This window comes from Saccostrea cucullata, unplaced genomic scaffold, assembly GCF_032062105.1.
Source record: "Saccostrea cucullata isolate Sc308-1 unplaced genomic scaffold, CSIRO_AGI_Scuc_v1 ctg2820, whole genome shotgun sequence".
Taxonomy (NCBI): Eukaryota; Metazoa; Mollusca; class Bivalvia; order Ostreida; family Ostreidae; genus Saccostrea; species Saccostrea cuccullata.
Genome location: NW_026935197.1, coordinates 1 through 63,848, shown reverse-complemented (window position 1 = coordinate 63,848; position 63,848 = coordinate 1). Strand labels below are relative to the sequence as shown.

At 33.7% G+C, this 63,848-nt stretch overlaps 1 protein-coding gene across 1 annotated transcript; it reads left to right on the top strand.

Moving 5' to 3' along the window:
• Window positions 1–17,869: 17,869 nt before the first annotated feature.
• Window positions 17,870–52,926, top strand: LOC134242230 (uncharacterized; the record flags this gene model as incomplete). The annotated part of the gene is made up of 9 exons (XM_062724313.1): window positions 17,870–17,991; window positions 29,940–30,071; window positions 35,722–35,834; window positions 36,026–36,095; window positions 36,969–37,037; window positions 37,329–38,228; window positions 42,946–43,158; window positions 51,448–51,948; window positions 52,829–52,926. Coding segments are annotated over exons 6-9 (1,638 nt in total), but the record flags the coding sequence as incomplete, so codon positions are not given.
• Window positions 52,927–63,848: the final 10,922 nt, after the last annotated feature.

Sequence of the window (63,848 nt, the reverse complement as noted above, 5' to 3'; positions counted from 1 at the left end):
TACAGTCGACTATAAAGGGTTGAGAGGAGGATAAAATTTATACAAATTGGTTTTAAAATGTGTCTGGAATTAGAGGGTGAAAGATTGATGATTTACCAAATAAGTTGAAAATTGAAGAAATTCTCCCAAACAGTGCGCACAAAATCTAATGCGCCGTTATTTGCAATTTTTTTTTTCATTTCAGAATCTGTAGCGTTATGATCAAAGACAAATATAGAACCATAGCGCTACAGTTCTGCATGCACCTACTCCAGTACCACCGAAGGAATTTCAACCAAACTTGACACAAAACATGCTTGGGTAAACGGCTCAAATTTCTTCAAATGAAGTCCCACGCATCCGTTGCATATATATCTCAGATTATTCGATACGCAAGAGTAAATTATTGACAAGCAAGTTGATGAAACAAAAATATCAGCAGTCTCGTTCAAACTCATCATTTCGTAAGTTCTATGGTCGATACAATGACCATGTCAACCAATACAATTTATCATTGAGTCAAATGCTGACTGATTTTTTTTCATACTGATTGTAAGTCAATTATTTAAACACGGAATTGACGACGGATTTTTCCGTTATTTCCCGATCATGACAGGGAGCACACCGCTGCACACGGCGGATTTGTCCGGTCAGCAGGGAATGTTCACTCCTCCATGGCATCTGGTACCACCTCTGATGTTTCGGAGGTCCACGTTTGCTCTGCTCCTATTTTGTATTGTTTTACGGACTTTTGATCTTGAATACTGTTCGTTATCTCCATATCTATCTCCAAAGGAAGATAGTGAAGTTTTGATGGCAGTATCTTAAGAACCTTCTTCTCTTCTCAAGAACCACGGGGTCGGGAAAAATGAAACTAACATGAAAGCATTCTCAGATAGAGTTAATCAATAATGGCTGTTTGGATTTCAAAACTTCATTAAGAATCTTTACAACTAAAGATACATAAAGATACATCTTTTAATGAACGACAAAGCTTTTTCTTTACTCCTCACTAAGATATTAACAGTAGTTAATAGAAACTTCTAGTGTACTGGGAAACAATATATTCGAGATGTGGTGTAAGGAGGATATGGAAGTAACGAACAGTATCCAATATCAAATTCTATAAAAATACAAAAAGCAAACACGGACCTCAGACACATCAGGGGTGGGATCAGGTGCCATGTAAATAAGATGTGGATACGGATTCTTCTCTGGTTTCTGACTAGATGAAACATTCAAAGTATATTTGCTTATATGTCTTATATATTGAGGAGTAAGGAATTTAAAAGACCATATTTTTCTTTCCTCATTACAATTGTACAACTTTAAATAGAAATGGTAAACTGCGTTTGAAAACTAGCAGGGACTATATTTTTGGCGGAATGGTGGCGTATGAAAATATCTTCTTTTCTGCCTCTTAAAATTAAAATAAAACAGTGAATTTAGTCAAAATTTTTACACAATCGATGACTTGGAGAAATTTTCAAATGTAAGTTAAATTAATAATTAGGGACTAAACTTTCAAAATATATCAAATAAATATGATTTTTCAAACAAACTAGAACTTTATTAGCTTTTAAACGCTTCCTATAAAAGTGCAGCTTTGAGCCAAAAATCCATAAAAAGTATTTTTTCTCTCTTAGCAAACGATCAAAACTTTTTGTTTTTGTATCATTTTGTACATTTATAAGACTTCTTTATTATATGTGAAAATTAGAAAAAGTTAAATATAGGAGGCATATGAAAATAACTAATATATCCTAAAAAATTAAGAAAAACAGAGAAAATTCGGATTAGCCAATATCCAGTGAAGTTAAATTAATTATGTAACTCGGTAATATAACGCTAAAGACCCGATATAGTAATATGTTTTTATGCAAAAAGAACAATCATTTAACTTTTGAGATAGAAGTAGGTATCACATGATTTGCAAAAGTCATTTTTTATTCTTAATGTCAAGGAAAAAGGTAATGACCTTGACCTGACCTTGCCTCTAATATAAAACGGTCAAATTTAATTTCCCTAATACTATCACTTACTGATATTGTGTTCTTGATTCTGTGAAAATTTTATTAATTTTTAATTATAAGAAATATGAGAAGAATCCTACCTTAAAAAATGCAAGAAACATTTTGTTTGTAATCACAAAATTTTACTAAATTATCAACGAACAAACATACAACTTTTCAACTTTATTTACAACCATTACCCGGGATCGATTAAATAGCAGCTTTTTATATCACGTACCGTATAAGTGGAAATTTTAGCGAGACGCAAATTAAGCGATTTCTTCTTACAAACTGGTGTTTATTTTTAGCGATAAGTAATTTTAGCGATTTTAAAATGCTCACTATAGAAACCAGTACAAATAACCCGCAATTTATTTTTAGCGATATTCAATTTTAGCGATCTCAACAGCCTCGCTAATAATGCCAAAATTAAATCCTCGCTAAAATTTCTACTTATACGCCGTATAAGTGGAAATTTTAGCGAGACGCAAATTTAGCGATTTCTTCTTACAGACTGGTGTTTATTTTTAGCGATAAGTAATTTTAGCGATTTTAAAATGCTCACTATAGAAACCAGTACAAATAACCCGCAATTTATTTTTAGCGATATTCAATTTTAGCGATCTCAACAGCCTCGCTAATAATGCCAAAATTAAATCCTCGCTAAAATTTCTACTTATACGCCGTATCTTCAGCTGCTTTTTCAATAAGGCTTATCTGTGGTCCCCGGTTACTCGTCCAATTTCAAACTTTTATTAAAGGCTCTAAAAATTAAATGTTATTAATAAATAATGTCTTTATGATTCGAATCTTCATCTTAAAATGTCAAATAAAAGAAATACATAGCACACGAAGTTGCGTTTTGAAGTTGGGGTCCTTTGACTTTCATGAATATCAAAAGAAATCACTGACAGGTACACACTTTCTACCTTTCGTAAACACCGAGCACAGATTTGTTCAGAGTCAAGTTTGATATATAATGTGTATATCATATGTGTTAAGGTTGAGTAAAAATCTCTTTGTTGAACAACCTTGTGCTCTATGTTTTCTAATTAAAAGTATTGTGATTTTGAACCTCGTCTCTGTCTTCATTTACATGCTATTAACCTCTTTATGACCTGTTTCGCATCACAACGATTCAATGTTCATTTACTTCCTATAGAAAAAAAACATTTGCACTTCCTTCGAATTCGTGAAAAGTTATATTATTACAATGCAAAAAATATTGCGCTGTAAATTGCACCTTTTTCGCACTACGAGATCTGTAGCGTTATGGTCAAAGACAAATATATAAAACCATAATGCTACAGATCTGCAGCTATGCCATATTAGGAAATCTGAGAGCTCTATGGTACATGTGACTTACCGTTGAAGTTTTTAACTAGTTTTCTCCAGACACCCTATAGAGAGCTTAAAAGGTCACTCGAAGGCTGCGCCTTCTCGTGACCTTTTAACCTTTCTATAGGGTATCTGGAGAAAACCAATAAAAACTTATACAGTAACTACTACTAATAATACATTGTGGAGGTCCGTGTTTGCTCTGCTCCTATTTTGTGTCGTTTAATGGACTTCTGAGCTTGAATACTGTTCGCTATTTACATGTACATATGTTTATTTGTATATCTGCAATCTCCTTCATCGTTATACAGGTGACAAAAAAATATGTCAAGGATATCAAAAGGTGCACAAATATGGCATTTAATATATAACGTGTTCTTAATTAATCACATTCATCAATCTCTTAAAACTACATATTGCAACTTTAAATTTTTCGTAAATTAACAGGTGTATTTTGACACAATTCGTGATGTCATTATGCTTTTTTTTTACGTTCAATCTGATAACAATTGTAATAAATACTAACGGTACACGTCGAGTTTGTACGGTTGACAGGGAATGTTTCTCCTCTTGGGCCCTTGATCCAACCGCCGGTGTTTATACGGTTTGTGAAGTTTAGTTTACAGTCGATAAACATATAGTTTATCAATTGTGAAACTATGTTTAGCATGCCAAATTCAAAAAAAAATTAGCTAATCATAGTTTCACAGTCGAAAAACTAGGTTTATCGATTGTAATTTGTAAACTATAGTTTACGGACTGTAAGCTATAGTTAACAATGTTAATCTATATTTTACATCTGTAAACCATAGTTAACGCGATAAACTAAGTTACACATGTACAGACGTAAACTATACTTAACATCGAAAACCATCATTTGCGATCGCAAAACATAGATTATCTGATAAACACAGTTTCACGATTTGTAAATTATGGTTTACAACTCTAAACTATAGTTTACTATAGTTTATCAATAAAATCTATTGTTTACGTTTAATTTAGGGATGTCAATTTTACTCGGACAGCTTAGTCGAATAGTCGAATGCTTTAGTCGAACGATTGTCGAATATTCGTTTGATTTTTTAAATTATGAAATTTTGTGCAAACAATCAATGATTGTATGAAATTGATATCAAAAAAGAAAACAAGGTTTAATTACTCTCATATTAACTGACTCCGATTTATATGCATTTACAATTTTGTAATATTATAGCTGTTTACTAGTAATTGATATTCTTTCTGAATAATTGTCAGATCTTGGTTGAATCTACAAAAACTAAACAACTGTCCTCTTCATTTAAATTAGTCATAGATAGAGAATAACTAATAAACATGTTTCATATTCTTTTCCAATCTGCTTTTTTCATTTATGCGCGGAGAACTTACTATAGCCGGGAAAGTTTTACTTGAAGACTGTGTATATGTTTGGCTGATCAGAATATGTTACATAATGTTTGATGTTACACTGCAGAATACAGTTCTGTTTCTCATATATTTGATAACACTGTCTACCTTTTTTAAGCTATACCAAAACTGTAGATTTTAAAGACATGTTTGCCGAACGTACATCGACGTACAAATAATTTCCTTTGATCAGTTATACCAATATACCATACCCTTAATTTTACATATGAAAATATTGATCTGTAAATAAATGAAATGGGCAAATATAAGTTTATTGCCTTGAATTCAAAATTACCTTGATGAAACACATTTTTAACGAATAATCAACTAAAAAAATTTTAGTCGATAGTCAGTATGATCGAACGATAGTCGAGTACTCGAATATTCGTTGACATCCCTAGTTTAATTACAAACAGATAAACTTAGATTAACATTCGTAAACTATAGTTAACAACCGTTAAATATAGTTTTACAGATGAAAACTACAGTTAACGAATTGTTAACTATAGTTCACGATTTGTAAACTATAGTTTACAGTCGAAAAACCTAGTTTATCAATTGTGAATCTAGGTTTAGCTCATTTTTGTGAATTTGGCGTGCCATATAATTATACTGTTTAATGTCCCTCACGAGAACTTTTCTTCACTTATGTGAAGACGACACCCCTTGCCTGAGGAGAGCAGCATTTTTTGTTCAGTACTCAGTGCTTGCAGCCATTAAGTAGTAACGGGTCTTTTTCGTGTCTGCACTTACTGCGACAAGGGACCTCGTTTTATACGTTTATACGGTCTCATCCCAGGCACCGGTCTCCACATCCCACAGTGGGTTTCGAACCCGCAACGTAAGGACTCTAGAGCAGACACTCTTACCACTGAACTATGTGGGCTACCTCATGCATACAGTACATTGAGTTTTCTTTTTACCAAATAAAACGTTATTATTTGGTTTTAATTAATCAGTATCTAAATGTAGTATTTTTAAATATCATCGTTCGCATGTACAAAACACATATTGAAACATCAATAAAATCTGTGGCAATTGATAGAAGACTAACGGCAGGTCATATACAATGAACTGGATAATAGACACATACTGTTTCTTCAGTAAAAGTTATCATTTGCATTCATTTTTCATCATTATAATTCTTTGGTTAAACTCATTCTGACTTCAGACAAAGGTACTCAGAGGTTTATTATTAGATTATTATTCTAGCTCGAAAGCCAATAAAACAAAGCAAAATAGGAACAGAGCAAACACGGACCTCCAAACCATCAGATGTGGGATTTGTGCCATGGAAGTGTGAGCATCCCCTGCCAACCGGTCACACCCGCCGTGTGCCTTTTGTCGTGATAGGGAAATAACGGAAAAATCCGTCGACAATTTAGTGTGTAAATAATGAATAACAATTAGTATGAAAAACCTCAGTGAACAATTGACTCTATAATAAATTTTATTTTCTAACAAGGTCATTGTGTCGGGGACATCAACGATAGTTGGAAATGTGGGATAATTTATGCATGACGGGCTTCGCACTTATGTAAATTATCTAAAGTTTCCAACTATCGCTGATGCCCTGGCATACTCTACTAACTAGACAGTGATTCCTTATATGTCTCTCAGGTAAAAGGAATGGACAGAAATAATGGAAATTCTTTGCCAGGACGAATACTTAATTGATGGCTTTTGAGTGCAGGACACAGCAGTAAGTATTAACGTATTCTTTAAAGTCAGAATTCTTTATTTTAATTACATTTATTATATAAAACTCATACTCTTCCTCTATTGTACTTTCAGAATTCGTTCGAAGTGACTTTTTTTCACAAATTTTACTCAAATATTACTCAAATAAGAATTGACTCTCCCGCCCCACATTTATTTCATTTCAAGATTCGATTTAATCATCCAATTTGAAACGCTTAAAAACTTGTTCCAAATGGAAAGCAATTTTAAAAATCACGATATTGTCTGCACGTGATGACAATTTAATCATGAGGATATCTCTTCACGAGGAGACCTTTTAATTTTATCCTCATACCCTTTTCCCCCTAAAACAAGGTAAATTATTGACAAGCAAGTTGATGAAACAAGAATATTAGCAGTCTCGTTTAAGGTCATCATTTCGTATGTTCTATGGTCGATACAATGACATTGACAGCAAATACAAAGTTTTTCATACCAATTTCTTTTTCATTGTTTATACACTGAATCGACGAAGGTTTTTCTGTTATTTCCTGATCATGACAAGGAACACACGCCAGGTGTGACAGGTCAGCAGGGGATGCTCACTCCTCCATGGCACCTGATCCCACCTCTGATGTTTCAGAGGTCCGTGTTTGCTCTGTTCTTATTTTGTATTGTTTTATGGACTTTGAGATTGAATATTGTTCGTTATCTCCATATCCTATCCTTAACTAATTCCAGTGTTTAGCTACTGTGTATAACTGTTTATTTTTGAAATGACATCATCGTCCCTCGGGGGAAATTATGAAGTTACACGTCAATGTATCATGATCAAAAGAACCATTGTCAAATCCCAAACACTGAAATTTATAACCGAGTTTCAAGGTAAGATATTTAAGGTAATTCCACCCTCCTATGATGTCATAGGTTTTTGCAAAAAACTGTAATTAGTTTAAATTCATGCCTAATAGAAAAATACACTCAACATCAGAATTATGCATTTTAACCAGTTTTTGCATATTTTTCTCAATACTGTTTTCAAAAAATGTACAATTTTTTATGTTGATATAAGCTTCGGTTTATGTTTGTTTTACATCTTAAATAATATGGTGACCTATACATTTTTTGCAATAAATGAAAAGTTTAAAGTATATTGAAAGAAAATAAATGCAGTTTTTGTACTTTGAACCTATAAAATTGTGAGGGAGGAAATTCCTTAAACAGTTAACTCTCGAATTATTTATTCAAACTTGTTCAAAAAATTTAATGTGGATCAAAATTTATCTTATGCACGTAGAATACAATTTTTGCTAATCATTTTTATCATTATATTTCATCCATGACCATTAGATTAACAATTATTCTCTTTTGAAGAACAAAGGATAAGAAATGTCATTTAAAAAATTTCATATAAAAATCTTGAAAATTGCAATTGTTTTAAAATTTAATCTCAAGTTCAATATGACATTTGAAGAAAAAAAACTTCCCATATATAAATCTAGTAAGCTAATATGAAATTAGAAGAACAATGATAAAAATATTTAAACAAAATATATAATCATATTCATTTTTAGTATTTCTTTTTCATTTGCTAAATATAATGCTGAGGGCAAAATCTTTTTTTCATAATTGTTTTAAACTATTACATTTTAAATGTAATTGATAAATAATAACTTTGGTGAACAATGTGATTTTACCTAACACGAAGACCTTTTCATCACGTGATTTAATTGTCGTTTTTTTATTTTGAAGAGGAAACCCTTACATCGCTTCCTGTGTTTGTTTTGTTTTTTTTTTTCATAACGCTTTTGATCATTGAAATCCTTTGACTGTATCAATGACTTTTGTTTTATTTTAAAGAAGAGGATCGGTATATGACTCATAATCTTGATTTGTTTCTAGGAATAGGATTAATTCACTGTATAAAACATATCAATTGTAGATGAAAACCATTAAGATAATTGTTGAGTTTTGTTTAGCGTTGATTGAACTACTAGACAGTTTATAGGAATATTTATTCTGCAGATAACGACAAACACGTTTCTTGATTTCTTTTTCATCTGCTGTCATAATAAAACTTTTTTAACATAAAGGCATTTTTATGTTGCAGATGAAGACCAGTATGATACTTGTTGTGTTTTGTCTTCTGACCCTATTGGTCATGGATCCTGTTTCCTGTTATAACGCACGATGTCGGAGGAACTGTGATAACAAGCAATGTGTGAGTAGTTGTAAGAACAAAGGATTCCACGGCGGGTCATGTGCAGCTGCAGTCCAGAGTAGAAAATACAGGTGCATATATGCTATCGTAGAAGTGGTTGATACGAAAAAAAGAAAAACATCATTTCAGTCCCCTCATAATAGAATTGAAGAATGGGATGAAATAAAGAAAAATAAAAAAAAAGTTTCTCTAGTTTGTTGACTATTTTTGCCATCTCTTTCCCGAGTAAAACCATGGAAGGATATGGAAATAACGAACAGTATTCAATCTCAACGTCCGTTAAACAAATATACAAAATAAGAGCAGAGCAAACACGGACCTCCGAAACATCAGAGGTGGGATCAGGTGCCATGGAGGAGTGAGCATCCCCTGCCGACCGGTCACACCCGCCGTGTGCTCGTTGTCATAATCAGGAAATAACGGAAAAAATTCGTGGTCAATTCAGTGTATAAATAATGGACTAACAATTGGTATGAAAAACGTCAGTCAGTATTTCAGGCCAAAATAAAAAATACCTTTGTTTCCCCTAACGCGACCGACCCAACTAAAACACGCCGACTGGAAAGATTTTTTAAATAATATGATTCCAAATTTTTTTTTTATTGTCAACCAAGTTTTATAAAATACAATTTCATTAAAATCAGTTTTTAATTTTTTATCAGACCGGCCGACATTGTTCTACTGTGATTTTCAAGCATTTGATGGCGTCCAGATGTGATTATAGAGAAGTAGTTCTTTATAAAACAACGGCGATGTCTCAGTCTTATGCCTTTAGCTAACTAGAATTCTTCACTCTTGAAACTATTTGATAATAAAATTTACCAGGGACCTATATACCTATATATAGTATATAGGTCCTTGAATTTACCATGACTAATTAAGATCATTTGATAATAAAATATACCATGACTAATTAATAGTACGTGTTTCGGGGGTGTCTTGGCGTCTCCATGTGAGTGAATAAATTTTCGAAAGGGACGGTAAACAACGAACAAACAAATCTGTCTGTTGAATTTCAGGTACGTAATACATGGAAAGGCCAGCCTCATGATCAGATGAGGGGCCCACCTAATGAACACATCATTTAATTTCTCTGCATTTTATTTAATTTGAGTTTTGATCTAATAAACAATTCATCTATGTTCCTATGTTAACTATATGTCATCATGTAATCATAGCAGTTGTCATAACTACATGTATGTGTACATATTTATCCTGAGAAATATAATTCAGTTGTACTTTTTCATGCCTTCATTTACGGGTTAAACTTCGTGACTATGACATCGTTTTATATAGCATTTTAATCATTTGTAGATTCGGTTTGGTTTATTTAAATATTGTTTAAATATTCTTTCCAAATAGTTTTGAAATAATAATTCAGCTTCCTGAGACGTCCAGTGTCATTTTCTTTAATTAGGCCCTTAAAGATTGGTTTTTTTCTTTGCTTTTAATCCCTTTAAGATTTGTTTGGACGACATTTTAACATTTCCCCCATTGCTCCAAGCTTAGACGTACTACGCACTTTTTTGCCATAAAGCAGTGGGATCTTTTTGAGCCAGCATCTTCTGCGACACTGGACAAGTTTTTATGGTCCCTTTTGAAGGACCGTTCTCAACGTTCCTCATTGGTATTTAAACCTGGGACTTAAAAATAGCTACTTACGTTTTATCTCTAAAGCAAAATGCTCTAGAACCACTGTAAATCTCATAGCCCTCAAAAAAGTACACTGACTTCTATAAGCGCTGGAGGATGATTGAAAGTTTGTAAAAATAAACTCGGATGTCCAGTCTTTGCGAATTTGATAATCTTGTTTTTTGTCATTCGATTAATATAAACGTACTCTGGCGTGAGATATTTCACAAGTTCATCTAAATTACAGTTGTAAATTAATCATGAATTTTGCTTTAAACGGCATATGTATGACACTTAGCAATTTTGTTTACAGATCACTCTTTCGTACTTTTCTTATTTATAAATGTAATTTTCCAATAAATTTTAGAATGTATTTTCAAAGCTGCTGTCACAAAATAAAATTGTTTACCTACCTACCGACCCAACTTGGAAATTTAGGGTCGGGTTAGGGGAAACAAAGATATTTTTAATACCGGCCTCATTCAATGATAAATTGTATTTGCTGACAAGGTCATTGTATCGACCATAGAATTTACGAAATGATGACTTTAAACGAGACTGTTGATATTCTTGTTTCATCAACTTGCTTGTCAATAATTTACATCGTTTAAAGATTGTTCATACGTAGAGCATGCTCTTGCGTATCGAATCAACTGAGATATAAATACTCCGTATGCAGGTGATGAAGGTATATTGCTGCATAAGTAAGGGAAGTTGACGATAGAAAAGTTAAAGTTATCACGTTGATCATATAGCTTGGTTGTTAGATTACCATTAGTGTCTTTTTCAAGTAAAATATCCAAGTATGAAGCAGAAGTGTCGGACTCTGTGGTATCTTTTATCTCAAGCTCACCAGGAAATATCGTGTCGACTTAGGAATGGAAATTGCCATTATTAATTGACAATACGTCGTCGATATATCTAAATGTCGAGTTGAAGGCCACAGCAAGTGTTTTCTTCTTTTCACGCAAAAGATTTTGCATAAATTCTGCTTCATATGAATATAAAAATAAGTCTGCTAATAACGGAGCGCAATTTGTACCCATGGGAATTCCAATAGATTGTTGGAATACCTGGTCTCCAAAAACCACATAGATATTGTCAATCAGAAACTCAAGCATCTTCTTGATGTCAACTTCAGAGTACTTATGTGTGCAATCAGAATCTGTTTTAACGAAATAATTTTTCAAATGACCAATGACGAGGAAAGTAAACTTACGAGTTCCATTTTTGTTGAAGAAGCAGCTGTCAATGATATCAAAAAGCCTGGATTTTAATTTGTCGTGCGGAATTGTTGTGTATAAAGTTGAAAAGTCGTAAGTTTTTATGCTGTTGATTTTTGTAAAGTCTTGTGATTTCAAATTGTCCAAAAGTTCTTTAGAATTTTTAAGTATCCATATCTGATTAACACCACTTCTTGAATATATAGTTGTACAGTACTCTTGAAGTTTTTCCTTCACTACTGTCAATATTTTAGTGAGAAGTAACGAAAGAGGCTTGGTTGAACATTTACTGGAACCTGCAATGTATCTTTGTTTGTAAGGATTCTTATGAAGTTTCGGAATCCAATATATATAAGGTAGTTCAAATTCATTTTGGCTCTGTGGAATATTAAAAGTATTCAAAACTGACAGGTGATTTTGAAGAATTTCTTCCTTAGAAAGAGAAGTATATGTATAAGTAGGATTACCACTTGTAGAATTAAATCCAAGTTCTTCTAGAATGCAATTTATATAATGAGCCTTACAAACGAAGACAATGTTGTTACCTGCTTTGTCGGCAGGAACCAGTACGTACTGATCGTGTAATCTATCTAATTCTTTTTTCACTTCTGGTTTATTGAACACAGAAGGATAGATGGTTTTCATTTTGCCCCTCAATCTTTTAATACGTGACTTTAACATGGATCTAATACATTTAATCCATTCTGACAAGGTGTCAATGTCTTCTTTTTCATATCTAGCCCATCGTCTGGCGTAATTTTCAACAGAATCCATAATATTTATGAAATTCCGACGCCAGTTGAAGGATCGGGGTTCCCTATATATAGGACCTTTTAAAATAAGTGATCTAAGGTCCTCATTACGAACTATTTTTACGTCACCTGTAGTTACGTGTCCAGCAGGACTATAGTTATAGGGCGAAGAAGAACATGAACACGAAAGGGGATTATTTTTCAGATAGTCGATATCCAGGCCATGTAAAGTGTTTTTGTTATTGAAAAGTTTGGAAGCAATGGTCGATGTATAATTGTAGGAAATACAAGGCGTAGTCTTTAACTTGAAATATGGTGGAATACGAGACTGGACCCTTTTGTGATTAAGAATATTACTAATATTAACCGCGTCAATTCCTTTATTGGCATATTGAAGTTTAAGGAAAAGACGGATTGTTTTAGCTGCATTTTCTTCCGTGAAACGTGCGGGTTTAAAAAGCCTATGATGTGCAATATCCATAATCACAGAACCGAGCCTATATTCAGGTGTCGAGGAATCTAAATTTGGATGTTCCTTGGTCTTTTCAAGAAGACTATTTAAAAGTTTCAAAGGGACAGAGTAAAGTTTGGTTCGAATATGATGTAGACCTAACTGTTGATTTACATAAGGTAGTAATGAATCAAAAGAGACGTCGTGTATTGCAGGTTTATTGTACGAACGATGTCCATGACTACGCTTACGTCTCTGAGTATTGTTAAAAAGTCCCATCACATTTACATTATTACACTGCGGGCTAGTAAGATTTCCAACACTATCGACATTGTCATTACATCCATAGGGAAAAGCTGTCCCTAGTTTCCTAATCCATACTTCTTCACGTTGTCTACGGAAAGGTGTACTCAACGACGGACTATTTGTGTGGTGATAAATCTTTTCCAGAATTCTAACTTTCATTGATAAAATAGAATGATCAGGTGAATTAAAATGTTTATATAAAAGCTGCTGACCACCATGATTTATTTGAAATCGATGACCTGATATTCTTTTGTTAAGCGATCCCTTGGTTTCACCGACATAAATAAGTCCACACAAATTACATTCTATTCCGTAGACAACATTAGAAGATTTGCAGTTCAGATTTTCCCAAGTTTTGGTATAGAAGCTCTGTCCAGTAAGATTACTGGTGAAAGAAGTGTCAGTTATCAAAATGTCACAGGTTTTACAGTTTCGCACAGAACATTTTGAAACCGAAGACATTGGATCGCAAAAGGAATCATCCAATATATTTGTAATAGAAACTTTACACTCTTTCAATTTTGTATATGATGTATTGGTTTTATACCAAAACTGGGAATCTGAAGACTGTACATATGACAAATGTTTAATATCCCTGAGGATAATCCGAGGGGCACCAAATGAACTCCTTGAGTCTGTGTCCCTTATAGACTCAAAGGAGTGACGCCTTTTTATACTGGGCGACGCGCCTGCCAGTATCATTTCGTTATTATGTGTACCATCTAAATCACTTCTCAAAATAATAATAATAAAATAATAATCCTCTCAAATTATCTGCATATTTACACATACTGGAACCAACTGCGAATCCGAAGGAACATAATAACATTTATATCCACATTTTTTTCTGTAACGAGGCTATTCGCAGCTTGTTTTTGCTTAACCTCTGGTAAAATTACTACAGATGTATAAACAGGGTTATTTTCGCCCCTTCACACTTGAAAACAATTTTGTCTCGTTTTAAATTCACCCCGTCATAGTTTTGTTTTAGAAATTAATATACTGTATTCGCCCCTCTTTAAATTCGCCCAAAGAAGGATATGGCGAAGGGGGCGAAAATAAAACGGAGGCGAAATATTCCCTATATATATTATTAAGAAAATAATTGACTAAAAATGTCATTTATTGAACCACCAAATGACTAAAACTACATAACATATTACATAAAATTATATAAAAATTCATCGGCTAGGTTTAAAACAAAATATATAGTTAATGATAAATTGACTAGTTTACCACAATGACTGGTCACTTAACAAAATTCTTTATTATTGCAAGATAAAAACAGACCAGCTAATAGTATATTGTTAAAGACACTTAAAAAGCAATCAGGTAGTGCACAAAAAGCCATAAAGATAGAGTGAGAAAAGAATATGGAGATAACGAAAAGTATTCAATATCAAAGTCCGTAACACAATACAAAACAGGGGCATAGCAAACATGGACCTCCGAAACATCAGAGGTGGGATCACGTGCCATGGAGGAGTGAGCATCCCTGCTGACCGGTCACACCCGCTGTGTGCTCCTTGTCAAGATCGGGAAATAACGGAAAAATCCGTCGTCAATTCAGTGTATACATAATGGACTAGAAATTGGTATGAAAAACGTCAGTCAGCATTTGACTCAATGATAAATTGTATTTGCTGACAAGGTCATTGTATCGACCATAGAAATTACGAAATGATGACTTTATACGAAACTGCTGATATTCTTGTTTCATCAAATTGCTTGTCAATAATTTACATCGTTTTAGAAATTGTTCATACGTAGAGCATGCTCTTGCGTATCGAATCAACTGAGATATATATACTAGTACTCCGCTTGCAAGTGATGAAGGTATATTGCTGCACAAGTAAGGAAGTTGACGATAGAATAGTTAAAGTCATCACGTTTATGATATAGCTTGGTTGTTAGGTTACCATTAACGTCTTTTTCAAGTAAATTTTCCAAGTATGAAACAGATGTGTCAGACTCTGTGGTATCTTTTATATCAAGGTCACCAGGATATATCATATCGACGCAGAACATTTGGAAATTGACAATACGTCGTCGATATATCTAAAGTCGAGTTGAAGGCCACGGAAAGTGTTTTCTTCTTGATTTTCACGCAAAAGGTTTTGCACAAATTCTGCTTCCTGTGAATATAAAAAAAGGAAAATAATATACTGAGTACATGGTTCATCGATTTTTAATATAGCTTAGAAAGATATTAAACTGTAATTTACGCGATAAAAATGCATGAAATTTTACTTTTTTATAGTAAAATTTTACCAAAATAAAATTACCGTGTATATAAATTACTTAAGTTTAGTAATACATGAGCACTGCATCCTAACCAAAACACTTGGAATCAGTGCAAATAGTTTAATCATTTAACGTAAACACAAACACCTTTGTGATTATCTTTTTTTTTTACATACTCTAGTTTTATTTTGATTAAAATGAAATAAGAAGATAACGAATGCTATTCCAGTTCAAAAGTCCAATAAACAATACAAATTAGGAGCAGAGTAAACAAGGATCTGTAAAACATCAGAGGGGGATCAGGTGCCATGACACAGCAAGCATGCCCTGCCGACCGGTTTCTGATAATCATCGGCTGACTCCCAGATCTTCTCATTTAAAGTGGAGGCACAATCCAACAAAGGAATTCCGAGTAGCCTTTGAGCTAGTGATTCGCTGTCATATTCAAAAAATAAAAATTGAAACAATCTTACCAAAGAATAAGAATCTAGCTGTTGATACAAAGTGGAGGCACAAACCATCCGAGGAATTCCGAGTAGCGTTTGAGCAAGTGGTTTGCTGTCATTTTCAAAAAAAAAAGTTATGAAGACACAAATCATATTATTGAAAAGTTTACTTGTTGGGGGAGGGGGATTTGAATTTAAAGAAAAATTAAGTACAAGTATTAAATGGTAAAAACATGATTTCATTTGATATCGTTTCAAATAATGTCTTTAAAAACATTTTTAATTTAATCTTAACTTTATTAAATGTGGCTAGGTGAAAATTTGACTTTAAAGTTGACCTGTTATCGTAATCTTTTTTTTTTTTTTTAATTTGTCAGGAACGTAGGTGTAACATGAAAAATATAATATTTGCAAGTGAAATAATATTTAGTATTTATATAGTACAGTATCATTTACAGTGTGTCATGTACCTAATTATGTAACACCACACAATATTACGCACTGGTCGGGTATATACTAAGATCAAATTGAGTTTCATTGAGATTTGTATTCTGTGTATACACAGTAAACATAAATTCAGACATCCATGATATCATTGTAGACAAATTACAAATTTTGATAGTACAATAATATATGACGGGAATATTTGAATCTTTCGAACGATTAATTTTTGTCCTAATTAAAATAAATGAATAAAATGAATTATGGATGTTTCGGGACCTGACAACACGTTGTGGGACTTGGGTTAACACGTTTCGGGACTTCTAAATATTTTGTTAAGGAAATGAAATAAAATTTGTTTACTTGTGTTTTTATGTTTATACATGTATAATTTCTCAGTTTGATACAAAATTTATAATTTAAGAAGCACAGATTGGAGTTTTTATTAGTTTTAAAGTTTGAATACGGCATGGAGCACTTTTTATAAAGTATTTGGTTAAAATTCGACCAAATTTGTTTGTTTTTTTTTTTTTTTTTGCAAAAATGTATTTGAGTAGAATTAAAGGAGACAATCGTAACTGCTGTGTGAAGACGACGGAAATCGTGTTCTTTTTAAGCCTTTCTATCTCTCCTTTTTTCAATAACAATTTTATATATTTGATTTCAGATTTGTTTACAGAATTTACAATTAAGGCTAAGCTAGCACATGTGCAATAAAAATTTTATGATTTACAGGTAGTTGTTTTGGATCAGAATTAATCTGAAATATTCCATGTTGAACTTTTTAAACATCAATGTATAACATTTATAATTATTATTTTTAATATGTGAATTGAGTATTTAAATCAACCTCTAATTATTGAAATTTTAAATTGAGGAAAAAATACTTTTCTGAGAGAGAAAAAATCTCGTAAAAAAAATTTTCTTTTATAAAATTATTAGATGGTATTCGTGGGATTCGAACCCTAGCATTAAAAATCCGACGTATCAATAACATACTGCTTTGAGACTAACGCGTTAACCACTATGCTACATTTGAGGCATTTAAATTATGTGTGTGATATAACCTGCGACTTTATGGACTTGAAGCATTTCTCGGAAAGATGCTAATGTTGTGTCATAAAAGTGTACTTTTAAGGTATAGTGGGTCTTCGCTCCATGTTTTGAAAACCAAAAAATGTGTATTTTATTGCACACTTTTAGGATCCTCTTTCAAAAAAATGGAGAGAAGACCCAACCATATTGAAAAAATGTGTTAAAGTATGAGAAAATGATCGTTTTTGTTCTTTTTATTGTGTGTAAGCTTTTCCAACGGCAAATATTTTCAGTCTTTTTTGAGATTTTTGTAAATTGTAGATATTTTACATAAAGTATACTTTAATATTAGATGAAATATCAAGTAAAATTTGGATTTAATTGAGATTAAAATTTTGACTTCTTATCTGTCGCACTATAGGCATTCTGCCCGCCTTATTCGCCCATCTTCTTTATACAAAATGTTACGGGTAAGAGAAATGTATATTTTAACCTGGATAAACAGATTATTTTTCATCTAAACGTTTCAAAGTTACTTTGAAATTATTTACTTAAAAAAAAATACTTTTGTTGAAATGTTGAGTGGGGGGGGGGGGGTCAAACGACTTGCGTGACCTAGGCTAACTTATAACTGTGTCATCTCTCCTAAAAGATGACAAAAATCATCGGGATCGGAATTCAAAATACTTTGGACAAGACTAGGGTGGAAGCAAACGAGACTGGCGTCTGGCGTTGAAAAGGGCAATTCATCATTTTCATGTGGATATATTAGTCTATAAAATCACTGTAAATAGCAACAATGTAGGGTTAAACATCTGGAGAAATTGGTAATCAAAATGATATTATTTTTCCTTCTTGTTTTTATTTGTTTACGATAGAATTTGAGTAAATAAGGAAGAAGGAAGTACATAATTTTCAAAAGTTTTTCAACATATCAGAGTCAATTTAAATGTTTTAATGTTTTAACAAAAAAGGAATTTGTAGGATAATTTCATTTCACTGTAACATTTTTACTGATAATGTTGTCACCAAGCTCCAAATCTGGGGGTTGTGTAGGCCTAGTGCTAGTGGCTTCAAAAGAATTTAGGTCATTGAAATTTGATATTATCATGCGCGGATCTAGAAGGGCAGGGGTTCTGCATTCTCTTGGATTTTAAGTTGTTAAATCTTCGCAGTAAAGTAACTAAATAAATGATTGATGTTTGATAACCCCTTCAAACATTTTAAAAATGGACCCTTTTTTAGTCTTGGTACTAGGAAGAATCGTAAAACTTTAGATATTTAGTCATTAAGTTGCTTTACTCCCCTTCACACACAAAATACACCTCCACCCTACATGTGCCACTGCATATCACAACCATGAAATATGATAAATAAAAAATATATATAACTTAAAAAACAAGAGATGCTGGATTAATTACATCATCATTATAAGGATTTAAACAAGAGGCCCATGGGCCACATCGCTCACCTGAGTACATGGGCTAGTTAAAAAACATAAATCAGCTCAGTATTGAAAAGTTAACCTTTTGGGGGAAGGGGGTTTGAAATTTCTATTATTTGAGAATGTCGCTATATCAATAAAGCATACGGCTATGTTTTCAGTCAGGTGTAAATTTAGGGTGGCTTATGAAAAAATAATTTTTACTAATTTTCTATAAAAATTAATAAACCTGAGACACAAATATAATATACTTTACAGGTTAGAGATATATTTAACACAATTTCATAAGTCAAAGTCACTCATAAAAAAAATTATTCAATTTTTATTTCAACATTCCTCCTTTTTTTGGAATGTAAAATGTGACATTGCATAGGGTCATATATTAAACGGTTGTATGAGCCTATAAAATCTTACTCTACAGACACAGTTCTTTTGCTAATTTTACTAGCGATGTTTCTTCAATAAAAATCAGTTTTTCTAGTTGCCATGGAAACTGTCTTTAATTAATAAAAGTTAAAATGAAAATTGTGTGTCGGACGAACTCTTGTCTGTCCAATTTACACTGACCAAAAATGATTAAATTGACAGATGTTGCATGCGTGTTTAAAGCTTCTTGCCGCTTTCAGCTGTAGATATGCACTTTCTTGCATAATAAAATTCATTTCTATCCAGATAACATTGTTTTTCTGTGAAATATGTTAAATTAATTAAATCTTCTCCTTTGTCTGTCCTATGTTACGGGCGAAAATTGTAAAATTAAATACCGATTTTTTCAATCAACGGACCTCTCTGGGGCCCCTTTTACGACATACATGTCTTGAGATGGTAGAAAACGATTGCATCACGTGTTTACCGCAAACCAGTCTGTTTACAAGATGGACGGAGGCAAGGAAAAATAGTTGTCCGTCGCACTGAAGTATGTAAGTTACGGGCGAATGTGTGTTCGTCCGAATGTTCGTCCGAATGTGATATTTTATGAAATTTAGACGCCAAAATCAATTAACATCACACATATTCACACATTATCATGCTACATTACCGTGATTGTTATTATAGATTGAAAAAACTTCGTAATTTCATCAAAATATAAAGTAAAGCGATAATTTTTCAATCTGGACAGAATGATTTCCATTCGGACGTAACAAGGACAAATACTTTATAGATATCTATGTTATTATGGTAATTATATTGAATTCTTATTGTTTAATGTCCAGCAAACTTGAGTGAAATTTTTTTAATGATCTCGGTCATATCTATAAAAGTTGATTACAGATTACCTCTAATTAATTCAAATGAAATAGAGTTAATATCTTAATTTCTTCTTTTAACAGTATATACCAAAGAGACAGTTGAAGATCTTGAGAGGAACTTCATAGCAGCTATATTAAGATTATGTCAATAATTACCTGAATAAATATCTTTTAGATGGAGATAGATCATTTTGTGTGTTTTTTCCTCATTTATTATGTGTAATAAAAAATACAAAAGAGATTAAAATTCCCTAAATCCTCAGTGTCCGTCCAGGTTTTTCCAACATCTGTCTTCTGTTTGTCCAACATAAAAAGTGACATTTTAAAGTTTCATACTAGTGTTATTTATCAATTTTTCCCATTTTTTTTGCATTCTATGTCTTTGGTCATCATATATTTCAAATTCCAAAGCTGAAAATACTTCTCCTTAAGCACTGAGAACAGAAAAATAGACTTTTTGTCTGTCCCTGTTCGTCCAACACTTTGTCACTTTTTTCATATTTTAATGAGTTTAAATGATTTTGAAATATGACAAAAGGTTTGAACATAATTGCTTACCTAGAATATAGTACAAGAAATGTAGATTTGCAATTTATATTGTAGTTGATGGAAGATACAACCGATTTTGTCTGTCCTGTTCGTCCAACATGTGATGTGGACAGCCCAATTATTTTTCATGAATAAAAACAATTTTCCTTAAAAAGTTATCTTTTTAACGATGCAGTTAGCAAGTATAGATATATATTTTATCCCATGTCAAAATTTAAGTTGATATTTCAAGAAAAAAATTCTCAAGTATTTGTCACAGATATTCTACACTGTACTGAAAACGTAGCCATACATCTTTAATTTTGCCATACTTAAAAAGAAGATTTTTACAGATTTTTTTTTCACAATATTACTTGATCTCCATTGTTACCCCTCACTAACACCCCCAAGGACATCATTTGAATACATTTAAACTTCATTACATTCAGATGCTTAGTATCGTTTTACAAACAACGCGACAGTTTATTTGATAAGGCGTGCTAAAATTCTGTATGCTGATTATGGTTTTACTCATTGATTGGATGTTTGATTTCAATGGAATCAATAATAATTTGCATATGAAACTCCGAATTCAACAATAGATAGTTTTCGATTGACCAAGAGTTGCTTCCCGTTGGTCGCCATACTGGAGGTCCAAACGCTCATATTCCTTCATTGTTCAACCAATTTAAATTTTTTATATTTGCTATTCTGAATTAGAAATCATTATTTTTCTGAAGTATATAAATTTTTGGAAACTTCCTTTATTTAAAAAAAATTATTTGATAAAAATTTTCTACCAAATATTTCTGCTATAGTTTCTTAAACTTGGTAAGACAAAGAGGGAAAATCACCGAGTCGACCTCCAATATGGCGGCCAACGGGAGGTAACTTTCGCTAAATTCAGGCCTATCGAAAACTATCTATATCCTGATAATACTGGCCAATCACATTGAATGATTGTCACTCAATGATTGCACTCAGCAGCAACACGTGGTCTGTCTAAGACCGATTTCTGTCCTTATAAAAGCTGTATTATATTTGTAGTGATTTGACCGCATGTGGTTTTATATACGTGCATGATAAAGAAAACTCAAAGAATGGAATTAGTAAGCAAGGCTACTATGCTACTGTTATACTTTGTAGCTATCAGGTAAAAAATCTTGCTTTGTACGTCCACATGTAATTGTTGTTTACTGCATACTCGTTAACATGTCATTTAATATGATTGGTCAGTATTGTCAGTGGTATTGTTGGGTTCTGTTTCATATGCAAAGTATTATTGGTTCCATTGAAATCAATTGTCCAATCGAAAAGTAAAATGATAATCGGCATATAAAATTTTAGCACGCCATATCAAGCAAACTGTCATGCTGTTTGTAAAACGATAATAAATGTCAATTCTACTAAACAAAACTTTACTGTTCTGGGGATTTTTTTCCTATGCATATTCTTATGCAGAACTTTGATCCCTCATTGTGGCCATACCCTAACCCCCAGGGTCATAATTTGAGCAAACTTTAATCTTAACCACCTGAGGATGTTTCCCTTTGTCCCATATAAAAAATATAATCATGGAATTGGTGTTCTCCAGAAAATTTTTAAAAATAGTTTAGTATATATTCCGATGTAAAAATTGTTCCCACATTGTGGCCCAAGTCCCCACCCTACCCTCTAAATTCTGATTTGAACAATCTTGAAAATACACTACCTTAGATGAGTCAATGTTATTTAGTCCGTAATTATTACTGGTAGGCCGAAGTCTTCTGTTTTTCTCTGGTTGAACTATTTGTGGGGAAAAACAAACCACTAAGAAAAACCCCTAGGCATGTTTATTGGCATAGTAGTCACGTTGTTTAATCCGATAAGTATTCTCTACAAGGCTGCACAGATTTTAAATATGCTCATTGTGGGGCCTTGACATCAGAATCCTATTTGATTTGTTGTTGTAATCTGATTTCTATACCATGTGTATACCGTGCTTAGTTTTTTTATGATCTCGATCTGTATTTCGGATGAAAATTCTTACAAAATTGCACAAGAAAGTTACAACAAAATTTAACAATAACATAAATGATTTATTATGACCCCTTCCAAGAAGGGAGGGCATATGCTTTGCTGCTGTCTGTCGGTCAGTCTGTCGGTCCATTTAGTTTCTGTCCATTTTCTTAACAACCGTTGCACATACTGATATGAAATTTGGTATACAGATACATCAGGTGAATATCTGGGTGAAGTTTGTTTTGGGTACGATCTTGCCATTTTTGACAGAGTTGTGCCCCTTGGACTTAGAAAAATTCCACTTATGTGCAGTTTCTGTTCATTTTCTTCACAGAGGTTGAACATATGGAAATGAAATTTGGTATTCAGATTGATCAGCTGAATATCTAGGTCAAGTTTTGTTTTGGTACAATCACATCATTGTTGTCAGAGTTATGCCCCCTGGTTATTAGAAAAATTCCACTTATTTGCAGTTTCTGTTCATTTTCTTTACAGAGGTTGTACATATTGAAATGAAATTTGGTATACAGGTTTATCAGGTTAATATCTAGGTCAAGTTTTGTTTTGGATATGATCGCACCATTTTTGACTGAGTAATGCCCCTTGGACTTGGAAAAATTCCACTTATTTGCAGTTTCTGTTCATTTTCTTTGCAGAGGCTGCACATATTGAAATGAAATTTAGTATATAGATTTATCAGCTGAATATCTATGTCAAGTTTTGTTTTGGGTACGATCGCACCATTGTTGTCAAAGGTATGCACCTTGTACTTAGAAAAATTCCACTTATTTGCAGTTTCCGTTCATTTTCTTTGCAGAGGTTGCACATATTGAAATGAAATTTAGAATATAGATTTATCAGCTGAAGTTCTAGGACAATTTCTGTTTTGGGAATGATTGTGCCATTTTTAATAGAGTTATGTCCCTTGGACTTGGAAAAATTCCATTTGTGGGAGGGGGGGCATAAGTGTTTTACAAACAGCTTTTGTTTAAGTTTTTTTCGCCGTTGCTATGTATCCATAGGAAGTTTGAATGTGGGTGTCAGTTGCAAATTTTCAATATATGATTTTGTGAATGCGCCAAGAACCTGTACTATTAACACACTCATATATAATTGAAAAGAAAAATATAGCATATTCAATTTGTGAAATAATGTCGCTTTTATTAATTCTTTGTGTTTTTCAAATATAAAATATTATGCAAAGAATTAAGTACGTTACCTATTATACAGAGGCCCACTATTTTCTGTAATTTTATAAACAGGTTTGTCGAATTATAAAAACTATTTACATGTACTAGAAGATTGGTAGTTTTAAAATAAGCAAAGCAAAATTTACACACTCCGTTATTTAGACGTATACACCACGTTTAAAGATCCGTTTTTTCCGGAAATTGCTAGTTTTTCCACTTTTTTCAACAGATATTTCTAAAATTGACATACTGCACATTCCTCGAGCAAAATTAAACACATATATTTCAAAACATTTTGATGAAAGACTGATGAAAACAGGGATAAGATTTTGCTCGAGGAATGTGCAGTATGTTTATTTTGACTTTATATTATTATTTCCGGTGGCGAATTGAAAGATCATTGAGAGGTGTAATTTTATTTATGTGAAATATTATGTTAACACAATTCATTAAAAAAAATGTTATTAAGACATACTTCATGCATCGGCAATATATTTATTTTCCATGTAAGTCTATTTGTCAAAAAAATAGCATACAAACTGGAAAATATGCAAGGATAATAAGGCAACTCTATGACGATGGCCCTTCGATGTGTAGGCCTGCATCTGACAAATAATTCAGATAAGGATAAAGATCCAAAGAAAACGCTAAAGAAAAAAGATCACTTGAATAATCGTATTAATTAGCACAGAAGAAGAAAACCGGCTTCTTTTTTATGCCAACGGTATAATTTTATTTTGGAAATGAGAGAGTTCATAGCTACCATCAGCAGATGTGAATAAATTACGTAATAACGCAAAGATGACGTCACAATAGATCTAGTTTCATTTTCTTATAATTTATTATTTTTATTCAAAACACTAGCCTATATAAAATAAAATAATTCTTTGCAAAATCTCTTCAAATTTATCAATATTCCGAGGCTATACATGGAACTTGCATTCTGATGTAAATGCACATGTATACGTACATATACACGGCACAGACATACGGCACAGACATACGGATAGATTTGAAAATATATCCTTCCCGCAGCCGGATTGAAAATAAATATAAACTAGAGGTACTGTGAGCAATGAGCTCACTAAATGATACCCCCCGCCTCCCATATGGTTATAACTGGTGAAAAAGTCCATGTTTTCCTGTGGCCGGGAAACTCAAAATATGTGTCGGATCAAAAAGTAAAATAGGAGGTGCACAATGGCAATATGTAATAAAGATTCTGTGAAAGTTTCATCAAATTTCATTCAGTGGTATTAGAGGAGTTGCGGATAAGAGATGGGTACCCCAAAGCGTAACAGACGGACGGACGGACGGACGGACAGACGGACGGACGGACGGACGTACAGACGGACGGACGGAATTAACGATTACTATATACCCTCCCACTTTTCAAGCGGGGGGTATAAAAACGATACTCGAAAATGTTGAAATTTATTTCACGCTCTATATTTGTTGCCTATTGTGCCATCTCGATAAACTTTTGAATGCACCAGTCTATATTTTAAGAGATGTTTATATACCACGATGAATTAACGAAAAAAAGGCCTATATTTCACCTGGTATCTTTCTTTTAAATAAAAATTGCTACATATAAACAAAAATGATTGTAATTAATTATCTGTCAGGGATCCCGAAACATCAAAAGACGACGGAGTTAGGAAGCGATGTAAGTTAACAAGAAAATTCAAACACACGTTTTTTTTTTTTTTTTTTTTTTTTGGGGGGGGGGGGGGCATTTTGGATCAGAGGGATTCATTGAAATTATTGTAAAAAAAATAGGGGGGTCATATTTATCGGTACCTTGCAAAACAAAAAATGGTTAGCGTGGCGGCCCTTATTGATTTATTGCCACTCCTGATCAGTCCCAATTTTCATCAATTTTTTTTGTGTCTGGGGAAAAGAGCTGTAACACATTTCCGACTCACTGCTCCCTTTGATTTCAAAAAGTAAACGTTTAATAAACTTAGTTATTATTAACCCGTATCCATTAAAAAAGTTTTCATCATCATCTTGTAAAGGTATATTTTCAAGTTTACATTCATTGAGATAAGTGCTGTGAAAAAAATGTTAGATTTAGATGCAGTGTTCGCAAAAAAACATTTATATTCATTAAATCCTGAGAATCCTTGTTTTAGAATCATAAATGGCGTGCAGACAAAATAAAATTAAAAAGACCTAAATCTATTTTTTTGAAGTTTTAAATAAAGATCTGAATTCCTGTAATTTACACAATAATATAAATCAATCAGGTTTCATAGATATTCGAGATTTAAAACAATAATACATGTATATATACACTCATTTCGGGATCGGATAAAAAATATCAGATGCAGTTTAACGTCAATTTAACCCACAGAAACTTGGGAATATTAAAGTTCAAATTCATGAAAAAATTAATTTAAACGTAGATAGCAAGTATCATCTTAATCTACACTTAATCGCGTATTTTTTATTTAGCTCAAGATATCCCTTATATTGCTTAAAAAATTAGTTTGAGTTTACATCCTCAATTAAATCAAATCAAAATGACAACTTGTTCGTGTGAAGTTGTTTCTAATCAGAATTATACAAAAAAAGATTTATTTACAAGTGTTATATAACTCGGAAGAATGTATATCCCGCATTTTAATAATAAAGCACTAATGATATATCGATGTTTAACTCTTGCGATTTTTTCACTCGTGCGAAGACGCCCTTATTTGCCATCAAGGGCAATCTGATTAAAATCAGATGTCATTTTCGTTCCGAATTTCAGAGCATAACAAAGATTTGAAATAAAAATTAAACGCAAGTCGTTAAAAATACCAAGATTAGATATATTTGCATTTTATAAACATGATGAAACATTAGTCTGCAATTAAAGAATGTGCATAACGTGTGATTCAATAATGCTGAAAATCCTATCATATAAAGGGTGGAATAATGATTTCACATAACTTGTCAGAGTTGTCAGAGGGGGAATTTACAATGCTAATTATTAAACAAAAAAGACTCTTTTGAATGTTTTGCATGCTTTTAAAGAGATCCATATAATAGGCGTCGGAACCGGGCGGGCCCCACATTTTTTTTCTATAGATAGACTTAGTATAGACATCGGACACTGCTGCGTAGGTTTAGCCCCCCCCCCTCCTCCCCACTTTCCACAGACATGTTGCAGTACAGGCTTCAATAATTGGGAAAGTGTTGGTGTTTGGAAAAAAATTTTGTGCTGGAGTTCGCATCTAACCCCCCCCCCCCCCCCCACACACACACACACACACACACACACACACTTCTCTCACAAACGAAATAAGATTTTCGTGTATGGCCAATGCACATTTCCTTTTTATTTTATTTATTAATTTTTTTTTATTTTTTTGCTTGTCAGGTTCTTTTGAATGTATAACATTTTTTTTTATGCCTACTCTCCCCCTCCCTACTTTCAATTTGCTCCCGACGCCAATGAGATTTGAATATCCTGATGTTCTTTTTTTTGTATAGTAAAAAAAAGATGTTCTTGTATGCATGTGTTTTCTCATAAAGAAAAAAGCCGAAACTGAAAATTGTCTTAGTTTTATTTATATACATGTTATCAACAAAAATTAAATTAAGATAGCCGTCTTCATATAGAACCATCATAATAATACACCAATAATGTCGTATGCAGTTAATTCGTATATCTGTGGTGTATGTTCCCGTGTTAATTTTCTATTTACAAATTTATACTGTACACACACACACCCTCCCTCACACACACAAAATCAAAGTGAATAAAAGAAAGATATATTGTTCTTAGGAACTTGAAGATTTCACCGTGAGCAAAAGATTGGAATAATAGACTAATTCAAGCTATAAATGTTCCATTGACTTTCTTGATAAATCGTTTTCTAGCAAAAAGTAGCAAAATCATGACCAACAATATTTCCAGTAAAGAAAATTAATTTTTATATTCAGCGAACTCGCTCCACATTTTAAGAATAGTCCACAAATGGAACAGAAGAGTAAGCTTTAACTTTTTTTCACTTCAAAATTATTTTTTTTTTTGGCGCTGTATCGGGATTAAAAGTTGAAACGTTAAAAAGTTGAAATTCGATAACGCCAAGTTGACGACGTCATAACATCATAGCGTTATTTTCTTACGAAAACAACCTATATTTGAAGAGGTCTCTTGGAGAAATGGTTTGAGATAATAACAAAAATTAAAATGACATAGGAAGAGGTCACTCTCGACTTGTTTCTAGTACAATTTAATAAGATTTTGGGACTGGGCGGATTTTTGTTCATACCGTACTTTCTTCTTTCATTAAAACTATATATAGGCCTATTTTAATTGAATAGGGAACACATGTGGAATGAACACAAAATGCCTTAATAGTTTCTAAACAGAACCCTCACAGAGCTTGTAAATTCTATTAAAAATTCAGTTTTCATGTTACAGCAATTACTGTGAATAGGATGTTCCTAGGACATGGAAGGATTTAATTACTGTAATCATTTTGCTTTGTATTCTTTTTAACGCAGCTCTTGGTTAAATGGACTGTGTCAGCTAAATAAGAAAGTCATAGTAACTAACTTTTTAGCTCACCTGAGATGAAGGCTCAAGTGAGCTTTTCTGATCAAAATTTGTCCGTTGTCTGTCGTCGTCGTTGTCGTCGTAAACTTTTCACATTTTCATCTTTTTCTCAAGAACCACTGGGCCGATTTCAAGGAAACTTTGCACAAAGTTTCCTAAGGTGAAGAGGATTCAAATTTGTTCAAATGAAGGGCCACGCCCTTTTCCAAGGGGAGATAATTATGAATTAAAGAAAAATTAATGGCATTTTTAAAAAATCTTCTTCTCAAGAACCACTGGGCCAAGAAAGATGAAACTCATGTGGAAGCATCCTCAGATAGTGTAGATTCAAATTTGTTCAAAGTATGACCCCCAGGAGTAGGGTGGGGCCACAATGGCTGATCAAAGTTTTAGATAGGAATATAAAGGAAAAATCTTTAAAAATCATCTTCTCAAGAACCACTGGGCCAGGAAAAATGAAACTCATGTGAAATCATCCACAGGTAGTGTAGATTCAAATTTGTTCAAATCATGACCCCCGGGGTTAGGATGGGGCCACAATGGCCGATCAAAGTTTTAGATCATGTAGATAGGAATATATAGGAAAAATCTTTAAAAATCTTCTTTTCAACAACCATTGGGCCAGGAAAGATGAAACTCATGTGGAAGCATCCTCAGGAAGTGTAGATTCAAATTTGTTCAAATCATGACCCCCGGGGTTAGGGTGGGGCCACAATGGCCAATATAAGTTTTAGATAGGAATATATAGGAAAAATCTTTAAAAATCTTCTTCTCAAGAACCACTGGGCCAGGAAAGATGAAACTCGTGAAATCATCTTCAGGTAGTGTAGATTGAAGTTTTTTTCAAATCATGACCCCCGGGGTTAGGGTGGGGCCAAAATGGCTGATCAAAGTTTTAATTAGGACTAGATAGGGAAATCTTTTAAAATTGTCTTCTCAAGTACTTCAAAGTCATGATCAGTGATATTTATGTGGAAACATCCTCAAATAGAGTAGATTCTAGTTTGTTCAAATTATAACCCCCAGGGAAGGGTGGGAGCACAATGGGGGATCCAAGTTTTACATTAAAATATATTTACAGAAATCTTCTCCTCAAGAATAGCAGTGCCATGATTAGTGATACAGGTATTTATATGCAAGCATTTTTGGGTAGTGTACATGGTGTAGAATTAAATTTGTTCAAATCATGACCCCCCAGGGTAGGATGGGGCCACAATGGTGGATCGAAGTTTTGCATAAAAAAGGGGGGAAAATCCCAAGAACAGAAAAGCTATGTTGAGTCATATTGACATGTAAGCATCCTCATGTATTGAAGATTTACATTTATTCAAATCATGGCCCTTTGGGGTAGGGAGGGAGACAATGGGGAATCAAATTCAAATTATTATGAAGTTATATATAGGAAGAAAATGTTTTAAAAAAAATCTTTGTATCAAGAACAGTAAAGTCATATGCTGTGTTAATAAGAAGGCATTCTCAAGTAGTATTAAAATTCAAGCCCCCCCCCTCCCCCTTTCAGTAAACATTTCAGTTCTAATCTGATTTGTGCTTTTTCCTAGCCGATTTGCTCAGGTAAGCGATGTGGCCCTTGGGCCTCTTGTTGAATTTCATAGTTGCATCCCAGTATTTAGGAAAACAAGAGATTGAATCATCATACTTTGTTAGTTGACTCAATTTGGTCCTTGAATTGTGTCAGTGAAAAAAAAGACATGATGACATCTGCTTATTGGAATTTTATGACATAATCTGAATATTTCAGATAATAAGTGGCTTAGAATCACAATCTTTTTCCAATTCTGTATTTCAGGTTCTAAGACGGTGTCTATTGGAAGATATCCAGTGTTGCTCAATTACCCCACCTCTGCTGATTTTTCCGTGAAATCCTGGCTTACGATTGGTTGAAGTCTGTCACGTGAAAGCGGTGGATTACTTATACATGGTCAGTTGTAAATCCATACCCTGTCAGTGAAATCTATACCCGGACGATGTATAACGTCACAAACACAAATGTGACGTCATAATAGGCACAGTATAAGCGCGATAAAGCATTCAGCAGAGAAAACCATTTATAAACTGCAGATAAAACGTGAATGTTTCATCGGTGGGGTAAATTCATTACATAGTCTTTTAGTGACAGGGTATGGGATGATACCTGGTTAGTAAATTTCATACCTGACTCGGCTCCGCCTCGCCAGGTATGAAATTTACTAACCAGGTATCATCCCATACCCTGTCACTAAAAGACTATGTAACTAATAATACATCATCGGATAATATGGATTTCAATTTTAACAAATAAACATCAGGTTTGTTTCCAAAGAAAGTAGTATAGACATTTTGAAAAAAAAGGATGCAGTTTTTGTTCACCTGAATCCCCTTGTCTGCCTCTCTGTCATTACAATCATGTCAAGCTATAATTTTGTAACGGACAATTATTGGAAGCTTGTACTTACAAGGACTGTTTGTAATCTAAGAGTGTGTAATGACCTTGACTAAATGACCAGCAAGTTTAAGGTCACTTGCAATTAAAGACGTACAACACACTGGGGGAGATAACTCTTGCGATTTCAATTGAACGTTTGACGTGACGTCAAATTTAACGTCAAAAATAAAGCGTCAAAATGACGAATAAAACGATCCCGATGTACAAATTGATCAATCATAAAAGAAAAGTGGGATATGGGGCTTGGCTGTGATTATGCGTACCATACTCAATAAGTATTTTTTTAATTAACCCGATTAAACTCCATAAAAAACAAGACATGAAATACCATCCCTTAATGTTTATTTCATTTTATTTCATAGATACAATAAATTGTACTCTTGATCAAAGCGCAGCATTTTTTTTATTCTGAAAAAATAAAGCGTCAAAATGACGAATAAAACGATCCCGATGTACAAATTGATCAATCATAAAAGAAAAGTGGGATATGGGGCTTGGCTGTGATTATGCGTACCATACTCAATAAGTATTTTTTTAATTAACCCGATTAAACTCCATAAAAAACAAGACATGAAATACCATCCCTTAATGTTTATTTCATTTTATTTCATAGATACAATAAATTGTATTCTTGATCAAAGCGCAGCATTTTTTTTATTCTGAAAATTTTATTTTACATTGCCGAAATTCTCATTATGTACAATTGGCTGCATAGCATTCCGATTAACGGTCTTTATTACAATTTGTGCATTTACGATATAAATATTGTTTTTCTTCTTTAATTAGATAAAACAACAATAAACAAACAAAAAACTTTTTACAATGTAAAATCGATGTTGTTCTCAGACCCTTACTGATCAAAGAGGAACAACTCTGAAAATGTAGGAGATGTTTATTTCCTCCCTTTATTCACGGTTTTCCACAGAATCAGATACATTTACAGCAAGACCTGATAAATCCGAGATAATATTATAGACCTCATATACACAATGTAAGTATAGAATTGAAAAGAATTGTTCACTAGTACTGAAATGATCTGAAGTTATGAATATCCTATTGCAGCAAATCGTTTGACTTTCTGTCACTGTCAATGTCGGTTCGCATTTCCTCAATCAAAACAAAGCGTAGCCTATAAGATTTTTAAAAATATCAATGTGTGATTTGATATAAATTAAAATAGATGAAGAGTTTAATGTTTGATATTTTGAAGTTAATGTGGACGAATACGGAATTTTCATTTTTACTGTAGAGGCAACGACATTGAAAGAATGCGTACAATATCATGAGGGGTGTACATCTATGCATCTAAGCCCCACATGCACATACTGTCTCGTTTGAAATAATGACGTGAAAGAAACTACAATTATTCCATTTATAGCACAGGAGAGTTGAACATACGCCATATTTTATAAATGAAATTAAAGAAACTGAAATAAAATTAAAAATCGACATATTCAAGTTCAACATAACTTGAATTCGTATCCAGGTTTCATGTGATATGGAATGCATAACGCATACATACATGTACATGTATATGGACTAAACACTAAAATCCTTCAGTAATTTTTTCCTTATGCATATATAAAAACAATAGTCAATATTTATTCTGCATTCATGAATTTAAAAACAAATGAATACCTCCGGGATTCAAATGACGATATACTAGTATATTTGCACTGTAAACAACGTTTCGTCAAACGCTAATAGTCTGCGACGCAAAAAAGGAAGGGGTGGGGGTGTTAGGGTTATTCAAAATTTGCCTAAAAATATACATTTAAATACGCTTTACATATGAAAACTTTTAAATTCATAAGTTAAGATATTTTTTAAGCAAAAGCAATATTCTAATTTGATCTCTTTAAAATGTGTATTTGTAGATTCATAGCAAAGTGATCGACCCCCGTCTGAAAGACGCGCGGGAACGTGATTTATTGAGAAAGGCGGAGGGGGTAATTTTCCGCTATTAAACCAAAACTGGTCGTACAAAAATTATACAAAAAATTATAAAGATTATTTTTACTACCAGCTACCTAAAGAAAGTTTTTTACCAAAATTAAACTACAGGTTTTTTCACAAAAAAGTTTTGAATTTGAAAAATACACAATTTCAAAGGCTTAGATAATTCATAGTTTTTCAGTTTAAGGTCTTAAAAAATTATTTTGATGATAAGTGTATCAAAAAGATGACTATGTTTTTGTTTTAAATGGTTAAAGGAATAAGTCAATGAAATTTGACATTTATATCTTACCTGGCTTTTTTGAAAATCAAGGTTTAAGTAGTTCATTGATTAAAAATTTTCTCTCCTTGTAAACAACTAAAGGGGGGTAACTTTTGGAAGTTCCTGTCCAAAAACTACTCGAACGATTTTGTCCAAAATGTGCATACATGCAGTAGATATAGTCATGTACTAAATATATACAAAAATAACGAAAATTAAACGACAGGAATTTTTGGGGGTAGGTGTGTTGTACATCCTTAAGTGTCAATTTCAAGTATGGTATACAATAATTTTCATGTGATTGATTGATTGATGCTGTTTTATGTCCCATTCGACAATTTTTCACTCATATAGAGATGTCACTATATACCGTTGAAGGGCTTCAAATTTTGACCTTTAATAGGTATTACTAGGTATTACTAAGTATTACTATGTATTCAGGGCCATAGATCAGTGAGGGGTCCTTTTCTTACAAACGCCTGCTGTGACCCGTGGCCTTGGTTTCTAAGGTCTCATCCAAAGGAACCGCAATTTTTACTTCAAAGTGACAAGCCCATGGAGAAGGAACATTTGTTTCCTATTTTTTATCAACTTAGATTAGTCATGACTGAGATTTGAACTCATGACTTTCCTATGACAGAGCGAGCGCTCTACCAACTGAAACTTTCATATGAAAAAGATGGAAAGTTCATATCTTATACAAAGATTGTTTAAGGCCTGAAGTTTTGTTATGACCTTTACCCAAGGTCATTTTATGAAAGGCACCTCTCAAAAATGTATAATTTCTTTCCCTACCCTAGTTTGTAACGTATAATGGAGTACATTTAGAGGTTCATCACAAATAAGACATATGACCTAAAGTTTGTGTTGAACTTGATCCAAGATTTTTCAAGAAATATTCAAGGTTATATTTACTCTCAGTAAAACTGAATTATTTGGGTCACTTTATAACTTTAGTCAAATTGAAAGATGAATCATGATATCTGACACAAAGAAAAATAATTCATAAAGTTCATCGTTACTTGCAGGGAATAGACAAATTTCTATTCATTCATATGTTCATTGTACAGTATTCTAAAAAAAATAATAAAAGTTTCTACTTGATAAATATATTTCTAGAAAGTGTGTCATGACCTAAACTAAAGGTCATTCCATCAAGTTTAAGCTCAACAGGTAGAAAAAGTATAAAATTTGTAACCATTTTATGACTTTCTAAAGGATATGCATGATATAGGTATTGAAAGTCAAAAACTAAAGCAATAATTATTTGTGATCTTCAACTTGAACTTGAGGCCAATGTACGTACATGTAGTAAACTCAAGGCTATTACCAAAAAAACTGTGAAATTCATCCTAGGGCCAAAATATTTTTTAAAAAGGAAAAACATTGGATGACAATATAGTACCCGGTATTTATTTCTCAGACAATATTGTGGTTTATTATTTTTCTTTATTGTTCCAACTATCTCATTGGCTCAAACTGGATCACATGATCAAGTATAAAAAATGTTACAGACTGGATGTTTCTATTTTAAAAATTTATAAACCTGCTGTTTCTAAATTTGGAAACATTCTTCTGTAAAGCAACAGTAGTGCTGACGTCACAATAGTCTTTACAGACTGGATGTTTCTAAAAACAGATACTGCAGCTGCTTTTCATTACTGTGACGTCATAATGCAATGACATAACAATGTCTTGTATGAGAAGGTACCGAGTATTATAAAGAAGGGTTTTAAGACATTCTTATAAACTGATAAAAAAAAATAATAAAACAATTGTAGCCTTTAAATTCGGTACAATCCCTCGATATATAGACCTTAGAGAACGTATATCGACCTCGCACTTCGTTCTCGGTCGTGTGCTTTCTCTAAGGTCTTATATATCAAGGGATTGACCTCATCAAAAGGCTATAATTGTATAGTAATTTTGTGAACTCTCTCACAGTTCTATTAGCTTATTAGGGCTGGGCATTGGCCCAAAATTTCGTATTGCGATATATTGCGATATTTTTAACTGTATTGCGATATGTATTGCAATATTTTCAATGTAGTTAAAATGGCATTTTTTATTATATTTACTTTAACTTACGTGCAGAATGTACAAAACTATGATAAGTAACCAACACGAAAATTTTTTTTTGTTGATTTCATTTAAGGTCAAGATCTAGCAAATAACTTGAGACTAGTTTTTTGGTGGTAGATCCATCATGACGTCATAATCAATTTCAACTTTCTTTCTCCCATACTTTTACGGCTTTAGCAGAATTATGTAGAAAATAGGGTATTTACATGTCATTCAATTTAATATCATATGAAAAGTAAACCGGATACCTGTATTAAATTTGATATTGATTTAAAGAAGAGGCCATGAACATACTAAATACCGTTTCCTGAGAGACTGTAGGCAATCTGGATACATTTCCTTTGCCGAATACGAAAAAAACTCCCATATTCATGACTGGTTTTCTTAATTTTTCATTGAAAATGACAGTTTAAAATACAGTTTTTCATCTTGTTTACCTACAAATTATGCCCCGAAACACCTTTTTTGACCAAGCTAAAGTTGTAAAGCATCAATAAAGGAATTTATTTCTCAAGTTTGATAAATCTGTAGGCACCTTTCATTTACTAGATCTTGACCTTAAGTTATCCTCTGAAATGTTCCCACAAAACAATTTCTGACTTACTGTTTGGCTTAATAACAAACTTTTATAAGTCCATTTTTATATTTAATGACAAAATTCCTTAATCTAAAAATATTGCCAATATATCGATATTACAAAATCGTATGTGATACGATATTTTTTGTCATTGTATTGCAATATATTGAAATATCGATATTATTGCCCAGCCCTATAGCTTACTGTATAAACGACATGTAACGCTTTTGTATTTCATAAGGGTTAATGCTCTGACTTTGTTTTGACAGATATCTAGGGGCGTGCTGTGCAGCTGTTACGAGGATAAAGAAATTGATGCTTCACAGGTTTTGATGTTTCCTCAATATACAAATCTTTTTTACCATTCATGCCCAGTGTAAATGTAAATACATGTACCGGATAGTATATTTGACTGTTAAATGTAGATATTTTGTTTAGAATGGCTAAAAACAAAGTAAAAACAATCATTTGAATAAAGTTATTTTATAAAAAAAAATAAAATGTTATTGTTGATAAAACATAATTTTTTACTCTTGAATGATAAATTATATTTCCTTCATTTAATTTTCTAAGCCAAGAAAAGGATGAAAAGAAACCATGCAGTTGTTTGCTGTTTTGCAGGATAAAGAAATCAGTGTGGTATGTACATTTCTCTGATACTTCATATTTGTACAGAGACCAGAAAAACTAATGTGATAGTAAGGTGTCCTCTAGCTGTCTGTCCATCAACTCTAAATTAAAGTTTTTGTCTGATTTCAATATACATGTAACCAGGCACACATATTAAGATACATAATTCTAGCTATCATTTTCTGATTTTGATGAATAGTGTTGCCATGGTTACAGAAATCTGTTTGAAATAATTTGAAATTGCTGCTCCTCCTACACTTTTGATCTGATTTCACTTTGATAAGTACATAGGTATAAGGCTACATTGATATGGCTACATTAAGATGCCAATCAAATATGGTAATTTTTCTAAAATTCTTACAAACCTTACTACTACATGTACTTTAGTTTTAGTCTGCAATATTTCCATGAAAAGAGACTAAATCAAGATCATTGTTCTGTTTATTGCTGTTGTAGAGTTTTAAGTCCAACTGTTTCTATTCTCTTCCTTTGCTATAGATGCAAACTAGTAGAGCTACAGTCTCAACAGAGACGTCTAGTTATATATAAACTGCTACATATCTCTTCCTCTGTTACAAACCAGTAGAGCTACAGTCTTGACAGAGACATCTGGTTAAATATACCATTTCATGACAAGCAGTAGAACTATGACTTTATACATGTAAGAAAGCTAGATTTATTCTCATGATAATTATTTGTACATTATCAAGTTGAAAAACTGGACAATAAGTTCAATTTAATAGAAATGCAATATTGAACAAATAAATATTTATTTTTAGTGATCTATTTAAATATATAATTATAATAAAAAAAATTTCTTCCAGTTACAATTTGTAATATAGTTTTACTTTACTGAGTGATTTGTAAATATTGATTTGTTGGACAGGTAATATAGTGAACACTTGGAGGCTGCTATCTATTGAGACATCAAAAGGACTCAGTTCCTAATGTAAAGGTATTTATAAAAAAAATTATATATACAGCAAAACTTGTTTAGTACACTCTGTACAAACACGGGGTTATAGTGAATTCACAGATATAGTAAAGTAATTTTATTGTGAGTTTGTTATATAACCGAGTTTTACTGTAATATTATATCATATTTTTATTATATGTGTTTGAATTCTATTTAATGTTCAAGTTTTTTTAAGCCAGAACATTGAATCTGACAATGATACAAGATTCAAGTATAAAAAGAGGCTTGTTATTGATGTAGAAAATTCTAGAACAGTGTTGTAATTTACAGAGAGATCTCCCTGACTGAAATCCACACAGGATTATAAAGTCACAGGAAACAGAAATACAAGTCTGGTGTCAGTTATGTATACAGCAGTATTACACAAATCTGTCACAGTGTCTGGTGTATATCAGTGTCTTCACATATCCCGTGTGTCAACAGACCGGGTCTGGATCTGTGATAGTAAAGGCAATCTCATTTTAACTAACACGACAGGAGACACACTAGATAAAGTGACAGATTTATTTCAATTTGGTGCTGGAATACATACTGTGTCTAGTGCTAGTGCTGTGATTTATATAGACAGTGACCATAACATCATAAAACTATCTGAAGATAAAGTAAAGACCATAGTGATACCATACACATCACCATGGTTACCAGTGAGTGTCTACAGCTCCCCCTCCACTGGAGACCTGCTGGTCGGGATGTATGATACTGGTGCAGTGACAGGCCAGGTACACCGTTACACTGACACAGGAAGACACATACAGACCACACAGCACGACAACACAGGTCAGGGACTGTATATAGAACCTTTCTACATCACAGAGAACCGCAATGGAGATGTTATTGTGTCTGACGGGCTCCGTCATGCTGTAGTGGTGACAGATCGTGACGGTAAATACCGGTTCTCCTACACACGTACTCCATCAGGATCAGGACTATGGCCACGTGGAATCTGTACTGACGCGCTGTCACACATCCTGGTATGTGATTATTACACCAGCACAGTACAAATCACTGACCAGGACGGTCTCTATCTGACACAGTTAGGGAGAGAACAACACGGGATATACAGACCATGCGGCCTGAGTTATGATTGTGATACACAGCTTCTCTGGGTTGGATCACGGTACAACACAGTAAACATTTACAGACTTATCAATGAAGGGGATGATCTGACTGGTAAGTTACATTATTGTATGATCGTGTATTTTATCTAATGATATTCTGTATATACAATAAAATAATTCAATTTTAAATCTTTATATACTATTAAATACTTTTTTGTGTAAATACCAACCATTTGAAATGATATTAAATGTATTAACATAACACATGTTACATGTTTATTTAATTATAATTTGTAACACAAAGTAACAAGAAATATTTCTAAGATAAACATGATAAAGAAAAATTATCTTATTATTATTTTAAGTATAAATTGTAGTTTAACTGATACAGTTTTTGATCAGAATACTTTTAAACTCATTTGCAAGGCAGGGTTTTCCAGCATGTCCAGAGAAAAAAACAATGGAATCATGTTATTAATAAACGTAAAGTTTTTGGAAACTTTTAAAACATTATCTGGAATTAAATAATCGCCCATTTAGAACTTAATCAGGTTTATATTACTGAGGCATATAAACAATTTTTTCTGTAGATAGAAAGGGTTTGTTGATCAGGTTTATATTACTGAGGCATATAAACAATTTTTTCTGTAGATAGAAAGGGTTTGTTGATCGAATGCAGATCACTCCCAACTATAGATACAGTGGGCTGGGCAAAGAGAGACAACTCCAAAATAAAGAACTGTGTACATAGTGTAGGAATGTCTGTTTCTTCTATTTGACAATGTATATATATGTCACTTAAAAATTAAAATCCTGCTGGAAATAAAGAACCTATATTTCTTATCTATTTAAGAATGTAAATCACTTGAAAATTAAAATGCCATTGGAATTTAGAAAAGAATAACATACAAATAATACATATATACAAATACTTTTAAAATATACATTGTATATAAAATATAAAGGTCAGGCCTTATGAAAAAAATAATATGGTTATTGGTGAAGAATTAAAAGTTTTGGGCTGGAATCTACTAAAAGCGTAGGAATCTTTAAATCTTATGAGGTATTCCACTGACCTTTTGGTATTTGTTATATGAATTTTGTCCAGCGTCATTTGTTGTCTATTAAAATTTATAAATGTTAACAGCTTCTTTCTCATAAACTGCTGAACAAATTTCAACCAATTTTGACATAGATCCTCTAGTAGAAGTTATCAAGAAATTGTGAATTCCATGGATCCCCCCCCCCCCCCCCCCGAGTCTAAAGATGGGGTTCTAATTATCATAGTGTATCATTGTATAATTTATTTAAAAGTCTTCTCTCTCTCCTGTAGATAAATCAGATTAGTTACATGTACATGATGTAGGTGAAAAATTGAGAAATTTTGTTGCAAAAGGGTTGGAGGGGGGGGGGGTTCTATTGATTAAAGGGAGAAGATGTTTATTTATTTGAAAATTTTCTTCTCAAAACCTGTATAGTAAGGAAACAAACTACAACAAACTAGGTGTATAGTAATGATGAGCGATCTCTAGTACTTCTTCTAAAATTGTCAATTGTAAGTTCCAAATTGGCCCAATTGGGTCAGGGATTCTAGTGTTAAAGTGAGGCTATGTTGACTTTATAGGGAAAATCACTGTATTATTAACTTGAAATGCAATGCTCATTGGCCATTATAGAGTATAAATTTGCAATTAGCAAAGATTTTTTTTTACAAGATTTGAGAAATTTTAGATTACATCATGTCCATGATCAAATGTTCTTGATCTAGGGCTGTATTACCGTAAAATCCTGTGTATAGAGCACAATGTTGTAAAAGACGCACCCCCAACTTTGGGGGTAAAAATCCTTAAAAACGCTGTTCCTATGTAAAAAGCGCATCCCAAAAAAACATCTTCCAATTTTCAAAAATGTAATATCACTTTAAGAATTTAAAGCACGAACTGTATAGAGTACATTTTTATGTGATAAGTGAGATTCAATGTTCTAAAAAAAAAAAGGAACCTCTCCCTTTTTCGATAGCAAATGATAAGCAACTTTATATATTAAATATTAAAAACATATATTTTTACAGATTCACTTTATGGAAGTTAATATATTGTGTATCTCGTTATTTATAAAGGGAAAGAACATTATGATTAACAATCTTTTTATAATTTAGAAAACCATTAAGTCTGAATAACTTATCCCAACTCAATCTCCATACACAAACACTTAAACTTATATGCATAGAGCAGCCCGGTCTTCCAGGCTGCAATAAAAAGAAAAAAATATTTTTATAAACTTTCTTTTTAGGAATGACAGCTAGAACCATGATTGGTCATATATTTGTATGTTAACATCCTCAGATAGTATGGATTCAAATTTTTTGAAATGATAACCTCTAAGGGTAGGGTCACAAAGGAAGATCAAAGTTTTACATGTACATTGGAATATAAAAGATCAAATCTTCTGCCCAGGAACAGCACATACATGTTGGTAAATTTTTATATGAAAGCATCCCCATGAAGTGTACAGTGGAGTCTCATTTATCTGGACGGTTTGGTTCCTAGTCAATTTTTCCGGATATGTGAACCATCCTGATATCTGAATCACCAGTTAAACAAGACAAAATAACACAATTAAAAATTTCGTTCTGGTGAAAAATTGTCTGGATACTGAAGGCAAGCATCGGGATATCTGAACGTCCACTGTAGATTCAAGCTTGTTCAAATTTATTAGGTAAAAATCTTCAAAACTTTTGCTCAAGATCAATCAACTAAAGCTATTTGTAATATTGATACCATTAAGGAAGGAGCATCAGCTAGTTTAAGGACCCTCTCTACACAAGTGCAAATTTTTTTTTAGACATTGAGAAAAAATTATTTTATAAAGGAGTTAATATTGAGCTTATTTATTTGATTTTTACTTTATGATGCGTTGCATTTACCCCCGGAAAAAATGTTCAAAGACATCACAGTATAAGTGAATAGAAATCACTTTAATTACTTCAATGGAGAAAATACATGTAAACAACACGTTCAGTTACTTTATCTTGGCCTTTTAAAATATTAGAATACTTAAATTCATTACATATTGAGTAATATATTGTAAATTTTTATGTTTTAGAATTTATATCTAAGGGCAGATCACTCAAACTGCAGAAAATACCTTAGAATCAGAACTCTTTAGCGTGCAGTGTAGAGAGGGTTCTTAAAATTCAAGTTTGGCACCCACACCTCTTTATGTAAACATTTCAATGATAAAGTGATTTGTGCCTTTTCTTAACCAATGTGGTCAGATGAGGTACAGCGCTATGACAAAAGTATTCGCGATTTTTCAAAATGGCGGACGTAAACACGATGCGCTTCGTAAAAATAAACAATAAATTGTGAAACAAATAACAGACTTACCTTTATTAATACTTGGTGAGGTGGCCCTTAGACTTGATTACTGCTAATAGTCGACGGGGAATAGATTCATACAAGGATTTGATATAGTTTTCGTCGAAGGAAGTCCAGATGTGTAAAATAGCATCGAACAATTCTTCCGGAGTCTTTATATTTGGAGCTCGATTTTGCAGAGTTCTCTTGATTTTTAGCCATAAATTCTCTATGATATTAATGTCCGGTGATTGAGCTGGCCATACAATTGTAGGAATATTATTTTGTTGTTTGTAATCTACAGTAATACGAGCTCTATGGACGGGGGCGTTGTCGTCTTGAAAACGATAGGTTTTGTTGAGGAAATGTCGGGCAATGACGGGCCAAAGTTGATCTTCTAAAATGGATATGTATTTTACTGCATTAATATTTCCATTGACCATGCAAAGTGTACCAACCCCGTGGTAAGTGATGCATCCCCACACCATTACCGAAATCCTTCTCTGCCGAGGGGGGCACATGCACTGCGGCAAGTACGATTCTTTAGATGTTCTCCACACATACATTCTATGATTCTCTCCTAAAACTATCTGACTTTCATCAGAAAATATAATTGTGTTCCAATAATTATTCACTGTGAGTTTTCTTTTCTCTAAACACCATGCAACACGCCTTTTTCTGTTGATCTCGGAAACGACCATTTTTTTTCTAACAACTCTTCGCTTATAATCATGATCACGTAAAAATCTTTGGACTGTCCGTGGATTAACAAAGTCATTAGCATCCCTGCTTTCATTAAATTCATTAGTAATATCCTTTAAAACCCGTCCTCTGTTAGTTTTAGTATGTCTAATAATCCAGTTCCGATCTCGTTTTGACAGCTTCCGGGGACGTCCTTTTCTTTTCAAAGTTTTGACTTCACCAGTTGACAAATATTTTTTCCAAATAGATCTGATGGTTGACTCAGGTATTTGTAATAAATTCACAATTACTGATGTTTTTTGCCCCTCCTTTTTCATTTCCACAATTAATTTTTTGACATCATTAGATATTTCTGTAGATTTCCTACCCATCGTAATATCTGTGTGTTTACATAAAATCCAAAACAGCAGACGATAAAAATACTTACATATAACGTCACTTCCGATGTGAAGACAACTCTGTAAAAATTTCGTATGTCAACACGGCATCTAATTAGAGTTATTGCCCATTCCCCGAGCGAGGCGCAGCGCAAGAAAGACGCCATTGCGTAAAAATCGCGAATACTTTTGTCATAGCGCTGTATGTGGCTGATGGGCTTTTTATGTCTATGTATCTTTACAGTATTGTATTATACTCAGGTGACTATTATGGCCCATGGGCCTCTGAATTTTATTCTTTGTTTAATGGAAAAAATTTCTATTGTGTTCTGAGAACTCTTCTTAAATAGAACATGATTGTGACTTTTTTATCCAACCTTTGATGTTTTAGATAAAGTTGATGAGTTAAAGACGTTCTTGAGAAAGGAGAAGACAACTGTTACCCATGCCAGAGGAATACTTGTTGGATGTGCTGAGGCTGGAAAAACAACGCTACTGAAGCGATTAAGAGGGCAAAGTCAAAATATCGGTGAAGTTACAGAGTCCACCAGGGGATTGGAAGTCCATCAACATCTTTTCATTGTTAAAGATGGAATTTTAGAAGGTAACTGATACACTTACACGGGATATATAGACATTTTTTGCTCTTTTACAGATTTTACATTTTAAAGCCAAAGACCTAAAGACCTTCACTAATACCATTTTACCATATTTACTGTGGCTCTGTTTCCTGCGTAAAAGTAAAAATTGAAGCCCTTCACTGATAAATGGCAGTGTCTCTTTTTCAGAGAAAAATAACTGAAAATTTTTGATAAAATGAGACGTCAAACCACACACAATCAAGAATTTATTTATTTTCTCTTTCTTAGAAAGCAATTGTTGGATTTCAAGACTTTCGAGCTGAACTTACATTAACAAACTTTAACTTTCACCTTTTTGAGGGTTGGGGTGATAAAGCCTTTTATTACTAGTATATACCCTAAAGTTCCTTGTTTTTGTAACTGTTAATTTTACAGAGTTTTATCCAATATTCCAAATCACCACGCAGGGGTAATAAGGAAACATACAAAATATTCTACCTTGACTAAATTAGTGCTACATTATTACGTCATAGTAGGCGAGGTGACGTCAATTTCATAAAACAAGTTTTCGTAATATTGGTATATACATATGTAATTCAAGGACTCGATTGCACGGCGTCACGTGATCACGTCATATGGTGAGTAAAAAAAGAATGTTTGCTGTAACTATTACCGGAATAAGGAGCGTCGTATGTTTGCGCTTGACAAAAGTTTTTTTTTCTAAAGTAGAGAGAGTATAAGATATTAAAGATTGTGACGATGCACTGAAAGTGTTGGTGAGCGTTGATCATATTTTTTATCAACGTGCATGTTTTACGATTTGACACGTCTATCTATCGTTTTTCGTTGAACATTGAAATTTATTTCATTAAAAATAAATTTGATTTATAACTTGAGGTTTATATCTTCATTTTGAAATTAGAATTTTATTTAAAATTGTTGTTTATCATAGGATCTACATCTATTTGTAAATAATTTCCAATAAGAGATTCAGACGGCGTGATTTACTAGATACATGTATAAATATTGATGAAGGAAGGCGATTTTGATAAATGTATTACGGCGATGACCACTTAGGGCTAGAAGAGATATCTTTTAAAAAAAAAAATATCACAGAGGATTTTGTTTTCTCCTATTAGATCTTTAGCATTTTCAGCAGTAAACATCGACCGCGTAAACATTCAATCATCGTCGCACATATATTGTAAACGATTGTTGTAAAATGTTTTATGCGTCGTATTGAAACACAACACACTTCTGAAAGAATATCAGGGAAGATAAATGAACATAAATAAATAAAAGAAACATGTGAACTCATCATGCTTATGGGAATACATTTGAAAACTGTTTGTTTTTTAATCACATGAACATTAACATAGATGTTTCACTCCAGCATTTATCATAAAGCGACGGAAAGTGATTTCAATCAATGATTATTTTATAATCAAAACAGTAGATCTATAGTTTTGACGTCAATTCTATCATTATGACGTCACAATGGAGATAGCGCTCATCAATGTACAGGAAATGAAGTGTACTTACTTGAAAAGAATCGGAAGCAAAACTACTTGTAAATGACTAAATGTGAATATTTAGAATAATCAGAATTACTATAATTTGGCCAGTAAGATTATTAATGATGAATACATTTATATAAAAAAAAACATATAAATAATGCAGTTGTAAACACGTTTTAGAAAATAACCTCTATTCATTCAATCTGTTTAAATGTCTGACACCCCCCCACCCCCCACCCCCCCGATTCCAGGTCACTGAGAAGAAACTTCGCTGAGTGTTCCAAGCGAGGAATAAAGCCTTTGAGGACTGTGCACTGGTTTATAATATATCATTTATATATATTGATTATAGTAACAAAATGAATGTTTTGGAGATAAAAAATTGAGTTTGAAAAAAAAAAGTTATTTTCGTGACCACTGTCGGTAATAAGTAAATAATTGTGCTTCACATGTAAAATGAGCATCAGCTGCCAGATTTTCAGAGAAAAAGTATTTATTTATCTATACATATGGCCTTTATTGTCTTTAAACAGATTATGCATATTTAGGGTCCAACAACAAACCATCATATGAAAATCTGTGAAATCTTTTAATATTCTAGGAGGGGGGGGGGGCTGAAATGCATGTACCTTCAAAATTAATCTGATTACACCACTTCGTATTTTAACCATAAGTCACTTATAATGACTAGTACAGCATATATTAGTTTTGGGAAAATTCATTGGGTAATTTTTAGCTCACTTCGACGAAGTCGAGATGAGCTTATGCTATACCCCCGGCGTCGGCGTCGGCGTTAGCAGGTTAAAGTTTTAGGAGCAAGTCCATTCCCAAGTAACTATTACCCCTATCTGAACCAAACTTGCATGGATGATGCATCTAGGGATGTACACTACCAGACTTGCTTCGGATGCTGGATCTGACCTACATTTTCCAGATGAGTGACCAGGTTAAAGTTTTTGGAGCAGGTCCATTCCCAAGGAATTATAAGCCCTACCTGAACCAAACTTGCATGGATGATGCAGCTAGGGATATACACTACCAGACTTGCTTCGGATGCTAGATCTGACCTACATTTTCTAGATGAGTGACCAGGTTAAAGTTTTTGGAGCAGGTTCGGAGCAGGTCCATTCCCAAGGAATTATAAGCCCTACCCAGACCAAACTTGCATGGATGATGCATCTATGAATGTACACTACCAACTTGCTTCGGATGCTGGATCTGACCTACATTTTCCAGATGAGTGACCAGGTTAAAGTTTTTGGAGCAGCCCATTCCCAAGGAATTATAAGCCCTACCTGAACCAAACTTGCATGGATGATGCATCTATGAATGTACACTACCAGACTTGATTCGGATGCTGGATCTGACCTACATTGTCTAGATGAGAGACCAGGTTAAAATTTTTGGAGCATGTCCATTCCTCAGGAACTATAAGCCCTATTTTGACCAAACTTGCATGGATGATGCATCTAGGGATGGACACTACCAGAATTGCTTCGGATGCTGGATCTGACCTATTTTTTTTATATCCAAGTAACTATAAGCCTTACCTAAACCAAACTTGCTTGGATGATGTATCTAGGGATGGACACGACCAGACTTGCTTCGGATGCTGGATCTGACCTACATTTTCATTCCTGAGTAACTATGAGCCCTATTTGGACCAAACTTACATAGATGATGTATCTAGGGATGGACACTACCAGACTTGCTTCAGATGCTTGATCTGACCTACATTTTCATTCCCAAGTAACTATAAGCCCTACCTGAAGCAAACTTGCATGGATAATGTATCTAGGGATGGACACTACCAGCCTTGCTTTGGATGCTGGATCTGACCTACATTTTCATTCCCAAGTGATTATAAGCCCTAGCTAAACCAAACTTGCATGGATGATGCATCTTAGGATGGACACTATCAGACTTGCTTGGGATGCTGGATCTGACCTATATTTTCCATACAAGAGACCAGGTTAAAGTTTTGGTAACAGATCAATCCGAATGAACTTGAAGTCTTTGATATCTGCAGATTTAACACTAAATGTGTAAATGCCTTGTAGAGGGTTAAGAACAACTTGCAAGAATATTGTTGTTGGGATGAATACTTAATATTAAGAAAATATGATGTAGGATTTGCATTACTTAAACTGATAACATTCGTCGAGGTGAGCTTCGTAATCTTTGATTACCTATGTTTTGTCTAGACGTTAAAAACTGCTATTTAGGTGAAAATATTACTGCAAATTTACAATTAATACTTCCCCAAAAAACAATGGCATTACTACTTTTATCAATAGTTTCCGAAGCAATTTTTATTTTCAATAAAAATAAAGCATATTATTAAATATCTGCAAGAAAATTTTTAATTTGCTTCAATTTTGTTGCATATATGGCATTATTAAACATTCACCTCATAGATATCAAAAGATTAAAAATGGTGATACCATGGCAACCATAACTTCCTTATGAGCCTGATGATCATGCTTGATACTTTGATATAATGGTATTATTGACATTAGGAACGTTATATGTAAAAATGAAAAAAAAGTCATTGGGCAGAATTTTTTCACGGACCCGTGCAATCCTTTCCTTAACTCTAGAAAATGAATAGATACGTGTGTAAACATTAACAAAAATAAAATGTTTTTATTTTGTTATGCTGTATCTGTCATTTGATTAAACTCTATCACCGATGACGTCATATGTGTACTTCAAATAACTTGGGAATTCATCATGTCATGTAAAGAGAATTTGGCTAAGACGGCATGTACAAAGATAGGTAAAATGGAGTTTAAAAGGAAATATCGTGAATATCATGTAAAATTCCTATGGAGTTCAGTTAATTAAACAGGTATGCTAATTTATTTTCATCAATTATATTCTCTTTCGAAGACAGTCAGCTCTATATGAATCTCGGTCAGTCTTTCCTTTGTCATTCGTTACAAAAATAATGCAACAGAACAACAATAAGCTGGATATTTCAAAACATAAGATTTGTACAGATGGAAAGTTTGCCTTCTGACAATCTTAGAAAGTGCTGCTAGAATCCCGAGTTAAGCGTGGTTTTACGAAAAATCTCGGTTCAAATGTATAAAATTCAAAACATTGGGTAAGGTTTCGTGCCAATGTGTGGAATAATTATTTTACTGAAAGGACAGTGGGATTCTAGCAGCACTTTTTAGGCAAAATAGATGTTTTTCAACTCTATTTTTTACTTAAAGAAATTATTAGACTCCGTGGTATTGTTGTTCTGTTAGCTTTTTTTATTAAGTAAAATTTCACTATGAATAGAAGTCATGTGATGCTGTGGCGGTGGTGCACGTCTTTGCGTTAGACACTCTTTTATCTGTATGCAATAGTTAATAACAGTTTAATTTACCTTTATTAGCAGTTTTGGTAATTTATCAAACTTAATTTTCTTTAAAAAGTCTAAATTTCTCGAGAAAATACTTATATGCTTCCTTAACATACCCGTGCACAATTGTTTTCTCAATCCATATCATTTCTCTCTGAAATTGATGATGTAGTACACAGAAACATAACATTTTTTTTCTAGCAAATCAAAATGTTCCTTAACAAAATGCTTTGTTACAAGGAAAAATATTATTTATTTTTAAAACTATATTTTGATAGTTTTAAGGAGGGTATTAAATTGTATAATAAAGAACAAGTAACAGTTTCAATACAAATTAAGCCCTATATTTTTCTAAAATAATGAAAGTTATATAAGAAATTAAGATTCATTCTTTCTGATTCATTGGAATTCCATGCCCTAAATGCTTATTGTGTTGTCATTAACTTGTGCAATTTCCCATATTTTCTTAAAAAGTTTCAGAACACAGATTTTCAGTGATGCTTTCTTTCAAAAAACATACTCTGCTACCGTCACCCAAAAAGATTTTGAGACATGTGATTTATCAAAGCAGTTTACATAATAAATGCAAAAACTGAATTGGGCAATGGTGGCAGACACTATTTTTTAAAGGAAAATAAGCACAGGAGGCTTTTCTGCATTAAAATTAGAAATATATACCAAATTGATAATGTCATATTTCCAGGAAAGTCCTCCTTCACGTCATATTCTTTAATGATTTATCATATCCATCTACTCAACTCTTGTTAGAGACAATTTCATAACTTTTTTTAAGAACATTAAAATTTTAAGGGCACAATAAAGTCCAAATTGTACCTTCTTCTTTATCATTACAGTGTATAACAGTAACTTGATCCAAAGAGTCGTATCACGTCTCATTGACAGGCACAGATCATCAGAACAAACTGGACGCTTCGTGTCTTGTTTGATCTAATGATCCGCACCTTTCAACTCAACGTTGTACGACTCTTCAGATCAATTAGCTGTTATAATGATAAATATGTACCTGTCTATATTCAATATTATTCATTATGCCCCCCCCCCTCGAAGAGGGGAGGGCATATTGCTTTGCTGCTGTCTGTTGGTCCCTTAGTTTCTGTTCATTTTATTCACAAGCGTTGCACATATTGAAATGAAATTTGGTATACAGATAAATCACATTAATATCTAGGTCAAGTTCTGTTTTTGGAACGTCAAGGATCGCACCATTTTAGACAGAGTTATGCCATTTGGACTTAGAAAAATTCCAATTATTTGTAGTTTCCGTACATTATCTTCCCAGCTGTTACACATACTGAAATGAAATTGGTATTCAGATATATCACATGAATATCTAGGTCAAGTTCTGGTTACAATCGGACTATTTTTAGGTCACCTGAGTTTACTCAGGTGACCTATTGCTATCTGTTTTCGTCCGTCGTCGTACGTTGTGCGTTAACATTTGAACATTTTCAGCTTCTTCTCTGCAACCACTGAACCAATTTCAACCAAATTTGGCACAGAGCATTTATGGGTGAAGGGGAACAAAATTTGTGAATTTCATGATCCCTGCCCCCCAGGGGCCTGAGGGACGGGGCCAAAACCAAGAAATTAATGCAATCTTTAAAAATCTTCTTCTTTACTCCTGGGCATCAAGCAGTCAAACTGTTTGCATGATTATAATCAGCAATGAGTCCTCTACCAAAATTGTGAAATTCATGGCCCTGGGATCAGGGGTTCTAGTGCTAGGGTGGGACTATATAGATTATATAGTGAAAATGCATTATTTCTTTGAAAATCTTCTTCTCTGCTTCTGGGTATTAAATAAACTAAGTACATAGTTATGATGAGCAAGAGTGCCTCTACCAAAATTGTGAATTTTATGGCCCCAGGGTCAGGGGTTCTGGTGTTAGGGTGGGGCTCTATTGATTATATAGTGAAAATACAGGAATTCTTTGAAAATCTTCTTCTCTGCTCCTGGGTATTAGATAAACTAATTAAGTGCCTAGTTATGGTGTGCAAGAGTGCCTCTACCAAAGTTGTGAATTTTATGGCCCCAGGATTAGGGGTTCTATTATTGGGGGGGGGGGGGGGGGGGGGGGCTCTATTGATTATATAATGAAAATACATGAACTCTTTGAAAATCTTCTTCTCTGTTCCTGGGTATTAAATAAACAAACTAAGTGCATAGTTATGATGAGCAAGAGTGCCTCTACCAAAATTGTGAATTTTATGGCCCCAGGGTCAGGGATTCTAGTGCTAGGGCGGGGATCTAAAGATTTTGTAGCTAAAATACATGAATTCTTTGAAAATCTTCTTCTCTGCTCCGGGGTATTAAATAAACTAAGTGCATAGTTATGATGAACAAGAGTGCCTCAACCAAAATTGTGAATTTTATGGCCCCAGGGACAGGGGTTCTGGTGTTATGGTGAGGTTCTATTGATTATATTGTGAAAATGCATTAATTCTTCGAAAATCTTCTTCATTGCTTCTGGGTATTAAATAAACTAACTAAACACATAGTAAAGATGAGCAAGAGTGCCTCTTCCAGATTTGTGAATTTTATGGCCCCAGGGTCAGGGGTTCTTGTGTTAGGGCGGGGCTCTATAGATTATATAGTGAAAATTCATTAAATCTTTAAAAATGTTCTTCTCTGCTCTAGGGTATTAAGCAGACGAACTACCTATATAGTTATTATCTACAAGGGCCCGAATCTTCCAGAATTGTGAATTTCAAGGCCCCAGGGTCAGGGGTAATATGGGGGGTGTAATTATATACTGAAAATGAATGAATGGTTTGAAATCTGCTCCTTGGTATTAATCAAATATCAAGGCCTAAGGGTCAGGGGTTCATGTGTGGTAGGGACACTACTGATTATTGCTGAATTTAACTCATTAGTTGAAATGCATTTTTTGTTCCCCTACCTTGTGTATGGGTATTAAGTAAACAAACTAAGCAACTGCTAAGTGTATTGTTATGATGAATTAAATTTAATCACTGGAAAGTTGTTGCATAATGCTCAGGTGACCTATAAGGCCCATGGGCCTCTTGTTGTCAGAGTTATGCCCCTTAGACTTAGAAAAAATTCAATTATTTGCAATTTCTGTTTATTTTCTTTGCAACTGTTGTACAAAATTGAATTGAAATTTAGTATACAGATTTATCATATGAATATCTAAGCCAAATTATGTTTTGGGTACAATCATACCATTTTTGACAGAGTTTTGCCCTTTTTGGAGAAATTCCTATTTTTGGGGAAGGCGGCATAAGTGTTTTGCTAACATCTCTTGTTTAAAACATATCATATGCATTTAAAAGAAGGCGAATATGATAAAATTATCTGTAATAATTTGTAATGTTAGTAAATATTTCTTGAGTACTGTACATGTACATATCAGATAAGATAATTTTAATGAAAATTATTTTAATACATGTTTTTACAGTAGTTGATGACGATTCACCATTGAAGACATTTATCAGGATAAATGCCGCGGACCTGAAGCCAAAAATAAGCAGTGCAGTTGACCATTCCAATCCAAATGAAAATAGAGATAATTCGGGACTGAAAAGTCATTACAAAGAGAGGGGGGAAACCATGCTCTATAGCCGAGAAGAAGAGAAAGTTGAGTTGTCTAGTTCACCTAATGAAGGCAAAGAAGAAGTCAATACAGTAGAGGTAATGGCCCTTGTTCTTTCCTCAAAAGAAGAAAAAAGGGTGAAAGATGAAATTTTTCAGAAAATCTTGTCTGAAAAAGAGAACTTACCAACTGTCAGCATGCTGGACTTTGCTGGTCAGTTAGCGTATTATGCCTGTCACCAAATTTACGTAACACCAAAGGCCTTCTTTATCCTTGTGTTGGACATGACTAAGAAGTTTGAAGATGTTGTTGATAGGGAAAAAGATAATCAAGAAGGATCCATCTTCTCTGTGTGGACTTACAAAGGTAAGACATAGTATTGTCATGTCAAAATTTTGTCTGTATGGCTTACACTCATGTCGATGAAAAAACATTATGCAGTATAAGACACTCTAGCTTGCCAAAAAAATGTAAGAGAAAATTAAAAAAAATTAGAGAAAGTTCAAAGGGGGGGGGGGGTAGTTCACTTTAGCCAGGGAGCTTTTTTTTTCTGACTGTTAACTTCACATTTGCTTTTCTAAAGATCCAGTTATATAGACAAGTTTCAATTACACTTTTTACAAATTGTCCTAGGGTATACATTATTCAATTCTGTGCAACTGAAGGACCAAGCCATCTTTAAAAAAGAAAGATAATTGAGAGTAAATGATCAATTAATGGCATTCAAAAAATTCTCTAAGAACCATCCAGAGTCCTCTCATAGTGAAGATTAAAGTTTGTTCAAATCGTGTACCCAGAGAGAAAGGAAGGACCACAATGGGCCAAAATGATTTAATAGGAAATTACAGGATAAATTTGAAAAAAAAAATCCTTCTTTCTAGAAAGGCTAGCATGCTTAAGCCTTGATAAGTTTATAATAATTATGAGATTGCCTGATGGTTTGTTGCATACATACAATTTGCTACTGACTCTATACACAGTAGTAAATTGTTGAATATAATTATGTAAGTGATTTTTAAAAGGGATTTCACAGGCAGTTTAATATTCATTATTTACTATACATTTTGCAATTACATAAAATTAAAAGTCTAATGAGCGTTTTTACATAATTATTGAGCGTTTTTGCATTTAAAAAAAAAAGAAAAAGCCTGTTCCTGTTCACTCTTGTAAGTACAATAGAAGTATTAGTAATCGTCAATGATGTTTTTCTGTTTTATCCTATTACGACGCCCTATTTCTTTGTCAGACTACCTGAAGTTTTGGATAACCTCAATCAAGACTTTTGGAGGCACTAAGGCACCACTGTTCATTATTGTCACACACACAGAAGGAACATCTATAGATGTAAGTATAACTGATGTAACAGTTATATATATAATAGATAACTGATATAACAGATGTAAGTTGAACTGAAATGTAAATATTTCATACTAGATGTCAATTATAAGAAGTTATGCTAAAAAGTCAAGGGAGTAAAAATGGATTTTTCCCTGGTTTTAAATATATGCAGATCACTCTCTTTCGCTCATCTTAGCAAAAAACTCAATTGAGCTTATCTGACTTCACTAACCTTGTCTCTTATCTTCTTTAGCTCACCTGAGCCAAATGCTCACGTGAGCTTTTCATGTTCAAAATTTGTCCGTTGTCAGTCGTCGTCGATGTCGCCATTGTCAGAGTTAACTGCATGTTAAAGTTTTCCTCTTCTTCTCAAGAAACACTGAGCCAATATCAACCAAACTTGCCACAAATTACACTCATTATCTCGAACATGGGATATCTCTAATACCCCGCTTTTGTCGAAGTCGATCGCCGGTCCCGTCCATATTCTCTATAAATATGATTTAAAAAAAAACACCTGTTTTGTCAAACACGGTAATCTTGAATACGAAGTATGTTCAACATCTCAAGACCCTTTTTACCTGGCTTATCTCAAAGTGCAGTGGATTTTGGGGTCTACTGAACACACCTGGCATCACGACTTCAAACATTCTTGCAAGTGGCTATCAATTAAGACCTTCAAACCTAGTGAATCTTAATTAATCCCAAGCTCATGTTGGGTATCTGTGACAGGTTAATTGGTATGACAGCTTGGGTGTTTGGTGTAGTCCTATATGATCGATAAAACTAACCACTTCGCAGCAACTCAGAAATTAAGGATGTTCGATCCTGAGATTTTGAGCATATTTTGGTCAGGTCCTTTATTTAAAGAATTCTGCATCATTTTTAAGTTCTAACATTAATTCTGAATTATACAGTGCAAATTTATTTTCATTCAATGAAAAAACCGCGATTAAATTCCCTTCAAGTAAAATTAAGCTATAGTGACTATATTTTGTGGCGGAAGGCTTTTTTTTAAGACGAAAATCATCATTTTTTCCATTTTGAACTATAACAATACTGATAATTTTGGAATTCTATTTTTCCACCCTGGTTGCACACAAAGCTGTTTTTTGCAGTGAAATGTGTTATGCTGGTTCTGAACACTATTAAATTATTTCCAATGAATTCTATTAAAAAAAGTGTGACATATATAGTTATTATATTCTGAAAATCTGGGGGGAAAATTGAGCCAATTTTAACGTAAAATTAACACTTTTTTATAGTAATATCTGAAAATTTACATCATAAATCCCCACTTTGATGTTCTTTTTCTAAATATTCAAGATAAATTTGACCTATTTGCTTAAAATCAGAAAAAGATAAAGACTTCAAAAAAAAATCTTGTTTATTAAATATTCATTGCCAGAAAAATAACATTTTATTAGTGCAGAAGGTCAAATAATTGATTATACGAAGCAATTTGAAACTTTTTCATAGTCACAATTTTTAAGTGTATTTTATTAAACAAACTTACAGCTCATTTTGCTTCATGCTTTAATTGGATAAAAATATTGGAGGGAAAACGTCAAAAATGTCATTTTTAATTAAGACACACATTTCTGTGCAAAAGGGTAATATTAAATGTATTGTAAGGCCAAAGGAAGCCTATTGACCCCCATTTTTTTATTTGAATTTTAATCAAGCTATGTATGCAGAATCTGAAAATATACTTGGCAAAAAAAATTTAAGACTTTAAATATCAGGATCGAACGTCGTTAAATACAGACAGTATTACTGATATTGCATTTAATATGTTCCTGCATATTAATTAAAATTGTAAATTCATAAAACACAAACATTTTTTACAATAAACTTAATCACTTAAGTTGCATTGTGTAATGCATAGCGATTGATTACATTCATGTTTACATGTGTATATTAAAAACATAACCTTGACTGCCATTTGCATTGTTAGTTTTGTAAACTATATGTTCCTTTGTAATACATATACAGTGTTTCCGTTAACGCATATTTCTGCGTATTTTACGCATAAAAATTACTTTTGACCCCCAAAAACGTCACCTAGAGGGTTATCATGACGCAGAAAAAAGGATAAAAACAAGTTTTAAAAATCCAGTTCAATATTGATGTTTTCATAGAAAAAGATATTTTATATGTTTAATTTACATTCTGGACAACTTTTTAGGAATTAATCATTGCTTTTAGTTTAATTTCAAAGTGGCAGTGAATTGAAATCGGCATTTCCATGTCAACAATCTATTAAATATTCTTTTGTACGACTTATCTTATTCTTAACAAAACCGGAAGTGTAGATAAAAATGGTGCTTTAGCATTTTCGGCATGTTCAGTCTTACATCGGCATAATTTTATCAGTTTGGCTTTGTCAAAAAGACTAATTATGGTAATAAAAAGGTGAGGAAAGTTCAAATCTTTAATAAACAGTCTTGTAAAGCAATCAACCACTTTCAATTGTTATCTTTTGATTGAGGCATTCACGAAACACTTATGGTGTAATCGGTAAAATGTAACCGTGTACCGGTAAAATGAAGGAAGTGTACATGTATCAATTATATTTTACTTTCATTTTTTATTAATTTTAAAGATCAAATATATGATCTAAGAAGGCAGAGCTAATGTCAGAACCGAAAGCAAAACCAGAATATATTTTGACCCTCAAAAAATCTTTTTGACCCCCAAAAGTTTATATCAAAGGGTCATAATGACCCTTGGTTTTGAAAATTAGCAGAAACACTGATATACTTTGTAATGTAATACATTAATTAAAAGCTATTAATATTCAAGTACACAGTTTGAAAACAGATTTTTTAAGCACTCTAAATAACATTTTGCACTGAATTTCATCAAATAATGTTTTTAAAAGAATCGTCTTTTTCTTTTCTTGCGGAGAAGGTTCTTCAACTACGGGTATCATGCTTTTCAAATATCCTGTTTGACCATGGCCTGGAAAATGTAAAATCGCTGTATATGCAGTAAGGCATGTACTGGTATATAAAATTGTTTTACAATTATACACGATAAAGAAACAACAACGTTGTTTTTCTTAATATTTATTGCAAATATATTTGAGTCTTTACCATAAAGACTACACGTCTGGTAATAAAGGAAAGGGTTATGTATAGATAATTTTCGATGGGCGTAAATTTAGCAAAAGTTACCTCCAGTTGGCCACCATATTGGAGGTCAACTCATTGAGTTTTCCTCTTTGTCATACTGAATTAAAAAAATATAGCAGAAATATTTGGTAAAAAATCTTTATCAAATAATTTTTTTTAAGAAAGGAGGCTTCCAAAAGTTTATATACTTAAATAAAAATAAAGATTCTTAATTCGAAATCCCAAATATAAAAATTTAAAATTGGTTGAACAGTGAAGGAATATGAGCATTTGGAGCATTTGGACATTCAGTATGGCAGCCAACGGAAAGTAACTCTTGTTAAATTTAGGTCCATGGAAAACTATCTATAAAGATGATTATGTAAAAACAGGAAATTATTGATTCCACTTAGTAAGATAACTTCGGATATCTTGAACTTCAGGATATCTCGAAGTGGTATCCAGGTACCAGCAACTTCGAGATACTGATATTTCAGTGTATCCTTAAGTCAAGGGAATTCAAGTTTTTTCCAATGAAGGACAACACCCTCATCCAAGGGGAGATAATTATGAATTAGTGAAAAATATATGGCATCTTTTAAAGATTTTCTTCTCAAGAACCACAGGGCCAGGACAGATTAAACTCGTGGAAGCATCCTCAAGTAGTGTAGATTCAAGTTTGTTCCAATCATGACCCCCCAGGGGTTGAGTTGGGCCACAAAGGGGGATCAACATAGGAACATAGGAAAAATCTTTTAAAATCTTCTATTCAAGAAAAACTGAACCAGGAAATATGAATCTCAAGTGAAAGCATCCGCTGCTAATGTAGATTCAACTTTGTTCAAATCATAACAACTGGGGTTAGGATGTAGCCAAAATTGGGTATAAAATTTTAACAAAGTAATACGTAGGAAAAATCTGCCTCTCAAGAACTGGGCCAGGAAAGATGAAACCCAAGTGGAAACATCATCTGGTAGTGTAGATTTAAGTTTTTTTTAATCAAGACCACAGAGGGTAGGGACAAGGCCACAATGGGGTTTCAAAGTTTAAGATAGAAATACACAGGAAAAATCAATAAAAAAACCTCTTAAGATCAGCAATGCCATGATTAGTCATAGTTATAAGAAAGCATCCTCTGGTAGTGTGGTTTCACCTTGCATAATGGTGACATCCGGGGAATTTGCAATGACATTGACCTGATTAGCTTTCCTACAGTGATTGAGATGAAAATAATCCTAAACTCACTTACGACGGAACACAATGATATCCGAGCTTACTTTTACTTGTTTCCAAGCTCGGGACCTGTCCTAGAAATACATGAACACTTCTGCAATATCTGTCAAGACCATTTCTTGACCGTTTCTTGGTGAAAATTTGTGCCTTATATATCACTCAGCTTCATTTGACTTATGTGAGGGACTTCTAGAAATGATTTTGCTCTAGACACTGATGTTTCCGAGAAGTCCACCTCAAATAAAGGGGACAGACTTCAATTTCAGTATGTGGCACTCCAGGGTACCGATTTAAGTGGAGGCCGGGGGAAGGAATATTTTTAAGTCATTGTGAATTTAGGATTATTTTTATCTCAATCACTATAGGAAAGCTTATCAGGTCAAAGTGCATTGCAAATTCTGCTTTGAATTCTGCAGCCCCGGATGTCACCATTCTGCGCCCCCATATATGGGGTTATGTACTGGTGAGTTTCAAGTTTAATTTGTTCAAAGAAATACCCCTTGGGGTAGGGTGGGGTGTGGCAAGGTACTTTGCGAAAATTTTTCAAAGTGCGTTAAAACTGGAACAAAATCAACGCACTTTGAAATGGACTTTAAAATATGTATTATAAACAAAAATTCTGGACTAAGATTTTAGAAATGGAGAAAATTAATTTGTTACAATTATATATCTTTTGAAAAACATTTTAATGAACATGTAATGATTGACTAACATTGAGATCAAGAAGAAGACGAGTAGAAGGTTTCTCAGCCCAACTCTTTTTTCCCTATGCATAGGCATCGGTAGAAAATAAAATTGAAAGTTTGGGGGGGGGGGGGTGCAAACCGTCTCAAAGGTAAGCCACAATTTTCAATGCATACACTGTGTATCAGTTATATCTTTGCATAAAAGGGGATGCTTGGGATTAGCAAGAATATTGACAAAGCCATTCTCAATTTTTTTATGCCCCGCCATGAATATGGCCGGGGCATAGAGTGTTTGTCATGTCCAGTGTTCGTCTTCTGTCCTTCCCTCCTTCTGTCCTTCCATCACATTTGCGTTTAGCTCTGTTCAAAGCCAAGTTTCCAAGAAACTATCCAAGATGTTTTCATCAAAATACATATGCTGATAGATATTGATGAGAGCTATGCAACTGCATCAATTTTTTTAACCTTGACCTTTCCTTTGACCTTGACGTAACTTTTCTTAAGTTAGTATTTAGCTCAGTTTTAAACATACCATTCAAGATGGTGTTATCAAACTTCACATGTTGATACAAACTTGCACGGATGATGCATCTAATGATGAACACTACCACACTTTCTACAGACTTTTAGGGATGCTGGATCTGACCTACATTCTCCAGATGAGTGACCAGGTTAAATGTTTTTGGAGCAGGTCCATTCCTTAAGAACTATAAGCCCTACATGGACCAAACTTGCATGGATGATGCATCTAGGGATGGACACTACCAGACTTGGTTCGGATGCTGGATCTGACCTATATTTTCATTCCCAAGTAACTATAAGCCCAACCTGAACCAAACTTGCATGGATGATGCATCTAGGGATGGACACTACCAGACTTGTTTGGGATGCTGGATGTTACCTATATTTTCATTCCATAGTAACTATTAGCCCTGCCTGAACCAAACTTGCATGGATGATGCATCTAGGGATGGACACTACCAGACTTGCTTCGGATGCTGGATCTGACATACAGTGGCTGCAACGTTATTCTTGACAACTTACACGCACGATAACGACACAGGAAAGATTCTGCAAGATTAACACACGATAAAGACTTAATGCCTTAATATTAGGTTCAAAAAATTTTTTTTATTATTATTTCATTGACTGAAAAAATACTTTAAAATATGAATTGGGTGTTTCTGGAAGTACATACATCTATGTATGACTTATCAATTATTTTAAATTAAAAAATTATTAACCTATGTATATTTTATCAATAATTTTACATTTATTTAAAACAAACATTTATGTAAATATCCGAATGAAGAAGACTGAATTTCCTTCTACTTTTAGAAGATTTACATTTAGGCGGAACTTGAAGTATGATTGAATTTGATTTCTTTATTGTGCGCAGTAAGGGAGATAAGATTGAAAACAATTGTATTAAATAAAGTAAATCATAAGTTATGCGTAAATCCATGTTTCCATTTATTAATCTCTGTAATTCAACAATAATTTTTTGAAATCATTTTGTTTAATTAAAAATCACAAATTCAAAATGATTGAAAGTATAAGCTCCGTAGGTTAAAAACCGGTACAGGAAACTCTGACAATCATGTCGCATAAAAGTACATGGCCGACTAAATATTGATGTAACTATTGCGAATTGTTTATTTATTTATATGTAGAAATGTATTAATTAGCAGTAAACACAATGAACATCAAAGAAAGAATGGCTACACTTCTAAGTGTCCAAATCCTGTTTTCACCACCTACGAAATATTAGTCAAATTCGTCCATTTATAACAGAAGATGCTTGTAAGACTCTAGTTGTTGCTCTAGTTACATCAAGACTTGATTATGGAAATGCACTAATCTATGAAATTACAGAGAAAAATAAATCACGTCTACAGAGAGTACAAAATACGGCAGCAAGGCTTGTCACCCGAACTAGGAAGCATGATCATATCTTTGATGTTCTGATATCACTTCACTGGCTTCCAGTTAAATGTAGAACATATTTTGATATCCTTTTATACACTTTCAAAGTACTCCAGGGGACATCACCATCATACCTTAAGGAACTCATAACAGTCTTCAACCGTCAAGAACTCTATGCTCGTATGACTACAAACAACTTGTGAAACCTCGTGTTCGCACGGAGACATACCGAACACGTCGTTTTGACCATACAGCGGCAACTTTGTGGAATGGCTCTCCGGTTCCAGATGTGACTTTTAGCTTTTAAACGAGATCTTAAGACTCATCTTTGTAAGATAGCATACGACGTTTTTATGATTACTGTTTTTATGATTATTGTGTTGTATTTAACTACTTGACGTATATCTGAAATAGTGTCTGTTCAGGGCCTTAGAGTAAATTAGGTTTTTAGCTCACCTCGACGAAGTTGAGATGAGCTTATGCTACAGTACCGACCAGACCCAACCTGACACAAAGCAGTCCCAGAGCAGTCCCGGGGACTGCTTTCTGGGACTGCTAAAGCAGTCCCGCAGCAGTCCCAGAGCAGTCCCACAGCGGTCCCAGAGCAGTCCCACAGCGGTCCCAGAGCGGTCCCAGCGGTCCCAGAAAGCAGTCCCAGCAGTCCCAGAAAGCAGTCCCAGCAGTCCCAGTGGGCGGGGTTTATTAATTTAATGGGCGGGGCTAACTCAGAAATGAGATTGCCAATAAACAATGGAACTATAAAAGGCAGCTGAATTTTTTTCTGAGCAGTATGCCAGGAATCCTTACAATGCCAAGGTCATTTACATGAGCAGTACCCGTATAGATTTGAAATAATTTGAAATAATATTTATTGAAGGAAGAATTAAAGCTTACACACCTACACACCTACATAAATGAAATGAACTGAACATGAATATTTAATCACAGTTATCTTTGGCTTTATGTGATTGATAATGGATCCCATTTTTATTTTCTATACAGAAAATTAAGATTGAATTAAATTTATTTAACCAGAATAAGTTTTAAATAGATCTTATCATTATAGATCAGCCGATATCTATACTATCGGGATACTGTTAAGGCATTTTTTAAAAATTATTAGAAATCCTTATTTATTAAACAGTTTAAACTCCTCTCTGCTGCAAGTAAACAAAACAACATGGAAACTGCAAATTCAGAATACAGTAAAACTCGTTTAGTACGAACACGGATATAGCGAATTTACGGATATAGCGAAGTCATCTTGGATCCCCAGCTGTATAGATTTAATGAATTTCTTATACGGTTATAACGAATTACGGATATAACGAAGTAATTTCAAAGGTCCCAGCGACTTCGTTATAACCGAGTTTTGCTGTACACAAGGGGGCGGAGCTATCTGTCACTCAGAACCAATGTCACACATGAGTGAACAAAGCAGTCCCAGAAAGCAGTCCCAGGGGCAGCTGGGACTGCTGGGACTACTTTTCATAGCAGTCCCAGAGCAGTCCCACAGCGGTCCCAGAGCAGTCCCACAGCGGTCCCAGAGCAGTCCCACAGCAGTCCCAGAGCGGTCCCAAAGCAGTCCCGGGGACTGCTTTCTGGGACTGCTTTGGTGTCAGGTTGGGTCTGGTCGGTACTGTATACCCCCGGCGTTGGCGTCGGTGTGGGCGTCGGCGTCCAAGGTTAAAGTTTTAGGAGCAAGTCCATTCCCAAGTAACTATTAGCCCTATCTGAACCAAACTTGCATGGATGATGCATCTATGAATGTAGACTACCAGACTTGCTTCGGATGCTGGATCTGACCTACATTTTCTAGATGAGTGACCAGGTTAAAGTTTATGGAGCAGGTTAAAGTTTTTAGAGCAGGTCCATTCCCAAGTAACTATTAGCCCTATCTGAACCAAACTGGCATGGATGATGAATCTAGGGATGTACACTACCAGACTTGCTTCGGATGCTGGATCTTACCTACATTTTCTAGATGAGTGACCAGGTTAAAGTTTTTGGAGCAGGTTTAAGTTTTTGGAGCAGGTCCATTCCCAAGGAATTATAAGCCCTACCAAGACCAAACTTGCATGGATGATGCATCTATGAATGTACACTACAAGACTTGCTTCGCATGCTGGATCTGACCTACATTCTCCAGATGAGTGACCAGGTTAAAGTTTTTGAAGCAGGTCCATTCCCAAGGAATTATAAGGCCTATCAAGGCCAAACTTGCATCGATGATGCATCTATGAATGTACACTACCAGACTTGCTTCGCATGCTGGATCTGACCTACATTTTCCAGATGAGTGATTAGTTTAAAGTTTTTGGAGCAGGTCCATTCCCAAGGAATTATGAGCCCTACCCAGACCAAACTTGCATGGATGATGCATCTATGGATGTACACTACCAGACTTGCTTCGGATGCTAGATCTGACCTACATTTTCCAGATGAAAGACCAGGTTAAAGTTTTTGGAGCAGGTCCATTCCCAAGGAATTATAAACCCTACCAAGACCAAACTTGCATGGATGATGTATTTAGGGATGTACACTACCAGACTTGCTTCTGCTGCTGGATCTGACCTACATTGTCTAGATGAGTGACCAGGTTAAAGTTTTTGGAGCAGGTCCATTCCTCAGGAACTATAAGCCCTATTTGGACCAAACTTGCAGTGATGATGCATCTAGGGAGGGACACTACCAAACTTGCTTTGGATGCTGGATCTGACCTACATTTTCATTCCCGAGTAACTATAAGCCCTACCCAGACCAAACTTGCTTGGATGATGTATCTAGGGATGGAAACTACCAGACTTGCTTCGAATGCTGGATCTGACCTACATTTTCATTCCCAAGTAACTATAAGCCCTTACTGAATCAAACGTGCATGGATGATGCATCTAGGGATGGACACTACCAGACTTGCTTCGGATGCTGGATCTGACCTACATTTTCATTTTCCAGTAACTATCAGCCCTTTTGGACCGAACTTACATAGATGATGTATCTAGGGATGGACACTACCAGACTTGCTTCAGAGGCTGGATCTTACCTACATTTTCATTCTCAAGTAACTATAAGCCCTACCTGAAGCAAACTTGCATAGATGATGTATCTAGGGATGGACACTACCAGACTTGCTTCGGATGCTGGATCTGACCTTAATTATCATTCCCAAGTAACTGTAAGCTAAACACAACTTGCATGGATGATGTATCTTAGGATTGACACTACCAGGCTTGCTTCGGATGCTGGATCTTACCTACATTTTTCATTCCCAGGTAACTATAAGCCCTAGCTAAACCAAACTTGCATGGATGATGCATCTTAGGATGGACACTATCAGACTTGCTTGAGATGCTGGATCTGACCTATATTTTCCATACAAGAGACCAGGTTAAAGTTTTGGGAACAGATCAATCCGAATGAACTTGAAGTCTTTGTTATCTGCAGTTTTAACAGTTATGAATATTTGTTTTCACAATACATATTTTTCACATTAAACGCTTAGAAATGTGTATATGCCATGTAGAGGGTTAAGCACAACTTGCAAGAATCTTGTTGTTGGGATGAATACTTAATATTAAGAAAATATGCTGTAGGATTTGCATTACTTAAACTGATAACATTCGTGAGGCGAGCTTCGTAATCTTTGATTACCTATGTTTATGTTTTTATGATTATTGTTTTTATGATTATTGTGCTGTATTTAACTACTGAAATAGTGTCTGTTCAGGGCATTAGAGTAAATTATTTTAAATAGGGCATTATACAAATTTTATTATTATTATAAGTACAGTTTATCACAAAAAGTCACGCTTTTTGCATTGATAAGAACATAACAATGTACGACTTTCTATATTACTTATTTACAGCGATTATTTACAGCGATAATTAGTTTGTTCCACTTTTAATTATGTACGTCGCACTTAATTTATTTTATTTTGATCTAAAAAAAAGAATATAAAAGCAAAAG